The sequence below is a fragment of the Centruroides vittatus genome, unplaced genomic scaffold (genome assembly GCF_030686945.1).
Source record: "Centruroides vittatus isolate TY-2023 unplaced genomic scaffold, ASM3068694v2 contig_1263, whole genome shotgun sequence".
In the NCBI taxonomy this organism is placed as follows: Eukaryota; Metazoa; Arthropoda; class Arachnida; order Scorpiones; family Buthidae; genus Centruroides; species Centruroides vittatus.
Genome location: NW_027120808.1, coordinates 1 through 72089, shown reverse-complemented (window position 1 = coordinate 72089; position 72089 = coordinate 1). Strand labels below are relative to the sequence as shown.

The 72089-nt window shown below is 32.5% G+C and overlaps 6 protein-coding genes and 3 long non-coding RNA genes across 11 annotated transcripts; 4 read left to right on the top strand and 5 right to left on the bottom strand.

Annotated features, from left to right (window-relative positions):
• Positions 1-24940: 24940 nt before the first annotated feature.
• Positions 24941-31660, top strand: LOC136988734 (neuropilin and tolloid-like protein 2). The gene is made up of 9 exons (XM_067286699.1): positions 24941-25044; positions 26539-26599; positions 26695-26872; positions 27855-28045; positions 28392-28589; positions 30095-30248; positions 30312-30406; positions 30489-30644; positions 30715-31660. Exons 2-9 carry the CDS (start codon positions 26539-26541, stop codon positions 31008-31010), a joined length of 1329 nt encoding a protein of 442 aa, XP_067142800.1. The 5' UTR covers positions 24941-25044; the 3' UTR covers positions 31011-31660.
• A 3787-nt stretch (positions 31661-35447) lies between these two features.
• Positions 35448-38790, top strand: LOC136988724 (NACHT, LRR and PYD domains-containing protein 10-like). Of its 2 annotated transcripts, XR_010882805.1 has the most exons (3): positions 35448-35512; positions 38481-38521; positions 38623-38790. XR_010882805.1 is itself a non-coding variant. In XM_067286683.1 (2 exons), exons 1-2 carry the CDS (start codon positions 35470-35472, stop codon positions 37236-37238), a joined length of 807 nt encoding a protein of 268 aa, XP_067142784.1. In that variant the 5' UTR covers positions 35448-35469; the 3' UTR covers positions 37239-38312. The 2 variants fall into 2 exon arrangements, 1 of the variants encoding a protein (XP_067142784.1); XM_067286683.1 differs by lacking the exons at positions 38481-38521; positions 38623-38790 and adding an exon at positions 36475-38312.
• Positions 38791-39919: 1129 nt separating this feature from the next.
• Positions 39920-40985, top strand: LOC136988687 (uncharacterized). Its single transcript, XM_067286619.1, has 3 exons — positions 39920-40618; positions 40704-40782; positions 40876-40985. The coding sequence occupies exons 1-3, from the start codon at positions 40208-40210 to the stop codon at positions 40983-40985; spliced, it is 600 nt and encodes a 199-aa protein (XP_067142720.1). The 5' UTR covers positions 39920-40207.
• Positions 40986-41575: 590 nt separating this feature from the next.
• Positions 41576-46556, bottom strand: LOC136988680 (putative nuclease HARBI1). Its single transcript, XM_067286605.1, has 6 exons — positions 46499-46556; positions 42768-43115; positions 42495-42601; positions 42185-42323; positions 41902-42040; positions 41576-41816 (listed from the first exon to the last, which is right to left on the bottom strand). Exons 1-6 carry the CDS (start codon positions 46554-46556, stop codon positions 41576-41578), a joined length of 1032 nt encoding a protein of 343 aa, XP_067142706.1.
• Positions 46557-46921: 365 nt separating this feature from the next.
• Positions 46922-48721, bottom strand: LOC136988672 (protein FAM200C-like). Its single transcript, XM_067286594.1, has one exon. The coding sequence runs from the start codon at positions 48719-48721 to the stop codon at positions 46922-46924; it is 1800 nt and encodes a 599-aa protein (XP_067142695.1).
• Positions 48722-53152: 4431 nt separating this feature from the next.
• On the top strand, positions 53153-56388 carry LOC136988716 (uncharacterized). 2 transcript variants are annotated; one of them, XR_010882804.1, is made up of 3 exons: positions 53153-53192; positions 56109-56149; positions 56251-56388. It is a non-coding gene; the product is annotated as an uncharacterized lncRNA (long non-coding RNA). The 2 variants fall into 2 exon arrangements; XR_010882803.1 differs by lacking the exon at positions 53153-53192 and adding an exon at positions 55705-56033.
• A 2832-nt stretch (positions 56389-59220) lies between these two features.
• LOC136988713 (uncharacterized) lies at positions 59221-59918 on the bottom strand. Its single transcript, XR_010882802.1, has 2 exons — positions 59340-59918; positions 59221-59261 (listed from the first exon to the last, which is right to left on the bottom strand). It is a non-coding gene; the product is annotated as an uncharacterized lncRNA (long non-coding RNA).
• Positions 59919-59995: 77 nt separating this feature from the next.
• Positions 59996-62277, bottom strand: LOC136988700 (NACHT, LRR and PYD domains-containing protein 12-like). Its single transcript, XM_067286642.1, has 3 exons — positions 62235-62277; positions 60089-61267; positions 59996-60018 (listed from the first exon to the last, which is right to left on the bottom strand). Exons 1-3 carry the CDS (start codon positions 62275-62277, stop codon positions 59996-59998), a joined length of 1245 nt encoding a protein of 414 aa, XP_067142743.1.
• A 3758-nt stretch (positions 62278-66035) lies between these two features.
• On the bottom strand, positions 66036-66484 carry LOC136988708 (uncharacterized). The gene is made up of 2 exons (XR_010882801.1): positions 66431-66484; positions 66036-66350 (listed from the first exon to the last, which is right to left on the bottom strand). It is a non-coding gene; the product is annotated as an uncharacterized lncRNA (long non-coding RNA).
• Between the last annotated feature and the right edge of the window lie 5605 nt (positions 66485-72089).

Below are 72089 nucleotides of genomic sequence, written 5' to 3'. Positions count from 1 at the left end.
CAAATGCTATTTATATTCATAAAATCAATTTTTCCATTTCCACATTTGTTTAGAATTTTAAGTAAAAATTAATCAAATATTTTCCACAAAATTATTCTTACAATTGCTAACCTTTGGCACTTCAGAGTAAAGGCCTTGTAAAAGGCCTTTTGTAAAGGGCCCAGACGAAAGGGGCCTCTCCAAAGTTTAGTCTTCTAGCGAAGAACATCGCTGGAATCGAATTTTTATTGATTTTATTCACGCATTTATATGGCTTCAGCAGAAGGATGCAACACGAGATTTGTTACTAACACAAGCCTGACACCCCCCTCAGCCAATCTTAAATCATCAAACACTGTTATCGCAGTTAATTATTATTGCAAGAGATTTTTAATTTATTAAAAGATTAATATGGCGTTTCAAGTAAAAATAATATTATTTTAAGAACGTTTGCACAGCAAAATGATTTTCGATTTAACGCTTCGACATTAATAATTCGTTAAGACGGATGTTCAAATTTGTCTCGAGCTAACTGATAACAGTCTGATACGGCAAGGGAATGGAATTAAATAAGGAAAAAAAAATCACGTGATAAATGAACTACCGCCATTTTTCCCCCCACTAAATCGCAGATGATAAAATTCTCGTTCGTTAACTTAATTTTTCTTTTATTCCCGTTTGACGAGTCAATTTTACAAAAGCTATTCAGTATAAGAAATTTATCTAATGACGTACAACATAATTATCATCATTAGCATGATTTATCGATGTCCAAAATGAGAGAGCAAATAGAAAATTGTTTTCAAATATCCGTATAAAAGCTTATACTCTATCCGAGCAAATTGGGAGTTTCGATGAATAATTAAAGAATATATTTTTAAAAAACGGCGGAACAAAACGACGAGAAAGAACAAATAAAAAAATGAAATGTTAAAAAATACAGCGAACGAACAAAATAGAGGATAAAGCAGCGAGTGAACAACACAGCGAAAAAGTAAGAATAAAATGAAAGGAAAAAGCATTAAAAGAAACAATGGGAAAAGAGCAGAAGAACCAAAATGGCGAATTAACAAAAAAAAATGTAGAAATACCACCAAAAATCATAGAAAAATCTTAAAAAGAACCAAAATGGCGAACAAAACAGGAAAAGAACAATACAGCAAAAACAATACGGCGGACAAAATGGCGTAAGAGCAAAAATGTTGAAAAAATCATGTAAGAATAAAAAAAATAAAAAAACAAATGAAATAAACAAAAAGCGCAACTAAATAACAACAAACGAAGAACAATACAAAATAGCGAGCAGAGTATAAAGTAACGAAGAAAAAAAAACAGTAAAAAATAGAACAGTAGAAAAAAACAACTAAAGAACAAAATTGTAAAAAAAAGAGCAGGAAGAAGAAATAATAAAAAAGAAGCAAACAAAAACAGGAAGGTATATTGACACATACACAAAGATCCGTTTAGAAAATTTAAACAAATAGTGACATTTGAATACACTATGTTACCTAGAAAATCAGAATATAAAAGGTTTCATCAACTGGATTTAAGAAAAAACGAGGAGGGAGAAGAAAAGATTCGATTGAAATTACCATCGGATGCGGGAATTTCTCAACTGTGGAAATTTCATCCAACCGAAATCAAACAGGAAAAAAAAAAAACCGATTGGACAAATTGGCAATAAAAGCCGAATCTGAAATTTCTCACAACTGGAATTTCAATAACTATCTTTGGCTAAATTGAAAAACTAGTATTATTAAATATACTTATTAAATACGGTATTATTATATATACTTATCGATACAATAACTAAGTACGTAATTGTAAAAAAAATATAAATATAGAATACAGAATAATATTTATAGAATGTTGAATAATATAAATTAAAGTTATGGCCTCTCGCAGGTAAACAGAGACCCGAGGGCACTCACCTCTTTGAAAACATCAGTATGTTAAAACAAACAAAACAGCGTTAAAGTGATAAATTGTTAAATATTTATTATTTTAAAATACAAAGTGTTTTCCCTCATAATACACAAGCAATGGAGATAAGTAATTTATAACATGCGTTTTTGATGAATCTTATTGACACACGTGATAATTCCCTGGCCCTTCACCTTACCTAAGAACCTATACCTATATTACACGCCTATCACCTAAATAAGGTCCTATAACAGAGGTCGATAATACGTGTGAAGTCTCCAATCAATAAATTTTTAACAGAATTTTATACAGAGATTTATATATACAATATTCGTCCATATATTCTGGCATCGTGCTCGGACAAATCCATAAAACGGCCCTATCACATACCTAAGACACTACACCGTATTACACATCTTTATAATAGAGGCCTGATAAGAACACAATACATACTTAAAATAGTAAAATAAATACATAATTTGCTTAGCCAATTAAAACATAAAACATACCTTTAAACCTTGAACTTCATTGAAAAATTTGCATAACTCCTTTTGAATAAAAAATTTAAATTTATTTTATAAAATGTTTCCAAAATTATTCTTTAACGTGAGAATTTATTATTTTTTCTTCTTAAACTCCAATTGTTATTTATTTATTTACAATTTTTAATGCTAGGAAAGCCATTATATTTCTCCCTTCTGCATTCAATATGTCTCCTCCATTCAACTGCCACATTTACTTCCCACTATTAACATAATTTACTTCAAATTTTAATCTTAAGAGATTAGAATTTATCTAAATCAACCACAAAATATAATTTTCTCGAGTATTACTGAAAGGCAGTTAATATTTACTACCCGATCAATATTAATACAAACATATTTGACTTTTATATACGATTTATTTTTAAATTAATGTAATTTGAATCTTACAAATAAAATGATTGGTTAATCATTATCTTCGTTTAAATAGCCATCAAATAAACTTGCTTATTAAAAAAACTAAAATTAGCCAATCGAGTAATGATAAATTTAAAAGTTTAAAATTTCAAATCCGATTGGTTATCTAGAATCAAATAAATGGCTAATCACATGATTAAAATTAACGAATAGAAGACGAACAGAATTTTAAATTTTATATTTAAATTTAAAACTTATTACTCATATGATCAATTTTTAAAATATTTCAAATAATATATTGGCTAATTATAATTATTAATTAATTAACCATCAAATAAGTTAACTTTAAAAAAATTTATACGAACCAATCGGATGATAAAATTTAAAATTTTAAAATTTCAAATCCGATTGGATAACTAACATCAAATAAATGATTAACGAAATAAACACGTGATTAAAACTAACGAATATGGAGACGAATAAATTTTAAATTAAAGACTTAAATTATAAATTTAAAAATACGAATATTAAAGTAAAAAATATACTTCAAATCTGACCTTCAATGACTGAATACTTTTATTAAATATATATTTTAATCAGTTATTTTTCCGAAAGGATGAAAGCTGATTTAAATGAAGTCCAACATGGTATTTGTGTTAAGCGTGATACGTTACCATAGCAACTGGAGTAATGCTTTGTCTCGAAAGTTGGAAATTTTCTCTCCTTCTTCACGTTTAACCAAATTAAATTTTATTGTAAATACTAATAAGGAAAGAATTAAAGTGCCTATTTTCAAATTTAATTAACAAATTCATCGAAAATTTTACATTAAAATACGTAAAAATTATATATTAATTAGTGTAATAATAACAGTAATAATAATACAGCGAATATTTTCGGATGCAAACGGATTTAAAATCGTTTCTAATGGTGCTTTTTCTATCTTCCAACCGCCATCTGCTCATGCGCGATGCCTCGATCTCAAACGATAATAAATCGCTTCAGTTTAAAACTTTAGTATATTTATAATAAATCTTAATATATTAAACGTTTCTTAAAATAAATCTTCTCTATAAATTATTTCTCGGTAATCATTACGAATTATTTCTAAAATAATATATTGATGATAATATTAAAATATAACTAAACCGGAAATTACCGAATTGACTTATCAAACATTTCAACTTAACGGCGTATGTCATGACGTCACGTCATGTTTAATAATTCAAAGTTTAATTACTTAAAATCTTAAATTTGTTTCGTATTAATAATCGAGACAATTTATTGCAATCGATTTAAATACAATTTTTTCTTCGTAGTTTAAAATTAGTATAGAAGCAGACGTAACGCATGCGCATAATAATTTAATAATTAATTTAAAACATATAATTAAATCACGATATTATCTTTATAAATTAATAATTAGATAAATTATAATTACCCATCGACTTACATATAATCTACGAAAATAAAGTTAATTTAATTATGATTAATATTATTATTTTTAAATATAACAGACGACACGCATGCGTAGTCACATTTTAACAATTAAATACGAAATTCAAAAGTTAGATATTATTAATGTGTGTATTTTTTTTATTAAATTAATTATTAAGTCGGATATTAAAACATAAAAATAAAATAGAAAAATCCCCTTAATTCAAAATGTTATATACGAAATCGTTTTAATATTTATGACGTCGTACCTGTTGGATTGTTTGTTTCCCCTTTATATTTTAGATAAAATTAAATCTAAACAATTTTTTCCCTGCATATTTTACGTTTTTATTAAATAAAGAAATGTTTAAAAATTTATTTAAAAGTATAAAAGTATTATAATTTGCATATTTTTAAATACAGATTTTAAGGGGGCGCTTTTCGAAGTGAATAATATAAGATTGATTTTGTTAAAATATTTAAAATTTTTAATAACAATTTAAAGCAATAAGATATATTTAATTACACATTTGTTGTTTTAAATATTAATATGAATTAAATACTCTTGAATAATACTATATTTTATTTCTTACATTTTTAAATTTAAACGTAAAAATACGTCATCGTCAGACTTGAAAAAAATCAATTTGAATATATTTAAATTTAATTAATGTCTATAAAATTTGTATTTTTTATTGCATAATTAACAAGAACTTATGCTAATTATTATTTAAAATTTTAATACATTTTTTAAACAAATAGTACAAAAAATGCCTTCGAAAGGGCGCCCTGGTCGGCATTAGATTCTCAAAATTAAATTTGTAATATATAAATTAACAAAACTTAAAAAAAAAATAATAATGATAAGAAATTATAAGTAAATGTATAAAAGTTAATTTAAAAAATAGATATAATTTTTAAACGTTATTTTAAATATAAACAAATATAAAATTTGAAAATAATGACGTTCAATTTTAAAATTGGATCTGTTACCCAGTTGCTAGGGATGACGCCTAGTATATGCCGTGAGCCAGTTGTCTAGGAAACCATCCCGAACACGGCTAAAAGGCATAAAAATAAGATGGAATGCACGAAATCGACCGAAACATTCGATTTTATGTTTATACGCGATTATTTTTGCACATCGGCTCTTCTTCGATCTGTAAGGTTACTTCCTTCGCTGACAGCTAATAAAGAGAATCACTGCTAATTACCTTTTAATTCGGGTATCAGCAATTGTAGTCTTCTGAGTATAGTTAGCTATCAGCTATCGAATTCTTTACTCAATTATTCCTTACAGTTTATCAGAATAATCAAAGCCTTAGCATCAACCAGATGGTTGTTTGATGTTTCCATTTTGTGATACAATTTTTTTGTTTTTTGGCAATTTCATATCGACTTTGTGAGCTTTAGAATTAAAGCTTTTTTATGTTCCTGGTATCGTGTTTTATGAAAAATCAAAGAAAGTCATCACAGCCTTCTATCAAAGAAAACTGCGGTGTTACCTCAGAAAATCATCAAGCGTTGATAGTTATCATTTTTTTTTTTTTTTTACTGTTCTACTCTAACTGAATAACTGTTTTTTTTATCTTAAAAATGGCTAAATATATGTAACGGATAGATTTTTATCTTCAAAATGGCTGGCGTTGTAGCTAAAAATAATATATATATATATTTTTTTTCCTTTATCCACAATTCAGTTGCACACTAGGATATATTGTAGCAACCCTTACTACCGTACAATCAAGCTTAAAGCACTTCATATATGTCTTTTATAGCTGTCAAAATGGCGGAATTGTAGCGGAATCTTTTCCTATTCTCATACAATTCTTCGGCTTTCAATGGTAAGTTCAATTTTACAACTACATGACAAAAATTTACTAGAAAACTCTTGTGAATTCTGTTATTGTAATCCTATTTTACTTATTTCCAGCGATATATTTTTTCTATTAAAACCGAAAAAAGAATGACTTATGTCCCGTTTCTATAGCATGCGCAACTCATTTATAATGTATCAAATCATATATTTTCAAATACGACATATCGCGTGCAGACGTTCCATATAATCGAAAATCATGATTGGAAACCAACAGCAGATCAATAACCTCTAGTAACACTAATAGTCCCTTTTTTTAAAAAATAGGCATTAATAAATAAGTAAAAATCAATAAAATAACACTAAATGAAATCAAAAATTCAAAATGGTGACAGTTTGAGTGTTGCCACATTGTTTCTATACCAACGTTATAGAACCAATAGAACTGTGCACTAACGTTAAGACAATTCAAGTGCATTGCAGCATTATTTTGAATTAGGATAAAAATGGGGCATTTGAAAGTATATAGTGGAAAGCATTGATAAAATTACTAAACACTGGTAGTTGGTGGCGGGTTTGCGCCTGAACAACAGTTGGCCAGGTGGTCCTGTTAGTGTCCACAGGTCAGAAAGAGTTATAAAACAAACACCTAAATAAGGACCCACTTCTTGTAGAAATTACTCCCGGAAGACATTCTCCCTTGGTAGATGGCCCATGCGTTTCATTGCCTTATCCCATCAAACCAACCAACCATCCAATTTCTACAATTGGAAACAAAAGCCTAAACAGTACACTGAAAGCCTCAAATTAAGCCCCACACAAAAGTTTAGCAGTGAAAAATGTTAACAGAATTTTAAAAAAGAGATAATGGATTTCACCCGCGATGAGTTCAGAATTCTTAAATTTTAATCCTGTAAAAATAATTAAAATAGAAAATCTTATTTAGATACGTATATCGTCATAGGGGTGGTAGTGTTTCGTGTTTCACCAGAAAGCTTATCAGTTTTTTTTTAATCTTCTCGAGAGATCTCTTTTAATTCTATCAAGGTATAAAGCTGTAAAAATAAAGAAATTGAACCTAATACTAGAAATTAGCTTCTTAAAAGCTTTAGCATTTACCATTCTTCTCTTGTGTTTCTGAAGTGGAGAGAAGAAGAGAAAGATAGAGAAAGAGAAAGACAAAACTAAGCTGAAATATCACTCACAATTCATTTAACATTAATTTTAATTAATTCAGCAGCTGTATCTACTAAAAGGATTAATTTTCTAGTTACATAAATCCGTAGTAATCCTTTCAAACAAAACCAAAATAAATAAATCAGTTATATACAATCCGTTTATTGCATCAAGTTTTAAGAAATAAGGAAACGTTTCAAGAGAAACATTTAGCAATCTTAAAGTTCAATTGATATCTATAAAGCTACTTATTACTAATGAATTCGTGTTACTGTTATAAAGTAATTCCTCTGTTAAATTTATCAACATCTTTTTGAACTTAATGTAAGATGTTACTATATGTTTGTTTGGTGAACTGCCGAGGTAAAATGCCTCTCGAGAGGACTTTCTATGAAAACTGGCCCCTATTTAGGTGTTACAAACGTGTAGAAAATTTGGAAAATTTCATGTGTCCAGCTCGTTGGCCAGAAGCGAACCCATTACCAACTACCAGTATTCTGTGGTGTTATCCACATGAAGCACTTGAAATATCGCTATGTCTCAAATCATTATATATAGAGGGCCGGATGGCCAAGGAGATTGTGGCTTCAGCTTACTGTTTTGGAGATCCGGGAATAAATCCGGGAGGGCAAAATTCATCAAAAAGTTTCATAGGCGGTATATTAGAATATGTCAGATTCTTCCTTTAGCATGCAACCACTTCTATTGTAGGCTGGGGCCGTATTCTGGTCATCGTCTCTCGTCTGACGTTTCTCACAAGCCGGTCGCTGATTGGCTAATCATTTGTTTACGTCTCGAGAGATCATCGCCTCTCTCTAAACGCGATTCTGGACAACTTTTTCTCTCTTTGCTTCTCTCGTTTATCAGAGACGAGCGGACAGTTGTCTTTCTACCGGTCTATCGTCTTTCGCTTCGATTTCGTTACATCTGTTACCGGCAAAACCCGATTTTACGCCAAACTAGTTTGGCGTAAGCGTGTCAGGCCAAACTAGTTTTGAATTATTATTCAAGTATATTAATGGTTAAATATATTAATAGTTAAAATAAAATTAAAAGGCAGTCAATGAGATGAACAATATTTATTTATAGTCTACTTAATTATAAAAAACGGGGTTGATGTTACCCTAGATATCGAAGGTCTCCGATTCCAGCGATCAGAAGACAGGGAACAGTGGGGACGGACGTTCTAACCTAACGTAACCTATTCTAATAAATTACCATAATTATTAGCAACCAAATTATTAGAATGGGTTAGGTTAGGTTAGAACGTGCGTCCCCACTGTTCACTGTCTTCTGATCGCTGGAATCGGAGACGAGCCGCCATCTTCGATACCTAGGGTAAAATTAACCAAAAACGGTATTGATTAGAAGTGACACAACACTTGTACAAAACTATAAAATAAAAATAAGCTAATCAGTACTTATCAATGTGTATTTTTTTATTAAGCCATGCATTTTTAAAAGTAATTAACTTTTGAAAATATTTTCAAAAATTCAAACGAAATAATAAAAATAACTTTTAGAGTGAAACTAAAATTAAAAATGAACTTATTTGTGTTTCATGATGAACTTAAAGTAACCATTATTATACTTGAATAATAATTCTAAGCGTGTCAGGCCAAACTAGTTTTGCCTAGGCCAAACTAGTTTGGCGTAAAATCGGGTTTTGCCGGTAACATCCAATATGGACGACTCAATGCTACTCGTGCTGTACAATCGTATTAGAGAGAAAAACTATTGTGATTTTTTTCCAGTACCTACACTGATTCCATATTTTTTTTTTAAATTATCTTACAACAATTACTGAACTATCGAATATGATGTTAATTAATCTTACTTAGATAGTTAAGGAGAAATTAGATGATAATATTTTGAAAAATATCTCAGTTCCTACGCTTTTCTAACTTTGGTTATTAAAATTTTTATATGTTAAGAGACAAATTGACATTACAATCTGTTATAAAACGAAAACAACTTTGTTAAAATTACGTGCTTTCTTTGAACACGTGCTTTCCTTGCCACGTCATCTATGATTACGTACTCTGCATTTTCGAAAATTTTACAATTTCATTGGTTAAAATTCTATACCGCGTTGCGCGCGTAGATAACCCGAACACGTATAATCAACCGAATAGAATCGTGACGTCAACGACAAAGACGAGATCGTTACGAACGACCAGAATCGTCATTGTGTATGAGAGACGAATTTCGTCTCTCGCTTTGACGTCATTCGTCGATAAAAGAAGAGACGAAAGACAAGTGACCAGAATACGGCCCCTAGTCTTAACCCACAAATGCGTAAGGAAAAAGCTCGTTTAGTTCCTGCACCAATTTAGTGGCCAAAGAACAAAGGGGAAAGAATAGAAATAACCATTATATGTTGGTTTTGTTCAGTTTCATAGAGTACGGCAAGGTAACGTAGGTAATCTGTCAAAGGAGGGTGCCCTCATCTAAATCGGAGCCAGTTTCTATGCGAAACTTGCCCCTATTTAGGTATTAAACACGTGAAGAAATAGCGGAAAATTCCAAGCGGCCGATCGTTGGGGCGCAAACCCACGACTTAATACTAGTGTTCAATGGTTTTATCTACTGGAAAACTGCTTGACTTCATTTTATATAAAATTTGTGTGTATCCATTTTAATTATAATCATTTACAGGAAGCATTTTCCTACTAAAATAATTGAATAACCTTACCAGTTGTATAGTACTATGGAATTGTGATATTGTTAAGTATAACTCATTCATCATTTACCAAAATATTTTTGCGGGTTTGCAACGTTAATTAAGGTGAAACAATGTTCAAAGTCTGGTAATTCCGTATAGTTACGAAGGATAAGCAGATATTGATTATGAGAATAATCATAACTGTTACACGACAGAGAAAGCCGGACATCAATATGTATATCGATTATTATTTCTATATTAATTACGAACAGAGAAACGACACCTTTTGATATTTTCTGAAAAGTTTTATCACATTAATTCCTTGTTAATTATAACAACTATAATGGATTTCGTGGTATTGATTATGAATGCAATCATTATATAAGATTTGATTTTAAGATAGGAGTTAGGAAATTTATGAATATTAATGGAAATTACCTTCCATACTGTTGCAGTTAAATGCTCACATGTTTGAACAATGATTAGACTGTTAAATTCAACAGTTCTCGAACGTATTGTTAATTTTTTGATATTGATTTTCAAGAATAATCATAACTTATTGCTGCTTCTGATAGGACAGTTTTTCAACGTCTACAAAATTCCCAGACTCCACTGAAGAGTTTTTGTAACAAATTGTGCAAGTCTGACCCCATAACGTCTCATTAGATAGGACGATATTGGAACTGTTGCTAGTGAAAATCGATAGAATCTGTGGGAAATATCCTGCTGTTGCTGAAACCTTGCTTCGCTACAATCGAAAACAGCATTAGTCAATTAATATTTATTGCTAACTTAAATACCTTAACATTTAACCTCCACTCTTACAAGGTTAATATTGCAAGAGCTGAGAATGGTATATATAAGAAAAATGATTATGATAATCGATTTCGTGTTGGGGATTCATGAAGAAATTTATGAAAGCGGTTAGTCCAGTTTAATTCGTTTAGTTAAATGCCAATATTTTTCGTAACTTAGGAACTTTTATGAAGTTAAACTTAAAATATATAAGCCAACAAATTTAGAAGTTTAATTAATTTTTTTTGGATATTACAGCAAATGGCAAGTTTTTTGCTGCTGCTGTTGCAACTGCAATTTTCTCTAATATTAGGATATTTTTTGGGTCATTTCTCCTAATAGTCGTATCAGATTTTTGTTGCTTTTTTCTTATATTATCACTACTATACTGTTTTTGTTCAATAGCGGATCCAAAAATATTTAGAGGGCGTGCACAAAGAAAGCGATATGCCTTACAAAATTCCTTACTACTTGAGGTACCTGGTTCTACTCGAGAAACACTTCCAGAAGGGGTGCAGACCTAGTAAATGTCTTCATTCATATCTTCAACGTTGATTCTTTCTTCCATGTGAGCACCAAGAAGGCCTTTTTGATCATGCTAACTGCGTGTTTGGCGCCATTGATCCAAGGCCATTATGGTTTGTTTGTTTCGTTAAGTTATGGCCGCAAAATCTGCCTAGGGGGAGGTCCTTTTAAGGGTAACTGGCTCCTATTCAGGTGATACAGACGTTGAAAAAACCCGGAAAATTCCACGTAGCCAGGAACGACCCCATTCCCAGTGTTTAGGGAACGGAACCACTTGGCCACTGGTAGACCCAAGGTCATTATGGCCTGGCATCAATCTCCCCAAAATAATTTTTGGGATTGCTCAACCGGATTCGACCCCGACCGATTTGTATTAACTTATAAAATTCTAAAAATTAATCTAAAATATATAATGTAATATTTATTATTAACTGCCAAATCATTTGCTTTAGATTAAAATATATTTTTCTCTAATAATTGTAAAGAATATTGTGATATTGATTGCGTAAACAACGTCATTTGTTTATAATAAAAACAGGCTTATACAAGAAAAAGCCAACTCCTATTATTACTGGTTCATTAATAGCAGTTAAATTAAGATTGATTATATTATCAAATTCATTAAATTCTCCGGTAGAAAACTATAACGACATTAAATTCCGGGTTCGATTTCCGTAATGGATAGCTACAAATCTCCCTTTCATGCGGGTTAAAGCAACTACTGCAGCAGATATCAATTTGTCACTTTACTAACAACAGACAATTGCCAATGTCACTTCAAGAATGGTCTTTGGGGTACTCTGTGACAGTTGTCAAGCGAACGCTAGCGATATGCCATCTCTATTTCCGTTTCGAAATTTCCTGTTAAATTTTCAAGCGCTTGAACAAAATACTATTTTTTTATATTACTGTAAATACAACATACATTATAGCATTCTACTAAAATAGGTAACACCCTGACACACAGAAGAACAGTGATGTTCTGTTGCTTTCTTATGATTGACGCCACACTAAATTGGACAGACATATATAACGCCCCCAGTAGCAATAGATGGAACTAATCAGTTTTCGTGAATGTTCATAAATTAAAATAGATAAAAATTTATTAAATTAATTACATTGTTAATCAAATTTCTCTTATTAATTTATATTCGTTTTATCTCCATTATCTTTCAAGAAAATTGATTAGTTCCAGCTGACTGTCAATAGGGGCAGCACTTGTATTTGTAACTCGCATCACTATTTATTCTTCTTTTAATCTATAACTCGAAGATGAAATCTTTAAAATATATATATTTTTCTAAATTTTACAGGTCACGAAACATCATTTCTAGTTAATGTATATCGTAAGAAAAAACATAAATTTTCAGGAAAAAGACTAAAATTTGTGTGTTGTATACGAAGAGTTTCAGACATGCAAAGATTAACTTATCTTCGATATTATAGAGGAAGTTGTTTGACGTAAACCCCCCTTTCCTATGTCACGAAACAACAAATCATGTGACCAACATTCGCGCGTATCGATTTTTCGTGGTTAAACAGACATGTTTGAGTTACTTTAACCGATTTGCAGGTGACACTTCCGTTTACTGGTTGACGTTTGTTGAAAATTTAGCTTTTCAACTTGACAAGTCGAATAGGGAAATAACGTGTTATCGCATTAACCACGTTGAATAATTGATGTGGCTAATTAATTTCAACGAATGTAAAGAATTGCAAGTAAGTAATTACAAGGAAACTTTATAAAGTTCTAGCATATTTTCGTTTCCAAAAAATATAATTTACGTCATTTCCCAGATTTTTGTAATAAATGACACTAGTTAAACTTTTGTTTCTATCACTTTTAAGCGCCATCTATCGGCAATTTTATGCAGAAAACGTACAGAACAATTGTAAATGCGTGAATATAAAGTAAAATAATTAATACTTTTTATGCTATATTTGCAAATAATGGAATGATAGCTCGTAACTATTTATGTATTATTTAAATTAAAGGCGATTCGTAGCTTGTTAGCTGTTTGCAAATATGAGGGCAAGTAAATTGAATTAGCAGTACGCACACATGTGGGTAAGCAACTCGTTTTCTTGGGTATTTGTATAGAATGAGCAATAATAGCTTGTTAACCGTATATAAATAAGCAATTCGTAACCTTTTAGCTATTTGCAAACTTAGAATAAAAGACCTGTAATCTGTTTGCTATTTGTAAATATAGAAATGATCAACATTTTCAGCTTGTTGTAAATATGGGATAAGTAACTGGTAAACTGTTAAATGTGTATAAATATCTCTTAAATAAATTAACTACATGCACACATAGGTGCAATGAACAATTATTTATAAATACAGTACGGACAATACAACCTGTTATCAAAATTTTAAAAATGAAATGAATAACAGGAACCTGTTAAGTATATATTTATATAGTGGCGAGTAAGATATAGCCTAGTAGATTTTATTCGTATACGGCTATCTGCCGAGGGGGATGTCATGCTAAAGAGGCTTTTTTATGGGATGCCGGTTATATTTAGGTGTTAATAACGTAAATAAAACCCAGAAAACTCCACTAGGTTCACTGGTAGTTAGTTGCGGGTTCGTGCAGCCGGTTGGCAAGACACGAACCCACCACTAACTGGAAGTATTATCCACTCGGGCGCTTGTGCGTAGTTTATTAGCAACTTGTAAATTTGGAGATGAAGTGATAAGAAGAATCGTTACTCAACCAATAAATATGAAGTTCTTAAATACATAATTGTTGTTATTATGCAGCACACAACTTTAAAAATTCGATTAATCTGTGGGGGTAAACATTCGAGACACATCGCGTGATACATCTTCAAATCGATATTCACAATTGTGGTATTATTAATAATGAAATACTTCGTGTAAATAACTTTCCTTCGCTCATGCGACTAGCAACAGTTGCTTAATTTATTGATTAATAAATTGCCTGCGTGAAAAACACCATAAAATACTCGATATTTCTTTTTGTAGCAAATTGAAAACAATTTGTATTATTTTGGAAAAAAAGTAAAAAATTTAAACTAATTTACAGTAATTTAAGAATATTTCTGATACTTTAAATTACTATTTAGTTTAGGATATATAAATGGGTTAAAATGTGAGAAAAATAATACATCGTATTGTGTTGCGAATGACCAGTTCACACAGCGCTACTGTAGAATGTAAGTTGCAACAACTGTAAGCCATTTCTTTTTTTAATTTTACAAAAGTTTTATCTAGAAGAAACGTACAGAATGTCTCATCATATGAAATTTCAGACATTTTAAATTCATTTAAATAAAAAAAAAACTAAAAAGCTAACGAATTTTACAAACTAAATCTTGTCATCGCGTTACGCTGATAGAGTAAACAAGCGTTAGAGCACGTTTACAAACGTAGAAAAGGAAAATATCATATCTTGTTTCCCGTGTGCCGGTGTTATGAAATCCATAAAAATCTCTCTCTCGCCAAATTATTGAAGTTTTAAAAGTGGAGACAGGTTATGTTATCACAGAACATGGAATCGGATCATTTATTTTCTTCGCTTATGTTTATGATGTCTGCCATTTTATTTCTGTTAAAGGTGTTATAGTAAACAAGTCATATTTTTCTACTATTTTTTATTATATGTATCTTTTTTTAATATTTGTAAAAGGACAGAAGTTATAACATTTTCTTGGATGTATGTCATCAGGAAGACAATTTTTTTTTCTATATTATGCTACTTGTATGATTGTTTTTTTTTTTACTTTTTCGTTGTACTCTGCGTGTATCGTTGCAGTTCTTAAACAACAGTATTGTCATATTATTAATAATTAGTATTGTCTTTCCTTTAAGTTTTCGTTCATTACCACTATAATTTTGTTGTACTCTGTTGTTGTTGTTTAAATCCGGTTGTATTTGTTTATTTTTGTTGTTGTTTGCTCGTATATTTGTTTACTCTTGTAAATTTTTGATCGCATCTTCGATAATTGCAATTACACTCGTTTAATTTAAAATTAATCAATGTCGGAATTTGACCATATCGTGATTAATCACTTATTTTGTGTTCCTATGTCTATCATCAGCTGTATTTATTCGATAAAGTATTTATTGCAATTAAAATATTAATTTTTTAAATTGTATTTAATGAAACAATTACGGACTGTACTTATATTTATAATTATTCTGTCATTATGCCATTATTACGCTCACAGTAGATTACACTAGTTTGCTCCTTAATTGTTACTCACAATTGAATTTTGCATACGTCATTACATCATAAGAAATTTATAGTTATATTTTACACATATCATTAATTACTGCTCATTATAAATTATTACACTTTACTCGTGTATTTACTGCTACATTTTGCTTATATCATATCGTATTATGATGATTTAAACTTATTATTCGTCATTATTATTCATTAATTATTTTATTTATATAGTAATATTTTGCTCATACCATAAACTTAATAACGCATTATGCTACTGTATCTATAACTCCATCATTTTTTCAGCTAGATACGAAATTACTTCATATAATTGTCCTACTTGCAGCATAAATTGCTTACTGCAATGTGATGTGCTTAATGATCATCTGGCACATTGCAGTAAGCAATATGCTAGATGATCATTAACTTCATTATAATTAATAATGATTAATTCAGTTTAATCCTCAGAACATCATAAGATTCCTTATGATATGTGTTTTTCCCATAAGATCAATGCAGGTGTTGAGAAAAGTATGCATAACGAGTAAATTTATCATTAAAAAAGTTATATTTACTCGAAAAAGATGTTTACTTCAGCTCCATTTAATTCAGTTGTAAATGTTGTACAGCACATTGTTCACTTCCCACAGGAAAACTGACTTCGTTGTAAATGATACGCACGCCAAATGGTATTTATATTATTAAACAATTAATTGTTTACCTCATTCTTTTGTTAGTGTATACCAAGTGTACATAACATTGTATACTTTTATCACACAAAGATAGGAAAAGTAATAAATCTTCTTCGAGTACTCCTCTATCGTAATCAATATTGAAATTCGTAAAAGCCAATACGACTTGTTGCTATGGTATCGTGCATTAATATTATTACACAATTTTCAGAGTTTCATTGTATTATTACAATACTCGCTTGTAAATTAATACCGGATAATTAAGGAATACATACAGCTTATTATTACATTAGCATGGTGAAATGACGTTCGCAATGTTGGATTATATAGACTTTTGTATGGAACAAATTTAATTGTGTATCCATATAAAAATATATAAAGTATTGCACTCTGGTACACCAAATGGTATGTTTTATTTCATGAGCATTAAAGACATTAGGTGTGTCGGTTAATGTAACCCTTGGGGCCAAGATGGCGGCTCGTCTCTGATTCCAGCAAGGAAACAGTGGGACGCACGTTCTAACCTAACCTAACCTAACCTATTCTAATAAATTACCATAATTATTAGCAACCAAATTATTAGAATAGGTTACTGTTTCCTTGCTGGAATCAGAAACGAACCGCCATCTTGTCACCAAGGGTTACATTAAACGGTGTGTCATATGCATTTATTTCATACATCTAATCAAAGTGCTTCAAAACACGTTAACAGTTATACGAAATTGAGATCCCCATCACTTGCAAGTGGTTATCTTCTTGCACGTGATGATGTATCACGAATATAATAAGTTGGCACACTAGTATAATACGTTACTTTCACATTCACTGTCATTAAAGTATTAACTCTGTCCATTAAAGTATTCACTGTCATTATGCTCTGATATAATGTAATTAGGTTACTATTATAAAACTTAATCAAATTACCTATCTAAAAAACATAACTTAATAAACACACCTCTTAATGCATACCATAAACTGCGATATTATATTAAGTCTCAGTATATCAATACTAGTCTGACATTTTTAATAGCCCAAAAAAATGTTGAATTTTAATAGTTTTAAAGACTCGTTTGCTAATATGTAAACCTTAAGAAATAAAAAATTATAATTTTGAAACACGCGTAGTGTACTACACATGTTTTCATTGACCACGTCAAAATGCCATTAACAAACATGGCGTCATTATCGGGATTTACTCGGTTATGTACTTTTTTATTTTTAGTTTTTTTTTCTTACTTTTATTTTCCATTCGACATGTATTAGTTGCTAGCTGACTGGCACACACTCCAACACACTCCTCGACTACTAACGGTTTTTTTATGATAGTAGTGGAAATGTCTTCTATAGTTACTACAGAATATTGACTTTTGCTCCTGTAATGTTTATTTTTGGTAATTAAATATGTTCTTGTGGTTATTACACTAGAAGCATATCTGGTTACGTAACCTTTTCGTCTGTGTGAGTGGTTACTGTATAAAATCTTGATGTTTGATTAGCAGTTATTAATAATTTTTTGTAGTGTATTTATATTCTTCTAGCATATGAAAAGTCTTATAAATTGTGATTTAAATTACTTTTGGTGAAATAATTTCATGTATTTAGCTGCTTCTAGGCATAAAACTTTTAAAATATTGCATAAATTTTATATAAATCACAAGCATTGTGTAACGGTCGCCATTTTGAATCGTGTCACTATGCATGGCACATGTATTACTTAAAAAACTGTATGTAAATTTTAAATTGGATTAATTAAAACGTTTTATAAGCTAAAATAATTCAAGATTCTAAAATAAATTCTAACAAAACCATTTTTTTTTTCGTAATCGTTCTAATTCCCTGAGCAATTCTTAGATTAACTCTATAGCTTGAAAACAGACAAACAGACGAACCAACAATAAAACTAATTAAAATCGATAATAAAACTTCGCAACAAGTGCCCAAACATACGAACTTCTTATAAAATTGTGAATTATATCATGAGGAATTGTAGCGTTACGTAACTTGTTACGTATGACTGATTCTATAAAAGAATCTTCAAAGCTATTTTTCAAACCTCAGAAATTTTTGTGAAATATTCTACAGATAATCAATTTTACTCTTCTGAATGTATTAGATATTATATAACTCGTACAGGAAGCTTTTACGTGGGCAACTATAAAAGTAGGAAATATCTTCACCACTTGTCATCCATGTTTGTCAATGTTAATTCGATTGATCATGCTTTAGAGGAATTTAGAAAATAATTTCGGCTGCTAGATATTGATACAATAGCAAAGTACAATTCAAATCTAAGCTTTGTTTTATGCAGAATTACCTTTTAATCCACTTGCTTGAATGACCCGAGATCACTCGGGTCATTCAAGCAAGTAGATCAAACAAGGATCAAGTAGTCAAGCAAGGAACAGTGGATCAAGCAAGGATCAAACAAGGATTAGATTAAATATGGGAAGCTAATTACACACGTGAAAAGAACACCTGACCTGCGTAATACCTCAACCTGAATAGTTTTATGCACGCTGTCATTGGTCCTGAAGAACTAACTTGTCCGAGTACCATTCTATTCCATTAATGCCATATGGGAGAATGGTATTTATTTTGTATAATAATACATTCAAGGGAACATTTTAATTTATCTTTCCTACTACAAATACTCATCTTTACTTCTTTGAATTAATCAGATATTACAAAACAAAAGTAGGAACTATAAGAAATACCAACGATCGCCTTAAAAATCGCGGGCTATAATTTGGCTAATTAAATGATTGATATAAAGTAATTTGTTAGTAGAGGTAGACGTTAGGCGCCATCTCTTATCTAAGTTAGTAATTATAATTTAAGTAAATATTAAATACTGGCGTAACTGGCAAGCGAGGTTGCGGGTTCAAGCCCCGCCCGGGTCAGTTCTTTTATTCCAGGTTCTAAATTTATTTAATATTTACTTAAATTATAATTATTGACATAGCTAAGAGACGGTGCCTAACGTCTACCTATAGTAACAAATTATTTTATATCAATCATTTAATTAGCCAACTTATAGCCCGATTTTTAAGGCGATCGTTGGTATTTCATTATATACTCATCGAGCTTAGTGTTGTTTGTTTATATTATTATGTAGGAGCTATAAATGGACGACATATCTTCAATGATTTGTCTTCCGTATTTACCAATCTTAATTCGATTGTTCATGCTTCAGAGGGGTTAAGAGAGATTTTCGCTACCTTGGCACCACTAGAAAAGGCACTCCAAATCCAAGCTTTATTTTCATGCGGATTTAGTTTTGAATCCATTTGCTTATCTGAATGATCTCGTAGCGCAAAGACTACTATTTCCATTTCAATAATACCACGAGGAGGTAGAATACTCTTGTATTCGTCCTGTGTAATATTAACATATTCAAAGGAAATTTTATTTTATTTTTTCCCCCTCCAATATATCTGCATTTATATCTCATAAAATATTGCACCGGAAGCAGAAACCGTTAGCTGTACTCTTCAGAATGTTTTGAATAATGCATTTGTCCATAACTTAATTTTGAAACTTACCGCTTATGAATGGGTAATTAAGGAGAAAAAAGTAATAATGCGTTGATAAAATATCAAAACAATGCAGACCTTTGTTAATTATCTAAGACAAAGTTTCCCAACCAGTGGGGTGCACCGTTATGTATTGTCACTACTTCTAACAGCCAAAAAGGAATGGCATATTAAAAATCAGGCTGAGAACTATCGATTTAAGTTAAAATATTTAAAAAATAACTAACTTAACAATTTACACAGTGTTTTTTATTTAAACTTTCCAACAATTATGAATTCTTCAACCAAGACTTTCATGTCTAATCTTTATTTGAAACTGAGTAGTATTATTCTAGTGTTCTTCCTGATTTGAAATTACGTTTTGACTTTCGTTAAATCTGCAGAAAATGAATGTTTTACATTGATAATTTTCACGCGGATTTATTTATTTCTTTTTTTTAATTCATGAGCAATACAAGACACCCATTAAAAAGCTTTAAATGTAGTTTTTTTAAATGAGGTCCTTTGTAACTCCAATCATTGTTGATGTGCAATTGTGCAGCCTTCTTTTACTTAATCCAAACGACATGACTGGGGGTAATTTTTTTTTAGAAGATAGTAAAAGACTTCCAGAACAAGTGAAAGTAATTGGTGATTCTAAACTCATTGCTTTATTTACATTTCTGCTCGGTCAACTGCACGTCTTGTTTTTCTTTCAGTGGCATTGACTCGTAAGAGATAAACATTATTATAAATTTATCCATAAATCCTAACACGATAATAAGAGCTAGAATTTAAAGATAAGATAGTGCATTTTACTGATACCATTTTCTTATAATCTATAATATCGAAATTGGTACTCTAACTGCATATCTACACATAAATCTGAGATGCGGACAAGAAGGGATGCAAAGGAGAAAAGAAATATGTTCGATTTAGTTGAAGTAGAAATAAATATGATAATTACCCGCGGAGATATTTTTAAAATGACATTAATCCTGACATTTTTTTAAGAAGAAGAAAAATATCAACCCTTTCATTGCCAAGATCTTTTCTAGGATAGCTTACAAAAATCGATTCATCGTTACCTTCATAAAATTCGATTTTTTTTTAGAAATTCTGATGTCACGCGGTATCCGGACATGGAAGTAGAAGAGATATAAGCACACTTCAATTATTTTTCGCTAGATTTCTGCAAATTATCTAAAAATATTATTTTCATACCTATAAATATCAGATACCTCGAACTGGCAACCATAAACTTGAAGCAATTATTACAAATATACATTAACAGTAGTAATTTAATTAACAGATTATCTTCATGGGTTGCATTATAAATTTACACTTTTATAGCATTATACATTTATCAAATGTTTCAAAAATATTTATAATGGTGAAAAATGTTTTAAGTAGAAATATATTTAACAATTTCTTTAGAACTTATCCCTCACTACAGAATAATAAAAATATAGGCCTATACTTTGTTATGTGCATTATTATTACAAGACGTTGGTTCGGTCCTTTATACGAGTACATCATAATATGGATGTTGGATAAAATTTTAGGTTAATGTTACCTATGGTTTCAAGATGGCGGCTCGTCTCTGATTCCAGCAAATAGAAGAAAGGAAACAGTGGGAACGCAAGTTCTAACCTAACCTAACCTACTCTAATAATTTTGTTGGTAATAATTATGGTAATTTATTAGAATAGATTAGGTTAAGTTAGGTTAGAACGTGCGTTCCCACTGTTTCCTTTCTTCTATTTGCTGGAATCAGAGACGAGCCGCCATCTTGGAACCATAGGTAACATTAACCAAATTTTTTAGTGTATTTCGGGTGCAACATACATACTGACCCAAAATTTAGTTAAAGATTGTTAAAATGTGCTTCGATTAACTGCATTTTTGGCTACTCTTCCTACAGGCGGATTAATCTATGAATATTTTACTTTATGTATTGTCTAGTTATTTTAATCTAATCAGTGAATAGCATCACTTATAGATGATGAGATTATGAAACGCAACGCATAAGAAATCTGTCAAGAAAGAGAAAGGTTATTTGGGAAATGGTCCTACTTCTGGTGTTATACACGTAAAAAAACCTCCACGCGATAAACCCGCTGGTGTAGTACGAGCCTATCACCAATTACTAACGTTCAGTAGTGTTATCGGATCCCACCAGTGGACGTGGAGATAATACTACTAAACATTGGTTGCGAGTTTGTGCCAGACCAGCGGGCAAGTCGCGAGGAGTTTTCGTATTTTCTTCACGTGTATAACACCTGAATATAAGCTAGTTTCACATAGAAAGTCCTCCCTCAAGGCATCCTTTTCGCCGGTTGACTTTGCTTTGCGTTGCATTATCCTATTGATACGATAATTTTAATGGAAAGGATCATTTAATGCTTTCTGTGTATAAGAAGTTTACTGTATAATATCACTTGCATATTAAGTTTCACAAAAAGAGGAAAAAAAAACAAATATGTAAAACTAAAAATAAATCAGTATTTTGCAATATTTTTTATAATTAATATATAGCACAAGAAATTGATAAAATTACATTGTATAAAGTTAATACAGAAATCAACACACCTATCACAATTTACAATAGATCTGGGTTTAACATTACAACAAAAGGTTTTTTTATATGTTCAATTTTTCAAATTGTTATTATAATAGCGTGCAACGTACCTTTACGGCTTTAAATTTAATCAGTTGACCAATTTATAATGCTAACACAAAGTTCCGCTGCTTACATCTATCATTATTCAATCAATATTCCGTACATAACACCACAGAAGAAAGGTATTCAACTTCTACATAACTTTTATATCTTCATTTTTCGCAAAATTCCGTATCATCTCCGCTGTTTTATTGACTCTTACAGTCCGTAAATCACCCCTTTATTGAACAGACATCAAATTCTATACTGGCATGAAGTAGAAATTCTTATTCTCCATCTTATGCCAAATGTGACTTTACCTTTTGTTCCTATCAGATAAGGAAATTTCAACATTTTTCTGTATATTAAACTAGTTTTATACAATACAATGTGTTTTATTCTAGAAAAATTTCAAGTTTTACTTCGTCTTTCGATCGGTCATGATTACTTCTACCAAATTACGTTATTTTTTTTTCTCGAATTTTTTTCAAGATGAGTGTGTTTACCAGCAGCGCAAAGAGGATTTAATAAGTGAAGAATGAAAAATGTATAAATAAAACATTGTTATAGACCATTATTTCATTATAAATACAGTATACTGAAAGTTAATTTAATGTACTCTTAACAAGCAAAAACCATGATTATAGTAAAAAGAGGGTTGTTTGTATTGATCGAACGTCTCTTTTTTTGACAAAATTTATATATTTTTTACTTCATTAACCGTAAAAATATTGAATGGAATATCGTAAATTAAATTTTACGTAATTTTAATAAGTTAAAAAATATATAAACTTATATTTTCGAGATCCTTTCATTGATTTTTTCTAACTATTCGACCGGACTGTTATTGACACTAAAAGTGCCATTTTTATGCTCAGTGTAAATTCGGCTAGGCCCACAATTGGGCGAATGATGATCCACGAGGCCACAGATATTCGGGAAAGACCCTCCCCAGAAAAATTCCCGAGGGTTTACGAACGTATAGATTCGATCCCGGGTCTCCCAGAGCAGTAGGGTTATGCCTTGACTGCCATGCCCTTCCGGTTGTTGATGTATTTTTGAATCGCCGTTGAATTACTTGCAGAAGAACGTTCAGTTGGACCTTCATAATGTGTACAAGACATTATGGAATAACGATTTAAAATCTGTTTTCCTTTGTTACTTCATGCTCCTTTATTTTTAATTAATCCTTTAAATAACACGTGGTAATTCTATATTGAGTCAAAAATATTCACTAGATTATCTATATAGATTTAAGCATATGAAATGTATTTTAATTGGTTACTCCATAATGCGGGTTAAATAAATTAATCACGTGCCAAATAAATGACATTAATGTATTAGATTTAAATCTAACTAATAAATAAATCAGATGAATTAGTATTAAGCAGAAGTTAAACAAGATAAGGCTATTAAAAATGCGAAGACGTAAAAGAGAAACAAGCATTCATCAGAACGACTCGAGCTCATCAGTGGCTAAGTGGATTAAACCACTGAACACTGGTCGTGGGTTCGAGCCTTACCACGTGACTAACACGTAAATAGTTGCATATTTTCCCATTGAAAGATCTCCCTTAGCAAATCTTTCTGGTGTTAGTTTATCTTATTTCATCAATCCAATTAATCCAGGAGTTTTCGGGTTCGATTTCCATTTTTATTATTCAAATCATCCAAAAATTTATAAAAATCGCCTTTATAACAACTTATATAAGTGAATTCTATTCAAAATACAAACTGTAATACGTTAATTTATACATACAAAATATTCTACTGTTTTGTTATATTTGTTTACGGCAACGGAACACTTGGCGATCTACCGAGAGAATGTATTCCTTAAGCAGATCGGTGAATACTAGCCCTATTTAGGTACTATAACTTGAGAAAAAAACCCGAAAATTTACTAATACAACCTTTCATAGATTAAATATAACATAATATTTCTCAAATTACAAGTAAAATTAAACCTTGTAATACGTTAAATTATATTTACGCGTGTATTTTCAGTAATAATATCTGCAAAATTCTTAGATCATTTAATACAGCACACAATACAGAAAAATCAAAAATAAAAATTGGATAAAAATAACTTCAGCTCCATTTATTAATGTCCCTCATAATAATTTTAACCAATTGAAAACATTATCTCGATGACATTTACAAGAACAAAGAACCGCCTACGGTACATCTAGTATAGTGCTTGTAGTAATGACGTAATAAAGGCAATGGCTCAGTTTTTAATGGAAGCTGTTTTAATGTAACATCACGGAACAATGTTTAGAAAGACGGAAAGAAGGGAGGTTAAAAAAAATAAAAAAAAGGTTATTTGTGTCATTTCTTTCTTATTCCTATAATGGCAAGGCTGATGGATCGATACAATTCAAAAACCGAATCCAATAGCAGTGTATTGACCACTTAGAAATCTTTGCACGAAAATTTTTCTACTTTACAAATTTCCATCCGGACATTCCACTGATAAACATTTAGTTTCTGTGCCCTTTTCTCCCCTCTCTTCTAGTCTGATGTGTTTGTTTGTTCTTTTTAAATGCAGAAAATGTACTTATAAATAACTCTTATCTTCTTTTTCCAGGTGTGTTTTTTCAACGTTTTGAATGTATTGTACTTCAATTTTTCTCTCTTTCCTTTATATTATAGTTTGGTGTTGTAAAAAACAAGAAGAAAAAGAACTAAGAATAAATGGGATCTGTTGCCTACTGAATTATGCCAAGAAAAATCTTGGCTATCAAGATTAAATATGGTATAAAAAAAGGTAAGAAATGTTATATTTACGTAAAAATATACAGGAAATTTCGAATTTTTTCAAGCAAATCCAATCGTTTTCGCTTAAAAAAACGTTTATCTTCGGTTTCAAATTCAAAAACTTTAAATGCGAATTTATTTTTACGTCATTTTACTTATAATTGTGTAATAAGAATCTTATTGGTTGCTTTCGTGACGTAGATTTGAATGATATTCTGTAACTCGCATATCATTGGTTGAAAATAGTTTTTAAAAAATTACATCAAAATCTAATTATATTATTTTTTAAAATTATAATATTTAAATATATAACATGAAAAAGAGTTTACTTTATCGTTTAAACTTCAAAAATTTTAAATATAACGCTTTTTTACGTCATTTTATTTACGATTCCGATAAGCGAATTTTATTGGTTGTTTCCATGACGTCAATTATTCAAATTTTTTGTAACTCGTGCAGCATTAGTTAAAAATACCCCCGATAATAATTTAAATTTTCAAAATATATTCGAAAAGTTTGTTATATTATTTTTAAATTTATTAAATTTAAATTTAAAAGTAAAAACATAAATTTATAAAATTTAATAAGTTCAACCGGAAACAGTTTTTTTAAATTTAAAATTTTAAAAATTCAAATTCAAATCGTTTCAAAATTTAATTTAATCGAAACGAACTTGCATCATTTTCGTATCCGGAAAAAAATTTTAAATTTAATTAGATTTTTATGTTTATTTTTAAAACACGCCATTTTATAATTAAGAAAACATGTTTTTATTTTAATTAATTCTTATAATTTAATTTTATTTATATAAATTCTAAAATATAAACATTTGAACCGCTGCAACTTTTTGTATTAAAATCGCCATATTGTTTTCAATAATTTAAAATTCGCAGCAAATAAAATAGCAAAACATTATTTATTCATTTCTAAGATAACATCTTAATGATTTATTTAGATTAAATTAACCTCTTAAAGTTATAATCGGGTTACGTTTGAAATATTGCAAGGAATAATCTAATTGGTTGAATATAAACCCCTACTGATTTAAGTTAAAAAATTTAAAAGACAATATAAAATGCTTATTTATTTACGAAAGTAAATAAAATGATAAAATTGAAAGAAGAAACGATAAATATTGTGTTTAGAGAATTTCCAGTAACATCAGTTGTCGTCTGCTTTAAACCAGACGACAACTGAAGCACGTGACATCCCATGTAATGACGTAAAGGACATTTTTAAAATTTTATTTTATCCAATCTTCTCGAATTGTGTTAAAATTAATATTTAAAATAAATTTGTAATAATTAATAAAATATAAATTATTTGTTTAATTGATAATTCGTTCAAATAAAGTTTGAATTTTAAAAATTCAAATAGTGATTTATGATTGGTTTAATATAAACTAGTTTTATTGGCTAATTTAAATCGATTGAAATTACTAACACCCAGTATGCGTTTATAAGAGATTTAAATTATAAATTAATTATTTATTTGTTATTTTTAGATGACTTTCATACAGATCGTCTTTTATAGTTTTCTCGTTTCAATCCAATGGAAGGTATTCGGTAAGTAGCGCCATCTGATGTACAATATTGTAACTAAAATTTAAGTGTTTAAAATTTTTATTTTTAATTTAATTCAATATGATTTTAATTTTCAGCTTCTTGTCTTTATCAATTCGACAGTCGATTTGGAAAAGTTGGAAATTTTTCTTCTCCTCACTATCCAGAACAATACCCTAAAGATGTAGAGTGTTTCTATCATTTCATCGGAACAGACTTTGAAACGTTAAATTTGACCTTTCACACCTTCGATTTGGAACCCCCTTACAGTAAAGGGTATTAATATTTTCATTGTATAAAAATATTATTTAAAATAGCGATAATTTTAATAAATTTTTAAAAAAAGACCGCTTATTGGTGTATTCAAATTTTTAAATTTGAAATACCCAATCAGATTTTATAAATTTCAAATTTTAAAATGGAACTCAACTCTATACGACTCTATTGGAAAATTTGCTGTGACGTTGTTTATTGAATGAAATGGCAACACTTTAATTAAGTTTTGAATTATGTTTTATCGTTATTTGTGATTCTATTAAGAAATTTTTAAATTAATTGTTGAAAAATTATTTAAAAAATTCATGATAAATATTACAAGAAGCTGTCTAGCTGTATTTCTTTAGCTTAATGAACTGTTCACAAACGATCGATATTTGCAGCGTACAACGGGTAATGTTCGGGATTAATAAACCATAGATATTAAGTTCGTTTTGTATGTAAAGAAGTCATAAGTTACGTAGCGAATCTTTGCAGATAATTATGCAGAAAAAACTTTAATTTTGATAAACAAAGCACTCGATCATTCTTTCTTGACATACTTTTTATAAACGAAGCTCCGACATAAAGCGGCTGATACATTTTTCACAACAAAATTGATGTTTACTAAACAAACCAGTGTCAATTTTCAGTTTTTTAATTATAAATTGACATTAAAAATGTATTCCATTTTATATGTTAGCCCTTTGTTGCATTATAAATAAAATTTTCATGTCGGGGTGAATAAAAACATAAACACGGGTCGCGGGTTCGAGCCTGACCACAGAATTTTCCGTGTTTAATATCTAAAATATGGGCCAGTTTCCAGTAGATTTTCCCCACAGATTGCCTGTGTTTTGAGTTGGCATGTGCCGTCAAACCGAAACAATGTGAATGTGTGACAGTTGTCAAGCGTGTTACTTTGTACTATTAATTTTGAGTAGTAATTGAAAGTAGTATTTAAAAAATGTTACTGCTAAATTTACATATTTTTCTTTTGTAGATGTCTAACTGATTATGTGGATATTTCTTCTATAACTTTCTTCAATGTCAAAGAGCTGATAGGACGTTATTGCGGTTCAGAAATCCCGACACCTATGATAACAATGCATCCGAGAGCAGAAATCATATTTCGCACAAATCACATCATTCACCACCGGGGATTTCATGGAATATACGAATTCAAAGATGAAAGTAAGTCGACTTTTCTTATATATTTCTGAAGAAATATATCAAAGGATACGTTTTTCAGCAACCGAATCTTGTATTGTATTCTCTTTGATGCTACAATTTTAATTTTGTGTTATCTATCGGCCTTACATTCTAAAGTGGAACAACATTCAAATGCGGTATTTTGAAATTTTGAAGAATAAAAAGTATTTATATCTTAATATTGTTAAATTGTTAGTTTGCAATATGTACAGATACATTACATGGTATCTTAAAGCATTTTAAGCACGTTAGATAGCATTTTTGACAACTAAAGTGCTTTAATTGTGTGATTTTGTGTGTTTAAATAATTATACTTATTGTTTTCTAGCACTCATTCCTCCACCATTGTCAACAAGCGGAGTTAAAGGATGCGGAGGGACCGAATCGGGTGTTGGTGGAATAATTAGTTCTCCCGGGTATCCTCATTCTTTTCCTAAAGATGTAGAATGTGTATGGTTAATAAGAGTTAACACTAATCAACATATATATATTCGTATATTAGAGTTACAACTGTATGGAAGTATAGGTGAGTTGTATTTCTTATATATTCACCAACACGTTCCGTTAATTTGCATACGTATTTCACAGGCTTTGTAGTAACAATTCGGACATTAAGTCTTAGAAATAAACCAAAACTTCTTATACTCCTTTTTCCTGTAGCTTGGTTTATAAAACAATTTAACATTCCGGGGAAAAAGCAATTGTTTTGATATAACATTGTCAATTGTCTTGCAAGATTGATGTCGCAACAAAGTAAGATATATTGATATAATGTTCAAAGAATGTAATGGTACTCCTAACTTGCTACTTGGATAATATGCCAACCGTTCTCTTAGTCGTGTATGATCTACCGGTTGAAACAGAATCTTTGTGAATGGTACAGTTACCATTCATCAAGCGTGAACAATAGCCAGTCGTGCGTTTGAACACGTCAAACCGTGAATTATATCTTTTTTCTTGGCTACTGAACAGTAAATTAAATTGATAAAGTAGCATATTTGATATTTTTATCGCGGATAACCGAATAAAGACTAGATAATTAGATGTATTCGCAAGTCAAAAACAATAACAATATGAGTGTATTGTATGACTATTGTTACTGATTTTTATTTGAAAACACTGCAATTAGAGTGACTTTAAAATTAAGAAAATTGATGTAATTAATCAGTTATAAACATAATTAGGGTATTAGTAGTCGTACAAATCAGTTTAGATTTTTTGCAGTCGTCATTTTCCTGCCAAAAAATGGTAAGATAGGAGACAGTAGAAACGTGTTGGTATAGTGTAAGGATATCTGGATATGTAAGGAGACATTGTCTAAAATATATAATATATACCAATCCATAATACAGAGTAGGGTCAATTATGATGACAATAAGAAAAAATAATAAAATACAGATGAAAATGATGTTTGTGAGAATTATCCTAGTTAAACAAGAAGATAGAACGACATATTAAGAGGTTAGATGAAGTGTTAAAGGGAAAGATTACAGAAAAGATTTGAAAGTAAGTTCAGGGAGAGGACATACGAAGAAAATGCCATTGAATCAAATACTAAAAAGAATTACAAGATAGTAATGGACGGGACAGGATCCAGAAGGAGATGAAAGTACGACATATCAGAAACTAAGGAGAAAGAAGAATATAGTAACAGCGAAGAATAATGGTGAGGAAGCTACTGAAGTACAGATGTAGATGAAGAAAACTGACCCAATAGAAAACTAAAACAATGGATGAGGAAGAATTATTGCATACAATACGCCGTGTAATATATAATATCCAGCCATTTTGTTATAGGTCATACGATAAACTTATTGCTAATAGTACACAGAATAATATTCAATAAATTCCGGATAGTAACCTTTAATTATAACTTGGAGGGACCTAACGGAAGACAAATGAATTAATCAATATATTTGCTGATTTTCTTTCAGAATTTCTTAGTATTTTACACATTTGTTTTTAATATAACCTAAAATATTTTGTATATTATCTTTTATAGAAATAGATAATTTTAAAAATATTTTTCAGCAAATTGTGAAGATGCAGAGTTATCTATTTATGATGGTTATTCTAGTTTTGTATATAATCCAAATATTTTAAAGAAATTCTGTGGAGATTTGAAATATTATAAAAATGTTGAAGAGAAAACACAGCTCTCTATTAGGAACAGGTTACTCATAAGGTAATTTTTCATAATATTACTTACATATTTTATAGAAAATACTTAAAAATTTTACACTTATAGATTCAAAACTTCAGTGATGTCAGATGTATTAGGGACCCCCGATAAGAAAATCGGATTTAAATTAGTTTGGACAGCTGTGACGTTTCATTTTGGTGGTAATTTAGTATTTTCGAGTACATTTTTCGCGTAGTAATTTATATTTTATTGATAAAAATAAAGATTTCAACTTTTCTGTAGAGCCGTGCACTCAGTTTGTATGCAAAGAAAGTCAATATTGTCTAAATTCCGTAACCCAGACTTGCAAAGTTACACCCCAGTATTGCATAGACCAATCACTAGTATGTGACGGATTACCAAACTGTAGCGAAGACGATTTAAGTGATGAAGATAAATGTAAGTGGAAAATTTTACATTACTCTCTGTTAAATGGATACAATAATTACGTATGTAATTCTTTGTATAGGTAGAATACCCCTGTTGATTGGATCTGGCGTAGCTGTTGGAATTGTTATACTGATTATCGTAATCAGTAGCATGGTATACAAACGTCACAGAAGAGTAAAGAAGTCTATATCTCAGACACAAGGTCTGACGATGCAGTTACGTCAACTAGAACACAGCCCTTCTTTTGCCAGCAGACAGGTGGAAAATTTCTATCCTGCAACAGATATAAGATCGCCCATTGACATTAATTGCAGCATTCATGCACACTACGACACTGTTATCAACAACAGATATAATTACCGCACAGATGTGTGATAATGGATCTCTTTAGGAAGCCACTAATCACTGCCTTTATTGTGCAGGCTGGAATCTTTGGTGCTACGAGTTGGATGTGATTGAAGCTACCTCCAGATAAGGTCATACGGATGAAAAAAAGTGCTCAATGAAACAAGAATCTTAAGAAAAGCAGTTAACAAGTGTTAAGGCTAGAATGTTTCATTTGAATTCTGCCATTTTGAGTTTTTCTTTACTTACATAACTGCGTTTAAAATGTGGATCCTTTCATTGAAAAATACATCTACATCAAGTCACTTAATGATTTATAACCTTCACCACATGAATCAGACACAGCTTGATATGCCTCGTGGATCGAATCATTAATTTTTGCCATAACTCCATAGACGAAAAAAAAAGGCATTCGGGCAAATCATCTAACAAATAATTTGTAATTTTTTAAAGAAATCTGCATTTATAATCCGTGCGGTAAATAATCAGATATTGAAACGAAAACTACAAATAAAAATTTATGTTTCCATTGATGATATCCATGACTGCAACAACAAAATAATTTGTATGTTTTGACTCATATTGCACTGTATTTTGAGCACATAGGCAAACTATGCACATAAAATATGTGCACTATTATATATTGTCACAATGTGGCATTAAATGATAAATAAAGAATTTAAAGTAGTTACATGTATAGTATAGTTTATTTATACGAATCTAATCATTTATAACATATCTTATACAAGTCTCAGGACATTAAAACAGAATTATTACAGACCTGTGAAAAAAATCGGAATTTTGTACAATGAACGTATGGGTCTTCCGTTTCAGTATACAAATTCGCGTTACAGTATACAATTGTATAGGAAAGTTGAATATTAACCATTCGAGCAAATATTCCCAAATAATGAAATTCTAACCAATGCATTAAATCACTCGTAATTAAGCTGTAAATTAATATCTTACCAGAAGACATTAATATAATACTGTGTGTTTAATCATTATCAGACTGTCGTGTTTACACGATTAATTTAAATTAATTTAATTTCTGACAATTTACATAATTGACAATAAGACCTTCTAAATAATATGAATTGATTTAAACAAACGAATAAAAGTTAATATTTTAATTGTAAATATCCGAAAAATATTCCAAAGGGGGTTTTAAAGTGACACTACTGTAATGAAGTTACTTTGCAATTAAAAATGTCAAATGCAGTGTGGCCAAAAAATCGCTTATCGAATGGGCTTCAAGAATTCAAGAGCTTTTCTATAAGGCATTATTATTGGTCTATACGTATTTGAAAGTAATGTGAACCAACACACGTATGAAAACAGGCTGGATGCCGCTGCTGGGTTTCCAGGATGATCTTCCTCGGAGTTAATGACAGTGACTTTGGTTCCAGGAGGATGGTGCGACAGTTCACTATGCTTTACTCGTTCAGGAGAGACTTAAATGTAATATTTCCAGGATAGGTCACAGTGGCCCATATTAATGGCTTCTACATTTGCCTGATTTTTTTCTTGAGTGACTATGTGAAGCAACATGTCTTCCAGGCATCGCTTGCCTCCCTCAACGAGTTAAAAAAGAGAGTTAGTACCTTTCTTCACAATATTCCACATGTGACTCTTGCAGCGGTGACACATGAATTTGTCGTGTACAAACATTGTATTCGAGTGCGCGAAAAATACATTTAACGTGAGAATTCAGGAGTATTTTGATGTACAGTACACCATACTCACGCTAGTCACATCTAACTGTCACACTGACTGTATTAAACTCCATTAGTCATTTACAGTATCATTATTCTCTAATTTGCAATATGTCTTCTTCCCCTGTAATTTGCAACAGGTCTTCTTCTTCCCCTTTGCAAGTGACGTATAAAAGCAGTAGTCTTCAAGTAACTTTCTTGTAAGGCAAAAACAAGATTCAATGCAAGGAGTTGATCGTAACTTGCACTTGTTACGATACACTAAAACAATTGAACAAAGTGAAAAATGTGTGTGGTGAAAATCAGCTTGTCATTATTAGTTATTATTAAAAGAAAAACATTTTAATATGAAGAGTAGAGTTAAGTATTTAAACATGTTGTAAGTGCCATTAAAAACCTGCTTCGCATCTCCATGTTTGTAATTATTTTTATTGAAAAGTGTTGTGATTCTGTTGCGACAGATGGCGACACAAATGTATTATCTTGATTGCTAACAGGAAAATGACATTGTGACGAATATTTTAAAATCTTTTTGCATGTAATAGAGTGAGAACCAGGACTGTAAAATAAATAATGAAACAAGGTGCTATCATTTTCAAAAATATAACTGTCTCGGCAGCGATATCTGTCAACACCTGGCAGCATTGTTATACGTTCTCAGTGTGGTAAGAGACTTTTTTCCGCGACCTTCTGATCTGCTGACCCGATTCTGTCATTTTTAATATTAAAACTAACGGCCAGTGCAAGCAGTCGCCGCCAGTCCCTCCATTGATAAAGTTAACATAAAATCTTAATACCTGGCTCATTTCGTGAAGTCTTAGAATTTTCACGTTTAGTTGGATTCTTCAACTTTGTTTTGGAATATCCTTTAATTCTCGAGAAATTACAATAAAAGATAGAAAATTAAAATAAATATGAAATTTTAGAGGGTCATCTATCGACATAAATCGAATTTAAACTTCCCGCCATCATCTGATTGGTTAAAAAAATTAATATTCCTAATTGGCTGGCGTCAGAAAAAAGTAGGTGTGACTTCTGTAAATCACGCTATGGCGGGAGCTCCGATACAACCCCGAAAAGCGACAGCCTACGTCATCAGTCTAACGGTCCTCGTCTGACCTACTATTTGTGAAATCAACATTAGAGTAAAACGTAAACATTGTTTTACGTAATAATACTAAATCAGTAGAGATGTCTAAATAACAGGCTTATAAACACTAAAAACAATAACAGCTGATTGCAGAGACAACGTTTGAAGCTTTTCATCTTTTAAAGCTACGATAAAAAACATTGAATATTAAACAAAAGACAAAATTTTGTTTGAAATACATAAAATTTGTGCCTTCTGTTTCTATATTTTTTTTCAAATCAGCAATAATAAAATAAAAATATTGACAAAATACCATGCCCGTATTCACTTTTCAACCACGGTGTATTTACACCGGTTGCGTTCTGTCACGTGACACACAATACGCTCCAAGCGACAGGCCACTTTCGTTCGGTCACGTAATTTAGTGACGTCACAACCGACCGTAAATTAGAATTATGCCCTCTAGTGACGTAACGCCGTCGCAAACAGCGGACTTCCAGTATTAAAAAACTTTCGTCACGTCTGCTAGTCACATAATTATTTATACAAGATAATCATATTATAATAAGCAACACAAATTCTATATAGTTTATTATTATCCAGTAATTAAATGCAGCTAACGAAACATTTCAATCAATAAAACTGTAATCTTTTTGTTCATACTGCTTACAAGTTCGAGAACAATTTACATAAAGTATAAGGTCTATCCGCAACACCACAACACGATAACACGTGATTAAATTTGTCGTTAATCTGTCCGTTAAATCATATCGGTTTTTCTTTACAGCTACAACTCGTCGTAATGTAAAGAACGTTGCACAACGTAACGGAAGTGACGTACACATTCCCTTTTAAAATCATTTGTCGTTTATCTAAGAATAGAGAGGCGTTTCGTCACGTTGCTCAACATTCTTTACCAGTTAGAATGACATTAACAAAATACTTTGGTGAAGGCACTCGTCTACAGACGTGTTTATCTTATCTCGACACTATTGCTACACGTTACGACAATGGGCTCATTGTCAAGTATTACAGCTTTAAATACAGTTGGATAGGTAATCCGGTGACCTGTTTGTGTTAGGTATCATCGACTGGAGATTGTCCTGGTGAGTATACGGATGAACGAATTCTAGCAATTATCATATAATTATCAGAGGTTTAAGGCTATTTGTTAAATAGTTATAGTAAAATTTTAGGAAATTATATTTCATTCGGCCATCGTACTTTTAAAGAACATTGCACAACTTAATGAAACTGGTGTTCTCATTGGAGTAATAAATTTGAATTCGGATACGGCAAAAATCTATACATTAATGTACGTGAGTTATATATTATCCATTAAATAGTATATTTGTAATTATTATAATTTTAAAACACATAAAAATTCTCCCACGGTATCCGAATGGACGAAACCAGTAAACACTAGTTAGTTTGACATGAGTTCACGCCTAACTCTCACTGAATGAGTTCCACGTGGAGTGTTTGGGCTTTTTTCACCTGTCTAACACTTAAATAGGAACCAATCTCCCGTAGAAATTTCTCCATAAGATGGCCTTTTTAAAATCAATTTCTAAATTATGTAATTAATATAATATATGAAAAAATGTATTATTTTATATATTATTTATATTTCAGATTCATTCGACGTTTAATAGTTGCAAAGAGCGATTGCACAGATATAAAAATGGAAGAAGAGTACCGAACTACGACAGACGATTTTCTTAAAGGTAATTATACACATTTTATTAAAAACGTACTTCAAATTAATAAGATTGAAATTGTAATTGGGAAGTGGAGTTTGATATCCTCATACTCTATGTATTTAACAGCGAAACAATGATGTCGTTGGGCTCAAAAATTTCTATTGTCTACGTTACAAGTACATTTCATAGTTTTGTATGAAATATTTGATAATCAGTATTCGTAACCAAAGTATTAATGACTAACCGAACCCCAATAGACCCAGTCCCAATGCAGTAAACATGCATGTAAGGGCTTGTCAGCCATTGTATGTTTGTTAACATTTCTTATGGTTTGCGCCTTTCTAAAATACTCATATACCATATGAATTCGGCGCCCATCAGTGAGAGAGAGGAGAAAACCACTAAACATTGATGGTGGAAGGTTAGCGCCTGGCCAACGAACTGTCCATATGCAGTTTTCGGGGGTTTTCCTCACCTTTGTAAAACCTAAACAGGTGCCACTTTCCTTTAGATATCATCCCGGGTGGCATCTCCCTTCGGCACATCACCCATGTGTCCCGTTGCCAATTACAAATAAACCGCACCATATGAATTCAAGTTATGTCATTGGTTTCGTTTTATTCGTTTACCGTAACGAGGCTTGTGGCAATCGTGTGGTACGTTAGCAAGTAGAAACTATTAATTTAATCTTCGTTGGCAGATCGACTTTAAATAATAAATGACAATCTACCAATTAACACGGAGACCAGCTTATAGGAGAAATGTTTATTTGAATCCGCTCCCATTTAAGTGTGACAGGTAAAAGATAATTTACAAAATGTCATGTGGGAAATCTATTGGAGCAGGTTCGTTTCAGAACAAACTAGGTTGTTTAGATCTGCAACTAAAAATATACGGCTTCTGTTCTTTAACTCGTAAATATAAAATTTCAGTTCCTAATTTGAGTATAAATTTACCCCTCTAATTAAGCATTTCATCCATTTCAGAGGAATTGAAGATCATTCAAGAACAGCTGATGAATAGATACAAGACCAATTACGCGTGTTTGACACATTTCCTTTATAGTAACGATAACGAATTTCCAATAGAAGACAGTTTTATGGATGTAAAACTTCAAAAAACCAATTTTTTACGACGCAAAACTGGAGAAATTATTCAAATTAAAGATATTTTCCCGAAAGAAACCATCCAACATCGAACCGTTTTGATCACAGGAGATCCAGGATGTGGTAAAACCACTATTTGCAGAAAAATTGCGTACGATTGGGGAAAGAATGAAAAAAGTGGTGATTATTTAAGACAATTCGATGTTGTAGTTTTAATTGAATCACGTGAACTAGTAAAAAGGGATTTGAGTGATGCTGTATACGAATACATGAATAAAGACTTTCACTACAGGAATACTTTAAGAGAAACTACATGGAACTTTCTGGTCATTTTAGACGGATTTGAGGAAGTTTGCTATAAAGAATCTTTAAAAGACTTTATATCAGTCGACTTGTTCTTTATTTCTCCAAAAATGACAGTTGTTGTTACCAGTCATCTACCTATTGCAGATGAAATTAGTATACACTTCGACGACCAATATTGCATCGAAGGACTTTCATTAGAACAGAAGGTAAATTACATCGACTTTATGATTAAAGAAGACAAAGATAAAAAAGATTATCTCATGCAATTTCCTAGAAAACGATGCGTTCGAATTAACAAAATGCCCACTCATGTTGCAAATGTTATGCTGCCTTCCTGATAGTAGTGTTTACGGAGACATAAAGACAAAGACTGATATGTTCATTTCCATTTTTTCATCTTATGATAAAAAGATATAAAAGGGAGAAAGGCCAGAGTCAGAGACTGAAGAAGGGAACATTTTTTGATGGAGAAGATTTAATCATGAAATTAGGCAACTTGTGCTATACAAAGCTATTTCAACAACGCAGTAACGATGATGTTTCAGGTACACAACAAATAACAGAAGAAGATTTCAGGATTACTTTCAGCGATGACGAAGAATACCAATGCATCGTTGGTCTGGATATATTTAAGAAATGTTCGGGGGAAAACAGTGAACAATATTTTGAATTTATTCATAAGTCATTTATGGAATTTGCCGTGGCTGTTTACATTTTTCATTCCATGGACACAGTTACGATTCCATACGTACACGGTATTTTGTTATTTATTTTTGGTTTGTTTAGAGACGATCCTTTTACAGGAAACGTCTTAAATTTTCTCAGAGAAAATTTATTTCATCCCGTAACGTGGAGAAATTTTTACAATGAGATCAGAAACGAAAAAAATAGAGAAATGTTTCGAGAGGAAACGAGAATTGTCTTTTATTACGATTGTTTCGACGAATTATTGAAATTATCCGCTACTTCTGTAGTGAATCCAATATACATGTGCATACCAGATCCTTTTGATATTTACGAGTCATTTAACCTCTATTTACGTTTATACCAAGATTTTCATAATCCTATTAAAATCTACAGAAACACGAAGACAGAATTGATTAAATTAGATGAAAATCTGCGCTGTAACCATCTTAGAATATACGTCATAATACAAAAGACGTTCTGTGAAAATCCTCCGTCCGACCTTGGCGATAGATACAGAAATCTTCACAAATCCGTTCAATTTTTAAGATATTTATTCAAGGGAGACAATTGGGATAAATTCAGACTTTATTTTCACGGCATCGTCCAGGGTTTTAATTCGGAATTTTCTATTATCTGCGAGGAAAATGTTGACACTTTTAGTAAAGTCGATCGAGATTCTACAGAAGCGATGAAAAAGGAACTTAATTCGGTATTCAGAGGAGAAGTTATAAACAACGGAGAGTGAGTCTGGCGGCCCATCCGAAGAACCGGTGAATTGCTTGGAACCATTCAAACTAATCGATTTATCTTCAGATAGGGTTAGTTTAATTGTACATTAAAAACTTTTGAGTTGTTTACTAATACAATATATTTTTACATCTAATATTTTACAGAATGTAACATAACTTGAGAGAGTTGTAGTTTTAAATCGGAGGTAAGTTGAATTTGTAGTTATTAAATTATTGTATATATAAAATATATATTTTATTTTACGCTTCTCTTGTCAATCAGCGGGCATTTTTAATTTCATCCTAGATTTGGCCAGGACCAGAATGAACCCGACGATTTCTGGACAAACTATTTTCCGAAAAGTTCTGAGTCGCTTACTTGGATTAGATCATGAATGCTCCATAATTAAAGGCTCAGTCCTTGGATGTCGCCGCCATGTGGAAGCATTGCTCTGTATTATGAGAATGGCTAGGAATTAATGAAAAGAAAATCTTGATTCAGACTCGGTTTTTGTATCAGTTCGATTTATCATACGAATATATTTCTGTTTTCAAATGTAATATGTAAATGTAAATGTATTGTAAATGTAAATGTAATATATTAGAAAAATAGAAATAATTTTTATGTTTGACATTTACACTATGAAAAATTCATCTGGCATTTGTCGGTGCTTTCTTGGAGCCAATTAAAACGTTTTATTATACCGATTCAAATCGCGAATGATATTAAGTCGATTTAATTATCTTCTTGGTTCACCAGTATACATCATTTAGTATTTCTGATGAAAAACACCAAAAAACAAGAAAATATTGTTCAACCACAGATCAAAAGTTACTAAATATACCATCCCCATTTGAAATATAACATACAAGTTATTATGTTCGAATACACTATGTGAAAACCAGCAGAAATGGATATAATAATATACAATGATTTACTAAATCACTCGATATTTCAATGCATTACTTGTACATGTTTTGTCGCAAACCTCAATGTAAAGCTAAAACGAACCAAAGATAAAATTATTAGGCCACCGAATGGGAAAAATATATTTATTAGACCATCTTGTGTAAAATTTAGTTGAACCATTTCAGCTCTTAATACTGCCTTAATCTGCAGTGTTATTTGTTTTATTTCATGTTGACACACTCTAGGTCTAGGACATATTCCAAATGAAGATTCTAGAATTTCATTTTTCAACTCCTTTAGTACAGGGGATAACTTTTCTGACTTTCTTCAAAATAGCCCACAGGACTCATTTAGGTTAAGCACAAGGCTATTTGCGGGCCATTCCAAACCACGAATATGTTAAGTGTAAGGATGATAAAGACAAGCTGAATAACAGGAAAGCACCAGAGGTATACAAAATACCGATCGAAGATAATAGGTTTCAACGAGACTTGGTGTACATAGGATCAACAGAAAGATCGTTACAAAAAAGGCTAAAAGAACATAAATACGATATAGATAGAGGTAACGACACGACAGCACTGGCAACATAGGCGTCAGATCAGGATATGCATGCGAACCCAGTGAATGCTACCCTTATAAAGAAATCGTTTCAAACTGACTATATAAGGGAATTGGAAAAATTAGAAATATACAAAACCAGGGGCCGTATTCTGGTCACTTATCTCTCGTCTCTTCTTTCACCGACGAATGACGTCAAAGCGAGAGACGAAATTCGTCTCTCATACAAAGTGGCGATTCTGGTCGTTCGTAACGATCTCGTCTTTGTCGTTGACGTCACGATTCTATTCGGTTGATTATACATGTTCGGGTTATCTGCGCGCGCAACGCGGTATAGAATTTTAACCAATGAAATTGTACAATTTTCGAAAGTGCAGAATACGAAAATATAGAGCACGTGGTACGGCACGAGGTAATCAAGATGTCTCGACTTATGTTATCATCGGAACAAATGGAAATGTTGGTAACCGAGTTGCAAAAGCGTCCATATTTAGCTAAAGGAAAATTGGACGGAAATATTTCCAAAAATACTTTACGAGATGGATGGCAAGAAATTAGGGATAAAGTGAACTGTCTAGCTGATGGTCCACTGATCGAAGTGGAACAATTAAAAAAAAGATGGAGTCAGTGGCGTTCCCGAACGAAAAGTAAAGCGGCTGCTTTAAGGAAAGATATACTTAGAACAGGTGGAGGGAAAAGAAGTACTCCACCATTAACAGATCTTGAAGAAAAGGTGTTGTCATTAATTGGGAACGAAGAATTTGGATTGGAAGAAGAAAATTTATACGAGCTTGGAGCTTGCACTACAAGTTCCGTTGAACCTTTACATAATGTAAGTAATACCTTTTTATTTATAAATTCATTTTTTATATATTAAATATAGTCTATATATATATATTTATATTTATATATCGTAGATACAGAATATAGTTCCCGAAGGAAATGATGTGGAACCACATCGTGAAATAGTTGAGAGGGAAGATCTTGAATCTGCAAGTAAGTTATTTATTGTCAAGTAATTATATTTCTTGACTTCAAGTTTATTTAGTTTTAAAATTAAATGTTTTAATCTTCCCGTTCTAATGCCAGATTCTGGATGTCGTCGTCGTCGTCGTCGTCACCGATCTTCAAATGAAGATAATGTAACTTCATTTATAGAGCAATCTGTATCTAATCAAAATTCATTATTAACAAGGTAAACCTTATAATCTTTTTGGAATTTATTTTACTTTGAGGTTGACTTCATTGATTAAAATATTAATATAGTTAGATGAAAATATTAAAACATTTCTCTTTGATTAAATGCTTTGTCTAGTTTCATTAAAAGTATCTAGTCATTTATGTGTATATATATATACATTTTTTTTTTTAATGTAGGCTTTCATCTATAGATGAAAACCTAGCAGAAAATAATGAACTAATAAGACGACAAAATAATATAATGGAAGAGAAAAATGATTCTCAAAGAAATCTTGCAAACTCTGCAAAGGGTATTTATTTTATATAATTGTTTAACATTTTAATACTTTTTAAAAAATTTATTGAGTAAACAATATTTTTATATTTACATGTGTGTCTTTTTTTTTCAGTTTGCGTGATGTGTTCGTACTGCTAGCCAATTTAAACAATTTTGTCTGTCTCTTTTTTTATTTTATAATGTACTTAGAAATGAAATAAATAATAAATAAATATTTCTAAATAATAACTTAGTGTGTTTACTTATTTATTTAGTCTCTAAAGAATAAAGACTGGAAACAAAATTAATTCACTGTTTTCATTCATGTTTATTTTAACAGAATCTCTGTAATATTAACTGTTGCCTGACATTTACAGCATTCTGATTTGCAGAATGTTCTATTTCATTTATGCTATCATCATCATCATCATCATCATTTCCACAGATTTCTTCTGTAGGAATGTTAAATGCTACACAAATATTATGTAAAATAGCACAAGCCATCACTATTTTTGCTGATTTTTCTGGAACATATTGTAATCCTCCAGCTGACTTCAAGTCAAGGCATCTAAATCTAATAATTAAAAATAATAATTTTAATATTTAATTTTGTAAAATTAGTAAATTGTTAGTAAGAAAAATGTGAGAATTTCTCATACCTCTGCTTTAAAACACCAAAACATCTTTCAATGGTGTTTCTGGCTTTTCTGTGAGCTGCATTGTAATTTAATTCTGCAGCTGTTGATGGATTACCTACAGGTGTAAGCAGCCATGTTTCTAAAGGATAAGCACTGTCTCCTGTAAACATAATTTAGAGAATGGTATTTACTTTTTCATACCAAATTAATAAGAAAATAATGTCTTTACATTTTTGTTTTAGTTTGGTATTACATGACACCGAAATACTTCAAAAGACAATATGTTTGTGAAATATATGCTTACCAAGCAACCATAATCCTCTTCCTATTACTCCATCTTCAAAATTTTCCCGCAGAGTGGAATTTCGCCAGATAAAAGCATCATGCGTGCGCCCCGGATACAATGGGTTAATATTCAAAATTCTCAACTGAGAATCACACACCTAAAAGCATAATTTTAGTCTTATAAACAACTATTATTCAATTCTAATATCTTGTATTCAAGTGATATTGATAGTGAAATGAGTGATTTGACATAGAAATTTAAAGATACCACTTTATTAAAGACATTAATTTTATTTATAGTTAGATGGTTAATTTGTATAAATACTTACAACTTGAACATTAATAGAATGAAATCCTTTTCTATTGATAAATGATTCTTCATTATATTTGGAGGCTGGAGGTGCCTTGATTGCAATATGAGTGCAATCAATAGCTCCTGCAATAAGTAAAGAAATAGTAAAAATCATCATATAATTAAATAAGAAACTTTATCATTTTATACACTAATTTTAAAATTATAAATTGTAACAGCTATTTAAAAAACTAAAAGTAATTACATACTATATTGTATTCTAATAAACAAATAAAAACAATTTACTCACCCACAACTCCTGGCATTTGACTGATGATAAAAAATCTAGAAGACACATCCAATTGTTGTTCTCTACTCCTAGGAAAAGAAATTGTGTGTCCCAATCGGCGGATGATACTGTTGACTACAGACGGCATAATTCGGGACACTGTCGACTGAGCAACTTTAAGTTGGCAGTGATCACCGACATTTCTTTGAAATCCACCAGAAGCAAAAAATTGTAAGGTTATCAATAACTGAACTTCTGGTAGAATTACGGTCCGTGACTTTCTCCGGACTAAATCATCCCGCAATTCGTTGCACAGCCACGCGGTAGCTTCTTTCGTTAGACGAAATCTTGAACGAAATTCATCATCATCTAAATCAAAAGCGTTATCTCTATCTCAAAATACTCTTTCTCGAGATAGGGAACGTTTTGTGATGCGATCGTATAGCACGAGTAGCATGGAGTCGTCCATATTGGATATAACGAAATCGAGGCGAAAGACGAAAGACCGGCTGAAAGACAGCTATCCGCTCGTCTCTGATAAAAGAGAGAAGCGAAGAGAGAAAAAGTTGTCCAGAATCGCGTTTAGAGAGACGCGACGATCTCTCGAGACGTAAACAAATGATTAGCCAATCAGCCAAGCAGCGACCGGCTTGGGAAACTGACTATATAAGGGAATTGGAAAAATTAGAAATATACAAAACCAGCATAGCGGGGAACTGTATAAACTATAAAGACAACAATACTATATCATACGCATTGCAATATACGTATCAGAAGAATCCTCAACAATATTGACGTCTTACTCAGAGAATTCCGAAATAAAATATTAATATGCAGAAGGTGGATCTATATAATGGAGTAGGATATAAATAGCCAAATTAATTTGCATCATTTCCTCAACTTTAACAGAAAATAAGAAAAAGGCGAATTTTAAAGAAATTTGCAAAATTTCCCGGGATGAGAAGAATTTCTCGGATTAAAAAACAGTCGGGATCCCACTGGAGAAACTCTAGTAGGGACATCCCCATAGAAAACGGAATACAAGTAATTATCCTGTCACCATTCAACTCTAAACTCTCTCGCTAAGATTCAATCTGTGAATACGTAAATCAGGAACTTTTCTCAGCTCCTAGTGCCCTTGATTGTTCTCGGATGATTTATATTGTTGTATTGTTCGATAGTTTAATTATTAAATGTAGTCTTCTGCAGTATAACGTAGCACGCTTCGATAGTCTTACGTGTAAATAAACCATTATTGTTTTAATGTTAACTAAGTACAGTAGAACATCGATTATCCGACTTAAATTAATTTAATTTCGACAATTTACATAATTGACAATAAGAACTTCTAAACATGTTAAATAATATGAATTGATTTAAACAAACGAATAAAAGTTAATATTTTAATTCAAAATTTATTCAAAAATTTTTATTGTAAATATCTGAAAAATATTCCAAAGAGGTTTTTAAGTGACACTACTGTAATGAAGTTACATTGCAATTAAAAATGTCAAATGCAGTGTGGCCAAAAAATTGCTTACCAAATGGGCTTCAAGAATTCAAGGGCTTTTCTATAAGGCAGTTATTCTCGGAAACATTATTGTTGGTCTATACGTATTTGAAAGTAATGTGAACCAACACACGTATGAAAACAGGCTGGATGCCGCTGCTGGGTTTCCAGGATGATCTTCCTCGGAGTTAATGACAGTGACTTTGGTTCCAGGAGGATGGTGCGACAGTTCACTATGCTTTACTCGTTCAGGAGAGACTTAAATGTAATATTTCCAGGTTAGGTCACAGTGGCCCATATTAATGGCTTCTACATTTGCCTGACTTAATCCTTATGGACTTTTTTCTTGTGTGACTATGTGAAGCAACATGTCTTCCAGGCATCGCTTGCCTCCCTCAACGAGTTGAAGAAGAGAGTTATACCTTTCTTCACAATATTCCACATGTGATTCTTGCAGCGGTGACACATGAATTTGTCGTGTACAAACATTGTATTCGAGTGCGCGAAAAATACATTTAACGTGAGAATTCACGAGTATTGTGATGTACAGTACACCATACTCACGCTAGTCACATCTAACTGTCACACTGACTGTATTAATCTCCATTAGTCATTTACAGTATCATTATTCTCTAATTTGCAATATGTCTTCTCCCCCTGTAATTTGCAACAGGTCTTCTTCTTCCCCTTTGCAAGTGACGTATAAAAGCAGTAGTCTTCAAGTAACTTTCTTGTAAGGCAAAAACAAGATTTAATGCAAGGAGTTGATCGTAACTTGCACTTGTTACGATACACTAAAACAATTGAACAAAGTGAAAAATGTGTGTGGTGAAAATCAGTTTCTCATTATTAGTTATTATTAAAAGAAAAACATTTTAATATGAAGAGTTGAGTTAAATATTTAAACATGTTGTAAGTGCCAATAACGACTAAAATTTTCATTATGTCAGACCCTGCCCGAGATATCACACGTGGTTCTTTATTTCCCAACCACTTCCACCTTTAACCACTAATAATTAACAATATTAATGCTTGTATATATATACAAGTTATCGTGTCAAATTTCGTTTCTTAATCTTTAATTCGTCTTGGGATATTAAACAAAATAAATGCCAACACAAACATACACATACATAACAAGTTAAATATAAATAGCATTGATGCTATTAAATTTTAGTGGATAAAGGTTGAATAAATGGGAGATAGAGTAAGTTGCAGTAATATCTCGGGTGTGGTCAAAGGCAACGAAAATTTTAATCGTTATTGGCATTTACAATATTTTTGAAAACTCGTCTCAATCCCAAAAATGAAGTCTTTTGTCATCTTATAATAATGAATAATATAAAAGTTATTTTTATCACTTCAGTAAATCAATCATAATCTAGACCGGTCCCTAGCAATTCGGTAACTTATTATATAAACTATTCATTTTGACGACGTAATTTACGTAGGAAAGGAGATAGGTCTGTCTTATTATTTGGAAATTTTGTTTGGTTTGATGGGAAATGCAACACGTGGACAATCCGCAAAGAGGATGCTTCTCATAAGAACTTTGTATATAAACTGGCTCCTACGTATGAATTAGGAATATGAAGAAAACCGGCGAAAATCACCGTGTGGCCCGGTCGTTGGCAAAGTACGAACCCCTTTTAACATCTTTTATTATACTTACAATTGTGTTGTTCTTTATTTAACAATCTGTATTTTTTATGTTTTTTTTTTTTAACATAAAGTGTAATATATTAGTAATTGTTAGTGAGAATATTTGAATGATTAGCAAGTAATTGACAATAAACTTTTTAAAGGCATGTGTAAGAGTTTAACGATTTTTATATTGAGTATTAAGAACCTGCTTCGCATCTCCATGCTTGTAATTATTTTTATTGAAAAGTGTTGTGATTCTGTAGCGACAGATGGCGACACAAATGTATTATCTTGATTGCTAACAGGAAAATGACGTTGTGACGAATATTTTTAAACCTTTTTGCATGTAATAGAGTGAAAACCAGGACTGTAAAATAAATAATGAAACAAAGTGCTGTCATTTTCGAAAATATAACTGTCTCGGCAGCGATATCTGTCAACACCTGGCAGCATACACGTTCTCAGTGTGGTAAGAGACTTTTTTCCGCGACCTTCTGATCTGCTGACCCGATTCTGTCATTTTTAATACTAAAACTGACGGCCAGTGCAGGCAGTCGCTGCCAGTCGCTCCATTGATAAAGTTAACATAAAATCTTACAGGTAGGATTATCATCGTCTTCGCTTCTGAATATAACAATCGCCAATATGGCCAGCATTACTTGTCCATGGCCTGTAACGCCGTGGAATTAGTTAGATCAACTGAGATTAAAACCAATCCGGTTCATCTAAAATTCTAACAAACAATAATTATTTCGTATTGAAGTGAAATGTAAATATCCAAACTAAACGTACTTTTTAATGATTTAGATCAGTGGTTCTTAACCTTGCTGGAGGTACCGAACCCCATCAGTTTCATATGAGCATTCACCGAACCCCTTTTAATTGGAAAAATAAAATATAATTTTTCAAATTCAAAACATACGTATATATTTTATTGGTCCACAAAATAAGCAAAACCATTACAGAACAAAACATTACAAACAAAGAACAAAACATTAAGAACAAAGAACAAAATTTAAAATCAGTGTGACTGCTGCTGTTGCCTTTTAGACACCAGTTCGGAAATGCGAGGAACCTTGGAAAGTGCCACTCGCATGTCATTTTCGCAACTAAGTCTGTTCCTTTTCTTCGTTTTAAGGTCCAGCATCCTCGAAAAGGATTGCTCGCAAAGATATGTTGTCACAAACGGTATCAAAATCTCCAGAGCTTTCTTCGCAATAGCAGAGTACGTTACTATTTGGTGGCACCAAAACGATGAGAGCGTTGTTGTTTTGAAGAGTTGCTGTTGAACCTGGCTCTGCTGAATTTCAATGATTTCATCCAGGTATGTATCATTGACATCTGTTTTCTCAACATCAAACGTAAACGGCTGCCTCACCCATGCTGGATATAACTCTCTTGAAGGGAAGTACCCTTCAAGAGACTTTGCAAGCTTGTCTAAGTGCATGGAAATTGCGAGCTTCAGTTCCCCCGATACAGAAATATCTCCGATTCCAGGCACATCATAATTCTTATTTACACATTCGTCTAGCAGGGTAAAGTTTGCAAAGTTACCGTTTTCTATTCGTCGTTTCCACAACGGTAGCTTTTTTTGAAACGCCTTCAGGGCTTCTTCCGCTTCGATGATGTTGACACCACCGCCCTGCATCTGTTGATTCAGATGATTGAGAGCTGCGAAGATATCAGCCATGTACGCAAGCATGAGAATAAATTCAGAATTTTTGAAGCAATATGCATGACCATGTTGGTGCTCTTGCAAAAACAGGGCTAATTCCTCACGTAGGGCAAAAACACGATTCAGAACCTGTCCCCGGGATAACCACCGAACGTTTGAATGGTACAGAAGTACCTCGAATTCAGACCCCATTTCTTTACACAACTCCTTGAAGATGCGGTGCCTCAGAGCACTATTTCGCACATAGTTCACGCATTCCACTACAATTTTTAAGACTTCTGCCAGTTTTGGAGGCATGGTTTTTGTTGCCAACGCATGCCTGTGTAGAATACAATGTGTAACAACGATGTGTGGTGCATCGGCTTTCACTAGCGCACCAAAACCAGACTTTCTTCCCAGCATGGCTGGAGCTCCGTCCGAACAAACTGCAGAAACCATATCCCACGAAAGATTATTTTCTTTGAAGAAGTCATCCACAAGTTTCTTTACATCGGCTGCCTTAGTTGTTGTTGTAAGAGGCTTACATAATAAAAAATCTTCCTTTATAACGTCGTCTTTCACATAGCGCACAAATACTGCAAGCTGACTTAGATTGGAAACGTCTGTAATTTCGTCGAGTTGAAGGCTGAATTTTGCCGGGCTTGAAATCAGATCTGCAACTACTTGGGCCAAGATATCTTTGCTCATGTCGTCTATTCTGTCACTGATGGTGTCATTTGAAAGAGGAATTTGGGATAACTTAACTTCAGCCGCTTTTCCCAGCATGATATTCGCCATCTTCAACACGGCTGGTTTTATGAGTTTTTCACCAATATTGTGTGGTTTGCCCTGCTTTGCGATAAGGTAAGCGACTTCGTACGATGCTGTAAGGATCGGTTTATCGATGGGTACAAAGCCGAGGACAGGCAGACTACCCTTTTCATCAAATCTGGCCCTCTTCACCTTGAATTCAGCGAGTGTTGTATTTTTGTAATTTCCATGCAGATTAAAGAAGTGTTCTCTTAGTTTTGCCGGTGCTAGACTAGAATTGCTCAACTTGGCATTGCAAATCATGCAACAAGGACGCTGACTCCCATCACGTTCCGTTATACATGTGAATCCATATTGTACATATTCGTCCGACCACTTTCTTTTTTTGCTCGACATAGTATGAAGGGATTAAAATATTAAAAAAGAAATCACACGACGTACAATCACGACAGTCACAATTCGAATACTGGGCGCACCAAATTTCCTGCAGCATAGAAAGGCCAAGCGATGTTGCGTGATCACCCGCAGCCAATGATAGCCGAGTGGGGCGTGTCATCACGAACGTATGAGTCGGGTGTGTGCTTGACCGTCTTGCAGGTCGTTTATACGTGTATTCGATTGGGACCTCTTCACTTCATTTCAGTTAGAGAGTAGTAGAAGTTAGAGAGTAAGAGAAGTTAGTTTCCCAATAGAACACACGTTATGTAGCATTAGTTTTCGAAACCAATACGGTTTCTACGTCACGATGACGTCAGGTGGTTGACCCGCCGAACCCCTGAGACTGACTCGCCGAACCCCAGGGGTTCGGTCGAACCCAGGTTAAGAACCACTGATTTAGATGAAGCTTGCATGCTTTATTAAGTACATAACAGTAGGAAAATTAACATTACATGAATGCGAACTTACTCTTTACAGACGAATAGTGTAAGATATCCACTCAGAAGTAAGCGACGTATATATCAAGGGCGATCGCATGACACTGGTGAACGACGTATATACCCGCAAAAAAATTCATATAAAATACCTAAATCATTTCGTGAAGTCTTAGAATTTTCACGTTTAGTTGGATTCTCCAACTTTGTTTTGAAATATCCTTTAATTCTCTAGAAATTACAATAAAAGATAGAAAATTAAAATAAATATGAAATTTTAGAGGGTCATCTATCGACATAAATCGAATTTAAACATCCCGCCATCATCTGATTGGTTAAAAAAATTAATATTCCTAATTGGCTGGCGTCAGAAAAAAAGTAGGTGTGACTTCTGTAAATCACGCTATGGCGGGAGCTCCGATACAACCCCGAAAAGCGACAGCCTACGTCATCAGTCTAACGGTCCTCGTCTGACCTACTATTTGTGAAATCAACATTAGAGTAAAACGTAAACATTGTTTTACGTAATAATATTAAATCAGTAGAGATGTCTAAATAACAGGCTTATAAACACTAAAAACAATAACAGCCGATTGCAGAGACAACGTTCAGAAGCCGACGACGGTTTACAGATCGGATAGACCGCGGTTTAGAAAAATTTTATTACAGAGACGGCGTTTCTCGCCTGCCACATTGTAGACAACGATTAGAAACTACAATTAATTTTAATCAGATGCATTTATTTACAATTCGAGTATCTTCTGTTTCTATAATTTTTTTTTTTAAATCAGCAATAATAAAATAAAAAGATGACAAAATACCATGCCCCTATTCACTTTTCAACCACGGTGTATTTACACAGATTGCGTTCTGTCACGTAATTCATAATACGCTTCTAGCGACAGGCCACTTTCGTTCCGTCACGTAATTCAGTGACGTCACAACCGACCGCAAATTAGAATTATGCCTTCTAGTGACGTAACGCCGTCGCAAACAGCGGACTTCCAGTATTAAAAAACTTTCGCCACGTCAGCTAGTCACATAATTATTTATACAAGATAATCATATTATAATAAGCAACATAAATTCTATATAGTTTATTATTATCCAGTAATTAAATGCAGCTAACGAAACATTTCAATCAATAAAACTGTAATCTTTTCTAATTATTTTAAGATTTTGTTCGTATTGCTCACGAGTTCGAGAACAATTTACATAAATTATAAGGTGTATCCGCAACACTACAACGTGATAACACGTGATTAAATTTGTCATTAATCTGTCCGTTAAATCGTATCGGTTTTTCTTTACAGCTACAACTCGTCGTAATGTAAAGAACGTTGCACAACGTAACGGAAGTGACGTACACATTCCCGTTTTAAATCATCTGTCGTTTATCTAAGAATAGAGTGGCGTTTCGTCACGTTGCTCAACATTCTTTACCGGTACGACGATGTTTAGAATAACATTAAGAATATACTTTGGTGAAGACACACGTCTACAGACGTGATTATCTTATCTCGACACTATTGCTACACGTTACGACAATGGGCTCATTGCCAAGTATTACAGCTTTAAATACAGTTGGATAAGTAATCCGGTGACCCGTTTGTGTTAGGTATCATCGACTGGAGATTGTCCTGGTGAGTATACGAATGAACGAATTCTAGCAATTATCATATAATTGTCGGAACATAGTGACGACTAATACTTCACTTCGTGCATTCCTTTTCCGCAGAATAACTCTGGAATGAGTTGTCCGATCTTGATGAAATTTTCTACGACGACTCATCATCACTCAAGGATGAACTGATTAAACTATCAACTTTCAAAAATGATCCGTTTTTGTAGAACTGGAGATAGGGGTTTTTCTTCAGTATGGATCATTTTTGAGAGTTGAAATTTTAATCAGTTTGTCTTTCAGTGATGATGAGTCGTCGTGGAAAATTTCATCAAGATCGGACAACTCATTCTAGAGTTATTATGTTGACAAGGAATGCATGAAGTCAAGTGTTAGTCGCTTCCTGCACGCACGTGTAGAAGCGCCATCTGGGGGTCGGAAAATATGACAAGCATTAAAACGGTGATTTTGAAAGGTGAATGTTGTCGCTAACTGGACACACAACAAATATAAAGAATCTTTATAGAATAATAAGTTTAAACAAGTCTTTCTTTTTAAAACGTGGAGCAGCAGCGATCAATATTGATGGCTTTACGATCCATTCTCTCCTTCGTCTTCCTATCGTTAGTACGAAATTTCGATCTCTAAATGGAGAAGCTGCGCAGAGATTCCAAATTGAGATGAAGTCGCTCAAATTCATCATCGTCGATGAAATGTCAATGATTGGTGCAAGAATGCTGTACATGATCGAGAGAAGATTGAGGGACAGAAACCCCGAGAAAGATGAGCGGTTTGGTGGATTCTTTATTTATTTGTTTGGTGATTTTCGTCAGCTTCCTCCTGTTAAAGATACTCCTCTCTACTCGAGTGTTTTTTACAATGTAATGTCCAACAAGGTAGGGACCTTGTTGGGACATTACATTACATTTGCATTTGATTCTTTTGAGAAGTTCATTGAACTTAGTAATTCTCATAGACAAAATAGCGCAGATAGTTCCTTCACAGATGTCTTACAACATCTAGCTTCGGGTGATTTCTCTGATACAGATCTGAACATTCTGACGACAAGAAATCGAGCCTATTTATCCAGAGATGAACTTGATCAGTTCCAAATGGCATTAGAGCCATTTGATCCAACAAATCCGATCCAATTCAACAAATAAGATCCAACAAATGAGCAAGTTAAACAAAGCAACGAAAACTACTTGCAGTCAACTGGATGCCCTCTTGGTTATATAGCATCTTCATCTTGATATAGCATCTTGATCATATAACACTTCAGATATTGCCCCGCCTTCGTCCAAAGATGACTCAGCTCTTGGTCTCTCCAAGTATTTAAATTTCTCAGTTAATGCCAGAATCATGCTGAGAGTCAACTTATGGGTGCAAGGAGGTCTCGTCAATGGTTCACTAGGAACTATACGCTACATTATATATGCTCCTAATGCTCGCCTTCCAGCTCTTCCTCTGTTTATTTTAGCGGAATTCATCTATGGAGACGTTTCAGGGACCTTTCATCTATGGTAATCTGTTTCCAATAATCCCCATAACACGCTCTTCGAATGATAGCAGTATATTGCGATCTCGTAGACAGTTTTCCCTTCCCTTAGCATACTCGATGAGTATATATAAATCACAGGGATTAACTCTTCCAAAAATCAAAATAGATATAGGAAAAAAGAGATATTATCGGTCATACCTATGTTACATTGAGTCGAGTGAGAAAAATAACTGACATAGTATTTTTAGAGTTAATATAAAGATCGCAACGAGTCAATCTGTAAGTCCAAGGCCTATAGTGATAGTCAGAATTTCATGAAATATTGACATAGCAATTAATTAATGGCTTATTCTGACCTTATATTTGTACCTTTAAATGATCCAATAGAAATCAAATATATTGTTGAGAACGAATGATTCTTTGTTTCTTTTTTCCCTCATAATCTAAAAAATAAAGGTGCGAGCAGCTTCGTTCCGACTACACGCTGATACAGCGTTACTTAACTAGTTATTGTAATTTTATAACACATAAAAATTCTCCCACGGTATCCGAATGGACGAAACCAGTAAACACTAGTTAGTTTGAAATGAGTTCACGCCTAACTTTCACTGAATGAGTTCCACGTGGAGTGTTTGGGCTTTTTTCACCTGTCTAACACTTAAATAGGGGCCAATCTCCCGTAGGAATTTCTCCATCAGGTGGCCTTTTTAAAATTAATTTCTAAATTATGTTAATATAATATACGAAGAAATTTATTATTTTATATATTATTTATATTTCAGATTCGTCGATGTTTAGTAGTTGCAAAAAGCGATTGCACAGATATAAAAATGGAAGAAGAGTACCGAACTACGACAGACGATTTTCTTAAAGGTAATTATCAATTTCACATTTTATTTAAAACGTACTTCAAATTAATAAGATTGAAATTGAAATTGGGAGTGGAGTTTGATATCCTCATATTCAATGTATTTAACAGCGAAACAGTGGTGTCGTTGGGCTGAAAAAATTTCTATTGTCTACGTTACAAGTACATTTCATAGTTTTGTATGAAATATTTGATAATCAGTATTCGTAACCAAAGTATTAATGACTAACCGAACTCCAATAGACCCAGTCCCAATGCAGTAAACGTCCATGTAAGGGCTTGTCAGCCATTGTATGTTTGTTAACATTTCTTATGGTTTGCGCCTTTCTGAAATACTAATATTCCATATGAATTCGGCGCCCATCAGTGAGAGAGAAGAGAAAACCACTAAGCATTGATGGTGGAAGGTTGGCGCCTGGCCAACGAACTGTCCATATGCAGTTTTCGGGGGTTTTCCTCACCTTTGTAACACCTAAATAGGTGCCACTTTCCTTTAGATATCATCCCGGGTGGCATCTCCCTTCGGCACATCACCCATGTGTCCCGTTGCCAATTACAAATAAACCGCACCATATGAATTCAAGTTATGTCATTGGTTTCGTTTTATTCGTTTACCGTAACGTGGCTTGTGGCAATCGTGTGGTACGTTAGCAAGTAGAAACTATTAATTTAATCTTCGTTGGCAGATTGACTTTAAATAATAAATGACAATTTACCAATTAACACGGAGACCAGCTTATAGAAGAAATGTTTATTTGAATCCGCTCCCATGCAGGTTCGTTTCAGAACAAACTAGGTTGTTTAGATCTGCCACTAAAAATATACGGCTTATGTTCTTTAACTCGTAAATATAAAATTTCAGTTCCTAATTTGAGTATAAATTTACCCCTCTAATTAAGCATTTCATTCATTTCAGAGGAATTAAAGATCATCCAAGAACAGCTAATGAATAGATACAAGACCAATTACGCGTGTTTGACACATTTCCTTTGTAGTAAAGATAACGAATTTCCAATAGAAGACAGTTTTATGGATGTAAAACTTCAAAACACCGATTTTTTACGACGCAAAACTGGAGAAATTATTCAAATTGAAGATATTTTCCCGAAAGAAACCAACCAACATCGAACCGTTTTGATCACAGGAGATCCAGGATGTGGTAAAACCACTATTTGCAGAAAAATTGCGTACGATTGGGGAAAGAATGAAGAAAGTGGTGATTATTTAAGACAATTCGATGTTGTAGTTTTAATTGAATCACGTGAACTAGTAAAAAGGGATTTGAGTGATGCTGTATACGAATACATGAATAAAGACTTTCACTACAGGAATACTTTAAGAGAAACTACATGGAACTTTCTGGTCATTTTAGACGGATTTGAGGAAGTTTGCTATAAAGAATCTTTAAAAGACTTTATATCAGTCGACTTGTTCTTTATTTCTCCAAAAATGACAGTTGTTGTTACCAGTCATCTACCTATTGCAGATGAAATTAGTATACACTTCGACGACCAATATTGCATCGAAGGACTTTCATTAGAACAGAAGGTAAATTACATCGACTTTATGATTAAAGAAGACAAAGATAAAAAAGATTATCTCATCAATTTCCTAAAAAACGATGCTTTTGAATTAGCGAAATGCCCACTCATGTTGCAAATGTTTTGCTTCCTTCCTGATACTAGTGTTTACCGAGACATAAAGACAAAGACTGATATGTTTATTTCCTACTTTTCATCTTATTATACAAAGATATAAAAGGGAGAAAGGCCAGAGTCAAAGTCTAAAAAGGAGAACATTTTTTGATGGAGAAGATTTAATCATGAAATTAGGCAACTTGTGCTATACAAAGCTATTTCAACAACGCAGTAACGATGATGTTTCAGGTACACGACAAATAACAGAAGAAGATTTCAGGATTACTTTCAGCGATGACGAAGAATACCAATGCATCGTTGGTCTGGATATATTTAAGAAATGTTCGGGGGAAAACAGTGAACAATATTTTGAATTTATTCATAAGTCATTTATGGAATTTGCCGTGGCTGTTTACATTTTTCATTCCATGGACACAGTTACGATTCCATACGTACACGGTATTTTGTTATTTATTTTTGGTTTGTTTAGAGACGATCCTTTTACAGGAAACGTCTTAAATTTTCTCAGAGAAAATTTATTTCATCCCGTAACGTGGAGAAATTTTTACAATGAGATCAGAAACGAAAAAAATAGAGAAATATTTCGAGAGGAAACGAGAATAGTCTTTTATTACGATTGTTTCGACGAATTATTGAAATTATCCGCTACTTCTGTAGTGAATCCAATATACATTTGCATACCTGATCCTTTTGATATTTACGAGTCATTTAACCTCTATTTACGTTTATCCGAAGATTTTCATAATCCTATTAAAATCTACAGAAACACGAAGACAGAATTGATTAAATTAGATGAAAATCTGCGCTGTAACCATCTTACGAATATACGTCATAATACAAAAGACGTTCTGTGAAAATCCTCGGTCCGACCTTGGCGATAGATACAGAAATCTTCACAAATCCGTTCAATTTTTAAGATATTTATTCAAGGGAGACAATTGGGATAAATTCAAACTTTATTTTCACGGCATTGTCCACAGTTTTAATTCGGAATTTTCTATTATCTGCGAGGAAAATGTTGACACTTTTAGTAAAGTCGATCGAGATTCTACAGGAGCGATGAAAAAGGAACTTAATTCGGTATTCAGAGGAGAAGTTATAAACAAGGGGAGTGAGTCTGGCGGCCCATCCGAAGAACCGGTGAATTGCTTGGAACCATTCAAACTAATCGATTTATCTTCAGATAGGGTTAGTTTAATTGTACATTAAAAACTTTTGAGTTGTTTACTAATACAATATATTTTTACATCTAATATTTTACAGAATGTAACATAACTTGAGAGAGTTGTAGTTTTAAATCGGAGGTAAGTTGAATTTGTAGTTATTAAATTATTGTATATATAAAATATATATTTTATTTTACGCTTCTCTTGTCAATCAGCGGGCATTTTTAATTTCATCCTAGATTTGGCCAGGACCAGAATGAACCCGACGATTTCTGGACAAACTATTTTCCGAAAAGTTCTGAGTCGCTTACTTGGATTAGATCATGAATGCTCCATAATTAAAGGCTCAGTCCTTGGATGTCGCCGCCATGTGGAAGCATTGCTCTGTATTATGAGAATGGCTAGGAATTAATGAAAAGAAAATCTTGATTCAGACTCGGTTTTTGTATCAGTTCGATTTATCATACGAATATATTTCTGTTTTCAAATGTAATATGTAAATGTAAATGTAATATATTAGAAAAATAGAAATAATTTTTATGTTTGACATTTACACTATGAAAAATTCATCTGGCATTTGTCGGTGCTTTCTTGGAGCCAATTAAAACGTTTTATTATACCGATTCAAATCGCGAATGATATTAAGTCGATTTAATTATCTTCTTGGTTCACCAGTATACATCATTTAGTATTTCTGATGAAAAACACCAAAAAACAAGAAAATATTGTTCAACCACAGATCAAAAGTTACTAAATATACCATCCCCATTTGAAATATAACATACAAGTTATTATGTTCGAATACACTATGTGAAAACCAGCAGAAATGGATATAATAATATACAATGATTTACTAAATCACTCGATATTTCAATGCATTACTTGTACATGTTTTGTCGCAAACCTCAATGTAAAGCTAAAACGAACCAAAGATAAAATTATTAGGCCACCGAATGGGAAAAATATATTTATTAGACCATCTTGTGTAAAATTTAGTTGAACCATTTCAGCTCTTAATACTGCCTTAATCTGCAGTGTTATTTGTTTTATTTCATGTTGACACACTCTAGGTCTAGGACATATTCCAAATGAAGATTCTAGAATTTCATTTTTCAACTCTTTAGTACAGGGGATAACTTTTCTGACATTCTTCAAAATAGTCCACGAAACTGCCATTTAGGTTAAGTTCAAGGCTATTTGCGGGTCATTCCAAACCACAAATATGTTAAGTGTAAGGATGAGTTTTATAAAAGAAACAACTAATAACGTGTAAAATCTTAATTAAATTTGACCGATTTCCACTTACATGATACACGACAACACTAAAGGTCCAGGTGGTAGGAAGTTAAAGTCCCAAATTTAACTGTCTTCTTCTCTCCAGCGCGGAGAATTTCGAAAAATCCCTTTTTACTATGCATTCGCATGACGTACCCTAACTGTGCACCAAACTTCGACTTTAAACTTCTAACCGTTTGGGCTCTGCGATTATTATTATTATTGTTATCAATTCATCTCTATCATAAGATTTAGTATGGAGAGAGTGTAAAAAAGTTAAAATATTAAATTCAACGATAAAGGTTACAAGATTTCTCAACTTTTTAACTTTCGGTCAGCTACAATTGAAAACCTCTCCCTGGGAAAGTTCCTGAGCAAGAAAATAACGCATAATTGTCCAATACAACAAAAATTCATCACATATATAAGTAGCGGAAGAGAAGGGGATCAAATTAACATACACAAGGACTCAGTCTATATATGAGCTACTAAGGAATGATAAAGACAAGCTGAATAACAGGAGAGCACCAGAGGTATACAAAATATACAAAATACCGATCGAAGATAATAGGTTGAATGGTGCCAGGTAATTATCCTGGCACCATTTAACTCTAAACTCTCTCGCCAAGATTCAATCTGTTAATACGTAAATCAGGAATTTTTCTCGGCTCTTAGTGCCCTTGATTGTTCTCGGATGATTTATATTGTTGTATTCTTCGATAGTTTAATTGTATAATGTAGTCTTCCGCAGTATAACGTAGCACGCTTCGATAGTCTTACGTGTAAATAAACCATTGTTGTTTCAATGTTAACTAAGTATTAGAGTGAATTTCTTCCGGGTTGCTGTCTATCACCTTCTGTTCTCTTACCCCGATAACATTAAAAAAAAAAAAGGTTTCCCGTTAGCCGAAAGTCACAAGAAGTGTTGAGATCCTGACCCGGGGGACCAAATATTTTCTGTAGAAGTATACATAACAGCCGGAAAATATAAATGGAGAAATATTACAAAGGAAATTTGTTAAATTTATCGACACATTTCCACTTCCGCTTGGGGTGTCCACTCATGCGGAGTCCACTGTATTTACATTATTTCGTACTTATAATCCTTTTATTATATATTGTATAGTATTTGATTTATAACTACAAAGATTACGTTGCATCAGAGTTTATCACACCAAGTGACCAATCTAACACATTTTAAAAGTTATTTATTCCTCTATTGTATACAATGACGATATACTATCAAAGACTACGATCATAAACTTGGCTAAAATGTAATTTGAGTTTTACCACGATATGATCCCTCTTCAGTTAAGGCTTTGTTATTTTTGGTTCTGACGTCTGCTTTTCAGTTTTATATGCTTAGTATTCTTATATATTAGTAATCAAATTTTGTTAGAGAAATATTACGAAAACCTTCCTGTCCATATTCATGTGTAATACAGTAATTCTAAACGTAAGTTCTTCCTAGCATTAAATTATTAATTAGCGCCAAGAAAGCACCAACTAAGGCCAAATGAATTTATCGTGGTTTAAATGAAATTGAGATTCAAAAAAAATAATAATTTGTTTATATTTTTCTAATATGTTACATTTGTAAATATAAATATATTTCTATGATAAATCAAACTGATACAAGAACTCAGTCTAAATCAACATTTTCTCTCTTCTTTAATTCCTAGCGATTCTCATAATACAGAATAATGCTGCAAGATGGCGGAGGCATCTGAGGCGTAAGCCTTCAAATATGGAGCATCCAGGATCCAATCCAAGTAAGCGACTCAGAACTTTTCGGAAAATATTTTGCCTGAGTTCATTCAGGTCCTGGCCAAATCCAGGATGAGATTAAAACGTTTCCTGATGACAAGACGAGCGAAAAATAATATATGTATCTTATATATACAATAATTTAATAACTACAAATTCCACTTACCGCCGATTTTTAACTATTTATTCTTTCTGGTTATATTACATTCTGTGAAATATTAAGTGATGTAAAAATATATTGTATTAGTAAACAACTCATAAGTTTTTAATGTACAATTAAACTAACCCTGTCTGAAGATAAATCGATTAGTTTGAATGGTTCCAAGAAATTCACCGGTTCTTCGGATGGGCCGCCAGACTCACTCTCCTTGTTTATAACTTCTCCTCTGAATACCGAATTAAGTTCCTTTTTCATCGCTTCTGTAGAATCTCGATCGACTTTACTAAAAGTGTCAACATTTTCCTCGCAGATAATAGAAAATTCCGAATTAAAACTGTGGACGATGCCGTGAAAATAAAGTCTGAATTTATCCCAATTGTCTCCCTTGAATAAATATCTTAAAAATTGAACAGATTTATGAAGATTTCTGTATCTATCGCCAAGGTCGGACGGAGGATTTTCACAGAACGTTTTTTGTATTAGGACGTATATTGTAAGATGGTTACAGCGCAGATTTTCATCTAATTTAATCAATTCTGTCTTCGTGTTTCTGTAGATTTTAATAGGATTATGAAAATCTTGGTATAAACGTGAATAGATGTTAAATGACTCGTAAATATCAAAGGGATCAGGTATGCATATGTATATTGGATTCACTACAGAAGTAGCAGATAATCTTAATAATTCGTCGAAACAATCGTAATAAAAGACAATTCTCGTTTCCTTTCGAAACATTTCTCTATTTTTTTCGTTTCTGATCTCATTGTAAAAATTTCTCCACGTTACGGGATGAAATAAATTTTCTCTGAGAAAATTTAAGACATTTCCTGTGAAAGGATCGTCTCTAAACAAACCAAAAATAAATAACAAAATACCGTGTACGTATGGAATCGTAACTGTGTCCATGGAATGAAAAATGTAAACAGCCACGGCAAATTCCATAAATGACTTATGAATAAATTCAAAATATTGTTCACTGTTTTCCCCCGAACATTTCTTAAATATATCCAGACCAACGATGCATTGGTATTCTTCGTCATCGCTGAAAGTAATCCTGAAATCTTCTTCTGTTATTTGTCGTGTACCTGAAACATCATCGTTACTGCGTCGCTGAAATAGCTTTGTATAGCACAAGTTGCCTAATTTCATGATTAAATCTTCTCCATCAAAAAATGTTCCCTTCTTCAGTCTCTGACTCTGTCCTTTCTCTCTTTTATATCTTTTTATCATAAGATAAAAAATGAAAATGAACATATCAGTCTTTGTCTTTATGTCTCCGTAAACACTACTATCAGGAAGGAAGCATAACATTTGCAACATGAGTGGGCATTTTGTTAATTTGAACGCATCGTTTTCTAGGAAATTGATGAGATAATCTTTTTTATCTTTGTCTTCTTTAATCATAAAGTCGATGTAATTTACCTTCTGTTCTAATGAAAGTCCTTCGATGCAATATTGGTCGTCGAAGTGTATACTAATTTCATCTGCAATAGGTAGATGACTGGTAACAACAACTGTCATTTTTGGAGAAATAAAAAACAAGTCGACTGATATAAAGTCTTTTAAAGATTCTTTATAGCAAACTTCCTCAAATCCGTCTAAAATAACCAGAAAGTTCCATGTAGTTTCTATTAAAGTATTCCTGTAGTGAAAGTCTTTATTCATGTATTCGTATACAGCATCACTCAAATCCCTTTTTACTAGTTCACGTGATTCAATTAAAACTACAACATCGAATTGTCTTAAATAATCACCACTTTCTTCATTCTTTCCCCAATCGTACGCAATTTTTCTGCAAATAGTGGTTTTACCACATCCTGGATCTCCTGTGATCAAAACGGTTCGATGTTGGATGGTTTCTTTCGGGAAAATATCTTTAATTTGAATAATTTCTCCAGTTTTGCGTCGTAAAAAATCGGTTTTTTGAAGTTTTACATCCATAAAACTGTCTTCTATTGGAAATTCGTTATCGTTACTATAAAGGAAATGTGTCAAACACGCGTAATTGGTCTTGAATCTATTCATCAGCTGTTCTTGAATGATCTTCAATTCCTCTGAAATGGATGAAATGCTTAATTAGAGGGGTAAATTTATACTCAAATTAGGAATTGAAATTTTATATTTACGAGATAAAGAATAGAAGTCGTATATTTTTAGTGGCAGAGCTAAAGAACTTAGTTTGTTCTGAAACGAACCTGCTCCAATAGATTTCCCGCATGACATTTTGTAAAGTATCTTTTACCTGTCACACTTAAATCGGAGCGGATTCAAATAAACATTTCTCCTATAAGCTGGTCTCCGTGTTAATTGGTAAATTGTCATTTATTATTTAAAGTCGATCTGCCAACGAATATTAAATTAATAGTTTCTACTTGCTAACGTACCACACGATTGCCACAAGCCTCGTTACGGTAAACGAATAAAACGAAACCAATGACATAACTTGAATTCCTATGGTGCGGTTTATTTGTAATTGGCAACGGGACACATGGGTGATGTGCCGAAGGGAGATGCCACCCGGGATGATATCTAAAGGAAAGTGGCACCTGTTTAGGTGTTACAAAGGTGAGAAAAACCCCCGAAAACTGCATATGGACAGTTCGTTGGCCAGGCGCTAACCTTCCACCATCAATGTTTAGTGGTTTTCTCCTCTCTCTCACTGATGGGCGCCGAATTCATATGGAATATGAGTATTTTAGAAAGGCGCAAACCATAAGAAATGTTAACAAACATACAATGGCTGACAAGCCCTTACATGCACGTTTACTGCATTGGGACTGGGTCTATTGGGGTTCGGTTAGTCATTAATACTTTGGTTACGAATACTGATTATCAAATACTTCATACAAAACTATGAAATGTACTTGTAAAGTAGACAATAGAAATTTTTTGAGCCCAACGACACCACTGTTTCGCTGTTTAATACATTGAATATGAGGATATCAAACTCCACTTCATAATTTAATTTCAATCTTATTAATTTGAAGTTCGTTTTAAATAAAATGTGTAATTGACAATTACCTTTAAGAAAATCGTCTGTCGTAGTTCGGTACTCTTCTTCCATTTTTATATCTGTGCAATCGCTTTTTGCAACTACTAAACATCGACGAATCTGAAATATAAATAATATATAAAATAATAAATTTCTTCGTATATTATATTAACATAATTTAGAAATTAATTTTAAAAAGGCCACCTGATGGAGAAATTCCTACGGGAGATTGGCCCCTATTTAAGTGTTAGACAGGTGAAAAAAGCCCAAACACTCCACGTGGAACTCATTCAGTGAAAGTTAGGCGTGAACTCATTTCAAACTAACGAGTGTTTACTGGTTTCGTCCATTCGGATACCGTGGGAAAATTTTTATGTGTTTTAAAATTTTAATAATTACAAATATACTATTTAATGGATAATATATAACTACGTACAGTACAAATTAAATGTATAAGATTTTTGCCGTATCCGAATTCAAATTCATTACTCCAATGAAAACACCTGTTTCATTAAGTTGTGCAATGTTCTTTAAAAGTACGATGGCCGAATGAAATATAATTTCCTAAAATTTTACTATAACTATTTAACAAATAGCCTTAAACCTCTGATAATTATATGATAATTGCTAGAATTCGTTCATCCGTATACTCACCAGGACAATCTCCAGTCGATGATACTTAACACAAACAGGTCACCGGATTACTTATCCAACTGTATTTAAAGCTGTAGTACTTGGCAATTTGCCTATTTTCGTAACATGTAGCAATAGTGTCGAGATAAGATAATCACGTCTGTAGACGAGTGCCTTCACCAAAGTATTTTCTTAATGTTATTCTAAACATCGTCGTACCGGGAAAGAATGTTGAGCAACGTGACGAAACGCCACTCTATTCTTACATAAACGACAAATGATTTAAAACTGGAATGTGTACGTCACATCCGTTACGTTGTGCAACGTTCTTTACGTTACCGGTTGTAGCCGTAAAGAAAAACCGATACGATAAAGTTACGTTAATTACTGGATAATAATAAAATATATAGAATTTATGTTGCTTATTATAATATGAATATCTTGTATAAATAATTATAATTTGACTAGCAGAAGTGACGAAAGTTTTTTAATACAGAAAGTCCGCGGTTTACGACGGGGTTACGTCACTGGAAGAATCGTTGTAACTAAAATATAAGTTATAGTGTATTTGTATCAGTTACGTTCTATCTTCCTAGATTACATTTTCATATTCTTAGCAGTTTTCTTTTATATAAATGAATATTTTAATTAAAAATAATTATGTATTTTACTTGTTTAAAAGTTTTTCTGAATGGCTGTATATAGCCTGAAGCTCTTCTACTTTTCGTCTCACGTCCTCAAAGGCGACTTTTTGCTCTATAATAAAGTAGATTCTATGCAACTGTTGAGGAAATTTCATACAATTTATCTTAATAAAAAATATAGTTTACATGTTTCTTATAAATCATGTTGAAATTGCAATTATCTGCATCAAATTACTATCTGTACTTGAAGATAGAAGCAGTTTTAATATGGCTTCTTTCAATACCTGAGAGATGTGTAAAGAATTTTCCGAACATAAAATAGTGTGTATAAAAAAAATTGGTTAATTTTACCTATGGTTCCAAGATGGCGGTTCGTCTCTTATTCCAGCAAATACAAGAAGAGAAACAGTGGAGATGCACGTTCTAACCTAACCTAACCTATTCTAATAAATTACCATAATTATTACCAACAAAATTATTAGAATAGGTTAGGTTAGGTTAGAATTTGCGTCGTTACAGCAATCAGACGAGCCGCCATCTTGGAACCATAGGTAACATTAACCAAAAAATTATATGGGAGAGAAATTTAGTGTTTGAAAGAGTTAAAGGATTGCATCCAATTGTAAACAGTGTAGTGTAAGTGAAAAAATAAGTCTTATTTAAACTTAAAAGTATGTTTTAATTATACTACTCACAGCAACGTATGATAATTTAACACAAATTAAATTATAATTTCTCCATTCTGACAGCATTTGATACCTGAAATCACCTCTTATATTATCATATAAAGAAAAGAGAGTGAAACTGTTTATGATTGTATATACAATAAAACAATCTTTTATATTACATACCACATACACGATTGTGTTATTGATAATAAATTTCTCTTCTCAAAATTGAGCCAGGAGATATGACAGATTGTTTAGATTACAATAAATCTTTGTTGTAATATGTGGTGTTTATCCAAGGAGAAATATGTAGAGGATGATGAATTACCCATCATGAAGATGCAAGAAGGAACAGTTTTACTTTACAGGAGAGGAAAGACAACGAAAGCAATGAAAAGGGTTAAAAAATCATACTTAGGATAGCCCACATATACAATGGAGGAATAGATTACAAGTACACCTTCCAGATTAATGAGAATGTCTTTAAAATAAAAATACTAGTGATTTAAATAATGAGATTAGGCAATCTGTTAGTGGGGTGCTACGTTGAAAGACTTTCTACGGGAAACTGGCTCCTATTTAGTTGTTACAAACACGAAGAAATCCGAGTTCCAAGAATTTTTTAAAAATATATGGCTCTAGCTCCATCAAACAATGGAAGTTCCATTTATATTCGCAGGAAGTTAACCGTTAAAATGTAATAGAAGAGGATTGGGTGTTTACAAAAACATTACATAATACTAAAATCAATTGGTGTCGAATGTTAAACAAGTAAGGATTAAGTTACCGGTAATTCTTTTGTAGCATGTATATTTGCTTTGTCAATTATGCATATAATTAAAAAACAATGTAATATTTGACACCACATGTTGTATACGAGTGTTATTCCTGGTATTATTCCTTTATGCTCCACTAGAATTGATCGAAGTTATATATTTTGTAATTTACTGAGCGACAGCTTTAGGGTGTTGCAGGGGATGGAATGGCATTTGAGAAACCCCATAAATGTTTTCAATGTTTAGAGGGTGGCCGGTAGAGATACGTTGAGTCCCGTCCCCCGTCCTATTGTAGGCCTGATGATAGCACACTTTTTAAAAGGCTGTCTTATGGCCCACAGGATGAAAATTTTTAAAAAGCTATAAAAAATGGAAGATAGATTTCAATTCTATAGAAATCATTAAAAATTAACTCCTCCAGACCTTTTCCTTTGGGGCTATCTGAAGGACAAGGTTCGTGTCACACAACCCGCAAACTGTCGAGGAACCGAAAGAAAATGTTCGAAGTAGGAACGAGATGGCCACAATAAGTCCTGAAATTCTAATAGAAGTAATGGAAAATACAACGAGAAGAGCATGTGTTAGCAAACAGGAAGGGGTAGTTCGTTTGGCCGGTATGGTTCCAATCTTAGTGTAATAAAAAATTCCAAGAATAATACTTTCATTTGAAGTTTAGATGGTTCATTTATTTTATTTCTTTCAACAATTATCCTACACAGAAAACCATCAGCTTATTTTGCGTCACCCTGTATAACTTCGTATGTGAAGCCCTTAACACTACTATTACGTTATAAGTATGATTTAACACGACAATTTGAATGGTTTGTAATATGAAATAATATAACACCAAAAGGAAATTAATATTATTTTTTTTTTAACATTACGTCAATACACGTAATTAAGTTTATTGTTTTGTATCGGCTAGTTGGACATCAGCTTCTAGGCTACACCGCCCGTGGTAAAGTGTCACGTAATTGCCATGCAATAGTAGTTGTACGCGTTTACGATGGTCGTTACGCGGGAGGCCTTTTCAGGGTAACGGGCTCCAATTCAGGCGAATCCATTCCACCAGTCAACTGTGGATCAGTTATTGTCTATAAAGAAATAAATTGTTTTTTCGTGTTTGAAAATATCATTTGTTTATTTAGTTACATAATAGGATACATTATTCAAATTGAATACATACATTAAATGAATGCAAAAGTGATTTGTTACATACTTTGATAAGAGTTACTCTCGATACATTTTCCAGAACCTTTTTAATATTTGCTAGTGACGTTTAACCATTCAAACACACTAGCAAACCAGTCGTAAAAAAATTGAAAACATGTCGATACCCTTTACGCAAGTGTACGTTCTAACACGGAACTACTCAAACTGTAGTCCGCGGACTCTACCGAACACATGTTAACGGGGTCTTTGTGCTGTCACAAGAAACAAGGTTACTCGTTAAACTTTACAAAAATAAAGATTCTATTATTAAAAGCGATGTATTTAAACTTACTTTTGTCGTTGTGTTGGCCTGGTATGAAATGTGACGAAGCTCTATCAGGTGGTGCCACCGATATTTCCCCAGATAACGTCAGAAATATCACGTGGTCGAAGTGAGTAGTCATGTGACGAAAGTGACGTCGAACCGGGGTCAGAACGCACATTTTTGTAGGAGTTGGCCGTCCCCGTGCCTCTCTCCCACGAAAACTTGCTTAATTGAGCGCAACGTACTGTACAGTAAACACAAACACTGACGAATTATAGAATAGATTAATTACAAATCGTTGACTCGATTCAACTGATTGGGTAATCACGAAAATTGTCAAAAATTTACATCGGAGAGATGACGATGAACACAGGAAACACGTGCGCCATTTACACCACGTGACTTAGTAAACTTGGCAAGGTGACAACTTTCCACCCGCGTCAGTACGCAGCTTTCGGACCGGTTAGTTTTGGTTTCGGTTTCTCTGTTCTGCGAGTCGGGACAATAGAAAAATGATAGTTCCTTATAAACAATTCGTAAATCTAGTTATTTATCCATTTGTTTTAGCATAAGCCACATCAATACACATACATTAAACGCAACCTATTTTTGCTTTCTATATACTTTTAATCTATTTAGATTCAAAAAAATATATATATATTTACTAATGATATGTCGAAAGTGTGCAATTTACGTGTTAAAATTTGACAATTTACGTATTCATTTCCTTTAACTTGAAAATCGGTTTCTCTGAGTGCTCCTAGATGGCGCTGAGCGAGTGAAAATTAGGGAGGAAGACACGTGGTTTGTGTGACAATGCACGAAGCGCTCCCTATGCTTCGGCACCACGGGACCGAAGGTCGACATTGCGTCGGCGACGACTGCAATGACTAAATTCGTCCAAACTGACACTACTGTCTTCTAGGTAGACACAGAAACCTAAGCGGTGGCTAAATTCGTATTTTCTCCGCGCGATCGGTCGCGTTGTAGGCTACCGGATTCGGAATAGAGGTGGTAGTACGCTCCACTATTTGTCTCAAATAAAATATCCGTTTATTATACGAAATCAACAATTTACAGGTTGTATAAAAGGACCTTACTAAGAGAAATTGGACATAGGTTAGAATACGCGGCCCTTAACCACGAGAGTTTACATTACTATTATCGATCGTGTCAGAACACGTGTTTTGTCGTGCCAAGATATTACATCGGAGAGATGACGATGAACACAGGAAACACGTAAATTATTTTTGACGTCATCGGTGTGCTTGCTTAGCTGTTTTGACACCTGTACACTAGTATAGGATATGTTTCTATACTACGTTCCTATTATAACACCGTTCAACAAGTCTCTGTTTATATCAATTTAAACTGCTTGGAATGAAGTGTTTGAACTTTGCCTTGTGTCCTTGTTTACACAGTTTCTACACCAGTTTCGTCGGTGATATGATGAAATCGACCGTCTGCATCGTCGTTTAAAGTCTATAAACACGTATTTCTTATCGGGTGGTGTAAAGTTGACGATTAAAACACAGTCAGTTTTTAGCCTGTGTTGCGGCTTGACATTATTCTCCACAGACTGTTTACACGTGTACTGTGTATTGAATTGTGGTGTTAGTTTCGGTTTCGGTTTCGTTTTTACCTGCATTCTTGTGTTCAGCAGGATAGTTAGAAAGGTCAACAAGGATGGATCCTAAGAGAAGAGCTTGTAGAGGTAAGGATAAGATTCTATTTTTTGAGCATTAAAGATTGTTTAAATAAACATTCTGTAACTGGTTTTGTTGTGAATTTTAAAGAACTAAAAGCTATTTTTTTTTCCAAATTAATACCTGTTAATCCTTTAAAATCCACTTAAAGATTAGTTTTGAGGGTACAGCAAGACAGCCTTTCAGGGTGATGTCTCCGTCTTGAGAGCTTTAATTTTACATTATGGTTCAATTTTTTTCATTGTTTTATTTTGGAAAAAGAGACAAGTCATTAATCTCGGAGTCTCTCCATATCACTCAAAACTAAACTCCTTCTCTAAATAAATATAGTATGTCAGGTGATGCGGTTAAATTAGCAGTCTTTTTTCTAATTTTTTGTTGTCGACCCGTATAAAAGCGTCCTAAACGAGAAAAACCGTAGGACTACTTAACGATTATGCACCGTTCGGGCGGCCATTGCTTAGCCTGGTTTCCGTTGCGGAGTATGACGTTTAACGGCGGACGAGTACGAATCGTGTGACGTGGCTCGGTAAACGTCACTTGGTCACGTGACGAACACGTGTATTAGTTTAAAATTTGAATCGAACTTGCGGAATAATAATGTGCATACTGTGTGTGTATCGAGTGATTAAAACATTACACGTGAAAAATTATTAAAAGGCGATTAATGTTGATTATATTCAGTTTATCATTATCATATAATAAATTAAATATTTCCTAAGTAAACAGGAAATTATCACTATTGATATAAACTTTTATTAAATACTTGACATACTGAGTTATTTGTTATGTCTATATCTTATTTAAACATGTTTAAGTTATTGTATGCCATAATTAAATATGAAGTAAGCACAGTTAATGTTGTTTATGCCTGTAAAGATTGAACTTGTACTTTAGTTACAGTACTTCCATTCTTTCAGTATTCCTTGATATGCTTCTTTTTGATATATGTACAATAACTGTATGAATATACAGTAGACCCCCCTATAACACGGGTTTATATAAGATGGATTCGTATAACACGGCGGAAAAATTGCAATCGTGTTCGTATAACACGGTAAAAGAATGAGACAGATTGTCGTGGTTGGCTCGTGTCTGGACGGAATTGATCGAATATGGACCAATAGTGGACGTTGCACAAACCGCCAAGTTTAAATGAGCAGCTGACCTACTGAAAATCATTTATTATTCGACGGCCATAAACGTATTTCTATTAATGACGTCTCCAATGTTAAGCGAATTTTTCGCAGAAAGAATAACTTATTGGGAAATGCGTCCGCCGTTCGACGAGCCGCTCCGCGACGAAAACGAGCTTAAGCAATGGCGTCTTCGAATGGTGTGCACTCAGTAAGTATTTCTACAATTTTTTCTTTATAGCATAGTTTATATGGATTATTCCCAAAAAATTATATGTGTTTTGGAAATGTTCAAGTCAAATTAGTATATAATCGATTAATTTTATGGAAGAAAACCTTTCAAATATCTATACCCCCTAAACTGCACGAGTGCCAGGCTGTGAACAGCTCGTGTATTTGTAAAATATAAGTGGCTCGTACAACACGGAATTCGTATAACATGGAATGTATCTACCGTGTTATAGGGGGGGTCTACTGTAGTGTACAAATGGAGATTTTATCAGAGCTGTAGATCATTCCCGAAGGAGCAAAAATGCCAAAGGAATCAAAAAGCACTCGTATGATCTACATATGTGTGCTTTTGACTTTACAACAGACAGCTAAAAGCTGACAAACAAAATTACCATTTTTTGCCTTCCTTATAGATAAGGAACAATTTTCACTGACTGTTCATAGGATACTTGATGTCAGGGGCAAATTCTCTGGGCTTGCTTAGCGTGTATTGAGTACAGGGTGGATCTACATAGGGTTAACAGGGCTGAAGCTCTGGGCTTTCAGTGTCAAGGACCCACAAATATTGAATTTTCATTATAATATATTTCATATATTTCATGTGGGCAGTAGAATAGTCCATAATTTTTTATTCACACCAAATAATGTTTTTGCCTATTGTTTAGTGCTAGGGGTAGGCCTATTATTATTATAACTTTCAGCATGCTCAAGAATTTTGATCAGGAGTTGCCCCTGCTTGATGTTATGTAGTTGGGATGTGGAGGCTTGGCTCCATCTGTGTGCTGAGATGCAAGCAATGCCTTACACCTAAACCTAAGACTACATGCAGAGTAGCACTGAAAACTTAGGTGGCAAATATCTCACGAAGGATTACAAGGTCAGCTGTGGATCCTTCGAGTGTTTTACTTGTCTAAGAGGTTAAAACCCTTCATTCAGAGCTGCAATCTTAACGTAGGTAAAGCATTACCAATATAATTATGAGTGATGTACAAGACAGGCAAAAAATAAGAAAAATTACTCAAATGACAATCAAAGGTTTTCAAAACAGTTAAAGTGTTGTTTTTGTAAATTAAAACAAGAATGAGCTATTTATGCAATAGTTAAATGACTTTTACACCATCCTTTTTTGTGATGATACCAGGCCACATTTCAACTTACAAAACAAAGTTAGTTTTTTAGTAATTGAATTCAGCTTGATCTAGAGCAGTTACAAGAGGATAGAATAGGTTAGAAAATATAATTAAATACATAGAGTTATAACTATTTTGTTTTAAACTATAAAGAAGTTAGACTTGATAAACACTAATGTTGTGTGTTTTTTTCTTCAGAGACACTTGGCAAGTTTTTTATCAGATATCTTTATTCGTTCTCGTTGACTTACCAACTTACGTTTTGCATACATATTCATATAACAATAATAAATCACTATTTATAATACATACAAGTTGAAATAATTATACAATGTCAAATATGTACACTCATTTTCTAACACAGGTAAACTGTATTATTGACAAATATCATTACCCTTAATCTTGAATAAGGGTTTTTGGCTACCAAATATTCTTGCTTTTCTGATTACTGAATACTGAATGTTCAACCAAGTAAAAACAGATTTATTTGGTAATGTCCAAAAGAGAAGACTTAGAGTATGGTGGCAGGCAATGTCTTCTATTAAATAATAAAGATTACACATGCTTTTATTTTTAAATAATTATTATTCAGTGTTGAAAAGTAAAAAACTAAATCTTGCTATTGAGGTCTGACATGTTTTAGCAGCATCACAAAGTATTGTATTTAATGAATGTTTATTATTAAGCACAATCAACAAATTCTTTAACATCCAGTAACCAACTTTAATCTTGAAAATTGAATTAAAATCAAAAGCATTTGTCAGTTTTTTATATTAAAGTTGTATGTTAAAGGTTTGTGTTGTAATGTTGATTGTGCTCAGACATTTGATCCAGTTATTACGTAGAAGGTAATTTTGAATGTTTATTATGTTGGGCAAAGCTGGAAGAGCTTATGACAATAAAAAAATGCTTACTATCTATGAATGCAGAAACATTAATATTGTTTCTTTACAATTCATCACTCTTGAATTGTGATTGTTAATAAGTAATATTTGAGGGAGATGATTTGTTAAAGCTATATTTATTTCAGAAAAAAATAAATCACATTTTTAAATATTAGAGATTTTAAAACTCAGAATAGAACATAAATACATTTATATATACTTTTTCTTTCCTTTTCACTCTCTGTTTTTCCCTAAACTATAATAGGTTTTGCTTACTGAAATTATTGGTCTGAGTATTGGTTATGGTGTTTAGTATTCAGCCAAATAACAAATAATGCTAAATATTCAGTCCAATGCTACTATCCATTTGGATCTTTTATGAAATTGCAGTACATATCCAATGGCATTGAATGTTGCTGTATTAAACAGTTAAAAGATATTAAAAACATTCGTTAACTACATATTTTCACGTAACATAATTAGTTTGTTAGATTGTTTTTAAAGAATTTATATAATGTTTTACAAAATTAAAGTACTAAAAGAACTATTTTGCTTAATGCTTAGATATTTAATTTTATGTCATTAATATGACATGGTAC

What these genes read in the sequence shown, in the direction of transcription:
- LOC136988700 (XM_067286642.1), bottom strand. Translation starts at nt 62,277, where the DNA reads ATGGAAGAAGAGTACCGAACTACGACAGACGATTTTCTTAAAG. An exon ending in GACAGACGATTTTCTTAAAG is followed by an intron (nt 61,268 to 62,234) that starts GTAATTGTCAAT and finishes CATCCATTTCAG; the next exon opens with AGGAATTGAAGATCATTCAA. An exon ending in TACGATTCCATACGTACACG is followed by an intron (nt 60,019 to 60,088) that starts GTATTTTGTTAT and finishes AAATTTTCTCAG; the next exon opens with AGAAAATTTATTTCATCCCG.
- LOC136988680 (XM_067286605.1), bottom strand. Translation starts at nt 46,556, where the DNA reads ATGCTGGCCATATTGGCGATTGTTATATTCAGAAGCGAAGACGATGAT. An exon ending in TCAAATGCCAGGAGTTGTGG is followed by an intron (nt 42,602 to 42,767) that starts GTGAGTAAATTG and finishes TACTTATTGCAG; the next exon opens with GAGCTATTGATTGCACTCAT. An exon ending in TTTGGTGTTTTAAAGCAGAG is followed by an intron (nt 41,817 to 41,901) that starts GTATGAGAAATT and finishes TTTAATTATTAG; the next exon opens with ATTTAGATGCCTTGACTTGA.
- LOC136988724 (XM_067286683.1), top strand. Translation starts at nt 35,470, where the DNA reads ATGGAAGAAGAGTACCGAACTACGACAGACGATTTTCTTAAAG. An exon ending in GACAGACGATTTTCTTAAAG is followed by an intron (nt 35,513 to 36,474) that starts GTAATTATACAC and finishes CATCCATTTCAG; the next exon opens with AGGAATTGAAGATCATTCAA.
- LOC136988672 (XM_067286594.1), bottom strand. Translation starts at nt 48,721, where the DNA reads ATGTCGAGCAAAAAAAGAAAGTGGTCGGACGAATATGTACAATATGGA.
- LOC136988734 (XM_067286699.1), top strand. Translation starts at nt 26,539, where the DNA reads ATGACTTTCATACAGATCGTCTTTTATAGTTTTCTCGTTTCAATCCAA. An exon ending in GAACCCCCTTACAGTAAAGG is followed by an intron (nt 26,873 to 27,854) that starts GTATTAATATTT and finishes TTTCTTTTGTAG; the next exon opens with ATGTCTAACTGATTATGTGG. An exon ending in TTTAAGTGATGAAGATAAAT is followed by an intron (nt 30,645 to 30,714) that starts GTAAGTGGAAAA and finishes TTCTTTGTATAG; the next exon opens with GTAGAATACCCCTGTTGATT.
- LOC136988687 (XM_067286619.1), top strand. Translation starts at nt 40,208, where the DNA reads ATGTCTCGACTTATGTTATCATCGGAACAAATGGAAATGTTGGTAACC. An exon ending in CCGTTGAACCTTTACATAAT is followed by an intron (nt 40,619 to 40,703) that starts GTAAGTAATACC and finishes TATATATCGTAG; the next exon opens with ATACAGAATATAGTTCCCGA. An exon ending in GGAAGATCTTGAATCTGCAA is followed by an intron (nt 40,783 to 40,875) that starts GTAAGTTATTTA and finishes TTCTAATGCCAG; the next exon opens with ATTCTGGATGTCGTCGTCGT.